Here is a 72,089-nt window from a genome sequence, read left to right as displayed (position 1 = left end):
ATGGGACCTCGCCCAAACTCAGCTTTTGTATAGTCTCCTCCGGCTCTCTGACCTGTATGACCCAGGCCTGGACACTGGACAGAGCATTCCTTAGCTCTCCCCTCAGTATCACTCCATGCTCATACAATATCTTAACTCACCCTTTAACATGGACTATAAGACTACATCTAACCCACAACTCCATATATCTCACTGTGGAATACATGACCTCACCTGTATCAGTGTGTAGTGGTTGTAAACACAGGTGTATTATTATGTGTCTTTATGACATGATGAAACCACCTTAACATAGTAGGCTACTAACTTCTGTTTTACCTCTGAGGGGGAAGGGTGGCTTGGTTTGTGAAATGATCCCTCTGCATGCCCTCCAGCTGTTTTAGTTGGAGGCAGTCAGGTTACTGGGTCTCTCCCCATATCTATCCCAGAGTGTGTCCCCAACTCTATTTATCTATATATACATATATGCCTACTGTATAATGCCTATATGTCTGGGCGCCAATACACAACACTCGCTGGTGTGCCGCACTAGATGTGGGGGATTACGATGGGTTGTGTAACCTAATAGTCCTTGAGCAGTTTAAGAACACCTTGCCTGAGCACATTGCCAACCACATCAGTGACCGGAGAGTTGAAACTGCTGCCGAAGCAGCTGCTTTGGCAGACGAGTATGTGCTGACGCACAAGCGCTCTAATGGAGATCGGCGCTCCTTTGGCCAGCCTCGTGCTGGTAATGATGGTGGTGAGGGCGCACGTGTCAAAAGTGGCTCTCCTGGTGGTTCAGGCATGGCGGTGTTGGAGGTGAAACCTGAGCATGGCACACGTGAGGAGAAAATATGCAACTTCTGTCACAAGAAGGGGCACTGGAAAATTGATTGTTACGCTCTAAAAGCGAAGACGTCAAAGTCTACCTCTTTCCCTGCAAAAGGTGCGGCTATGGCTGTGCCTGCACCAAGCATGGGGGAGGTACAGGTCAGGGAAGTCAATGGGTCATGTCAAGTTCTTGAGGTTGATGCATCCTATAGGCCGTTTGTCAGTGAGGGTTTTGTGTCACTGGTAGGAAGCAATGTCAAGGTGCCAGTAACGATATTGCGTGACACAGCAGCTTTTGACACGTTTATTGAAGCATCAGTGTTGCCATTTAATGCAGAAAGTGCTACAGAGTCCTCTATTCCTGTTTTGGGGATGGGTTTAACTGTCCTCCATGTGCCTGTTCACAACGTCATGCTATACTCCGATTTCTTCCAGGGTCTGACAGGCGTAGCTTGTATTGATTATCTATATTGTGGTGGATATGCACACACAGTTCATAATGACATGTATAATTAACTGAGTTCTTGCCCATGTTTAATATGGTTCTCTTACCATAGGCAGTATTTTCCTTTAATGCAATGCATAGTGTTACCTTTAAGAGTGAAGAAACACACCTCCAAGGTGTTGACATATTTACCTCTGCGACAAGTTTTGTGTTGTTCATTCTCCGTCTGATTAAACGGAGTACCACCATCGTTGGCTTTTCCAAGAGGAATAAATCTCCTTATTTTCTCTGCCTACACCGGCACTCACTTATTAGCACTTTGAGATTTATACAAATTTAAAGTGCATTATTATATAAAATCCATTATTATAATTATCATTATTACATGATTACTATAAACCATGGGTCTGTGACGTGGGAGTACTGTGTAAAAAGTTACAGCGGTGGATGAGGCGGCATCACTGGGGCTACGTGAACTGGCAGAGTTGGGTGACTCCCCCATCAGAGGAGGAGGAACCAAGCAGTGCTCGAGCACCTCCATAGGAGAAACGGACCTTTTTCATGTCTAAATAAGGCCAGTTTGTTGTGTTTCCTCCTCCTGACAAATAGCAGCAGGTTGTCATTGTTACAGAGATGTGCTGTGGGCCTGGGTGTCAGAAACGTGAAGTTCATAATTCTTATCTCATATGAGTTCCCCTCTTGCTTAAAAAATGCTGCAGCGAGAAGGTTTTAGGATGTGGCGAGCACATATATCTCATGCAAGTCACCGTCGTCACGTGAATATGTGTATACTGTCCTCAATGACATTTTTCTTCTAATGAACTGAAAAAATCATATACTGCATGGACACACGTACATGTCCTCCCAGTTCAGCCTTTTAATACCAGACATAATGTATACATAATAGACACCGCCATGCTTATTGCTTAATTTTATGAGCACTGTTTGAGTTAATTTAGAAAATTGGGGCTGCTGGCTATTTAGAGCAGGGGCTAATGTATTTTGGTTTACATAGAAGTCAGTCAATTGGCTTTGTGGGGAGAAACACCCCCCCCCCCCCCCCCTGCTCATATATACACACAATCAACCCGCCTAAATATTACAATTTCTCATTTATATCTTTGTGAACCACAGTTGCTCTGTGCCCTGCACGGGTGCAGTACTTAGTTTAGACAGTTTTTGGTTTAGACAAGTCATTGGTTAGACCAGTCATTAGTCCTACAACTACAACCTATCTCAAACCCTCACCCTAAACCTAACCTCCCACGGGGCAGCACACCTAAACCTAACCTTAACCCATGTCTAACCAATGACTAGTCTAAACTAAGTATGCACCCCCCCTGCACTCATTAAAAAACTTGTGTTCTCAACTCAAAAGTCTTCAGAGCATGATCGGTGCAAACAAAAAGGACCCAAAAATATCAAATTAAGTCACTCACAAATACATTTATACCACTTTAAATAACTTACAGAAGTCGAAGGAAACGAGCTTCCTCAGTGTTTCTGAGACATATGGGGCTGTGAAATCTGGTTTTAAAACATGGCGAACACATGCACGTCACACTTAGTGTGTGAAGTGTGAACATGCTAATCTGTTAGGCTTTTTAACAGGTTACTGACCCAAAAATCACCAGGGCTTTATCTATATCTCTGATAGTAGGCTAATCATCACTTAGTCACTCACTATACAGTTTTTCATTATACAGTATAGAGCTTTTCTTCAGTAAAAGTCTCCCCGTCCCTCCACCTCTTAAATAAACAGAAAATACATGTTCGGGTGAGTTGCCATTTTTCAACCAATCAGGAGAGCGTAACAGCTTTTGCAGTTCCAATTTTGTCTAATTTCTTTGTGTCTCCACTTCCACCAACTCTAGTTTAATCAGTAGAATTGTTAAATAAAGAGTTAAATAATACTCTTGTCAAGTAAAGTTTTATTAAAAAAGCAGGGTTAAAATACAGCTACATAATATTGCACTACTACTTTCTCTACAGCGGCTAGACCAAAATCAGCTTAATCAAAATAGACTATGTTTTCTCAGAATGTTCACCTGACTAGAATAATAATGAATAATAATGCAAGGTTCATGTAGGTTCATGTGGTTAAAAACTAACAATACGAATATAAGAAGATCAAAAAGACATGATATACTGTAAGCGAACAAGCAAAAACAAATGGCATAATAGCAAAATAGAATGACATAATTTAGCTTCACCATCAGAACTTATTGGGTCAGTTGGATTTTTTCTTTTAGCAAATAAAATTATATGACCCACCCCAAGCATATACTCTTTTCATTTAACATGTTTTTAAAATGATAATAAAAATGAGAATAAAAATAAAACGTTAAAGATTTCCAACCCAACATCCTGCATGATCCTGCCCTCAGGGCTCTATTCTTGGTCCTCCTACATTTTCTTTCTACATCAAATCGCTATCATCGAAAATAGAACTACTCTGACTGGGGTCGCCCAGGGCTCTAACATTTTCATGTCAAATTTATGTAATTGGCCGCAGACCCCCATCTAAAGGTCTTTATGAGACCCCGAGACGTTTTTGTAAAAGTCTAAAATATAAACGTGTAGATTTTTCTAAAATGTACAAAACAACTACAATTCTTTAAAAATATATCTGGTGACCCACTGGAACCGCACCAATGACTCCTAGGTGCCCCCGCACCACACTTTGAGAACTTCTGCACTATCTTCACTGTGAAAATAGCTGATCTACAATCTCACAATGCATCGTGTTGTGACACGCTGTGGGCTTGTAGATCTGCTATTTTCGCAGAATATTTGTCCCCAGAATAGGGTCAAGGTGTGAAAGCCAAATTAATAACATGCTACTTCTCTACTGTTAATGACCACCAGATCAGCTCCTTGACTCTGACACTCGTCTCTATTTTGCTGCCATGTTTTCCCTCCAGTAGTTCTGTAGTAACAGCTCTCTGCAAACTTCGTCCATCCACAGGGACACGTCTTGTCTACAAACATCAAACAGTAGATTTTTTAACACATATAGTTGTAATAATAATAGTAGTCAGAGATGTAGTGGAGTGGAGGGTAAAACTATTCATCTACTTTATCAATGGTGGTTTCTACTCCATACATTGACTCAAGTAAACATTCCTGGTATTTTTTACTTCAGATATTAAGTATTTCAAGTTTGCGATGGGCCTACTTTATACTTCTACACTTCACTACTTCTCAGAGGCAAATATTGTAGTTAGTTTTGACTCCACTAATATTCTTTTATTTATACCATTTTAATTTATTTTGTATATTCTCTCACCTGCTATCTGTGTCTTCAGCTGGTTTACTTCACGTTGAAGCAGGTCCTTCTCCTGGTTCAGGTTGGTGTTGTCAGACTCTAGCCGGTTCTTCTCCTGGTTCAGTTTGCTGTAGTCTGTTGTTGTTGCAAATATTGTAGTTAGTTTTGACTCCACTACATTTATGTATTTATTTCATTTATACAATTTTAATTTATTTTGTGTCTTCCCTCACCTGCTATCTGTGTCTTAAGCTGGTTAACTTCACTTTGAAGCAGGTCCTTCTCCTGGTTCAGGATATTTATCTGGTTATTCTCCAGGGTCAGGGTATCGTTGGACTTCATTCTGTTACTGGCTGAACCATCTGCAAGGACAGAAATGGATGACAACACTGTTGTTACTACTGTTCATGATGAGGTCAAGCATCTGCATGGAGCAGTGGACTGACCTCATGCTTCCTTCTATGCATTCACTCTCCCCTGTCTTTTCACCTGACAGGGGAGAGTTTCCCCAGCCGGACGTACTGTAGCGCGTGGAAGGAACACGTTCCTTACCCCTCCGTCAGGCACCCTGGCTGGCCAGGAGGAGGTAGTTTAAAGACCAGGATTACTGCATGTTTTTGTGAGGGTGCCTACCCTAGGGCACACGGGGAGAACATGCAAACTCCACACAGAAATGCCCTTTCGCCAACCCCGCCTCAGGTATGGGCACTGATGATGCGGAGGAGGGAACACGCACCCGGCACCCACAGTATCCCCAGCGGGAATCAAACCGAAGACCTTCTATCTGTGAGAGGCAGCAGCACTACCAACTGTGCCACGGTGCCCCTAACACCACTTTCGAATTTGTCTTCAGAGTTAAATACTGTAGTCTGTAGTGGCTTTTATAGATGTCACAGCTAGGCAACAAAGTGATGTGGTAGTTTAGTGACATGTAATACTCACAGTGCACAGCCTGGGCTATGGTCACACCCGTCAGTATAAGACCCAGACACACAGCAACACCCACAACAACTCTGAAAGGCCTTCTCCCTGTTAAGAAAAAAACAAGATAAGAGTAAATGCCGTTAGCTAAACCCAACCGGACCAAAGTACTTTGAAATGACCTCTAAAATACTTTTACACATAAAGTGAATCACATCTATAACTGTCCTCGGCCTCAACTCTCTCACATTCTTTGTCAAGACTGGAAAAGCATAAATATGACAGCTTTCAAGGATGAGAGGCTTGAACTATTGACAAGTTAAAGGTCCGCTGACATGCCCCGAAATTAATATGGGTGGTACAGCACATCACGTGGTCTGACTGAAAACAGTTTGAAACAGTTTGAAACGGGGCTACGGCGCTAGCAACAAGTGGCTATAGGTCAGGCTAGCGTTTTTGACGGTACATTTAGCGTCATATTGGCTATAAATGTAATTGAAAAAAATTATTTTTTCGCCAGAAATGCTTAGTTTGAATGCAATTGAGGTTGGCGTGGGGTTTTTTAGGGGAACTGCAGCACAAGCGCAAATTTTGGACTGGAGTCCCATGTTCCCCCGGTCGCCAACACCCCTGTCTGCCCGCTCTGAGACCTCTCAGCCCCGCAGCGCGACAGTCGCGACTACGGACGGTCTGCTGTTGTCTGGCCGCTGTGAGAGCAGCGCGACTACTGTTCTTTTCCCCTCTCAGCCGCAGGCTGACATGTACACCCTCGCTCTCACTCTGTAATACCGTAGTTAGTTACCACAACATTGTTCAAGTGAACTATAGTGTGTTTATGTTTGTATTCATTGTAATAATAAATATCGCTATGCCGAGGCATAGTCTTGCGGACGAGATCATGAGCCTCTACGGGGGACTGGGCATGTGTGTACACACACAGCATAGCAACTTATGCTACTATTTTGGTGTCACATTTAGCTTGAATACTGGGTGAAAGTCTCATTCAAAAAATTAATTTTTCGCAACATTGTTCAGGTGAACTGTGTGTTTATGCTTGTTCATTGTAATAATCAATATCGCTATGATTATTTTATTTATCGCCGCGTCGCTCCGCATGACAACATACAGTCTAGCCCGTCTACGCACACACACACACACACACGCAATGGCACGGAATCTGCCTCGGGCGTCTGTAGCTCTCTTCCCCGCTGTCATGCACTATAGCCGTGTGTGTGTGTGCGTACACACATGCCCAGTTCAATGCGGGGACCTGACCAGAGACTATACGTCCGTCCGTCCGTCCGTGTGTGTGCAGCCTGCATCTGAGACGGGCTAGACTGTATGTTGTCATGCGGAGCGACGCGGCGATAAATAAAATAATCATAGCGATATTGATTATTACAATGAACAAGCATAAACACACAGTTCACCTGAACAATGTTGCGAAAAATTAATTTTTTGAATGAGACTTTCACCCAGTATTCAAGCTAAATGTGACACCAAAATAGTAGCATAAGTTGCTATGCTACCACGGCCACCAAGCCCGGCGAGCCCGCATAGAAGTCGTTGGGGAAAGCTTTCGCCAGTCTGACGTCAGAATCATGATAGCATTGTTTGATAGCAGTTATTAGCTCCCGAGGGGCGTGTCAGTTCTCCTTTAAAGAATGGTAACTATGTAGGGGCACGGTGGCACAGTTGGTAGTGCTGTCGCTTCACAGCTAGAAGGTCCTGGGTTCGATTCCCGCTGGGGACGCTGTGGGCACTGGCGGCGTGTTCCCTCCTCCGCGTCATCATTGCCCATACCCGAGGCGGGGGTTGGCGAAAGGGCCTTTCTGTGTGGAGTTTGCATGTTCTCCCCGTGTCCCCTAGGGCAGGCATACTCAAATAGATTTACCTGTGGGCCACATTACAAAAATGGCAAGGGGCCAGGGGCCAGTAGATAAAATTACGAGATTAATGATACTTGATAACTTCTCTCTTTCAATTGCTTTATTTTCGCAAAATGTATCAAAGTACAATGTGCATGCACACAATATGTAAATAAATAAATGTGTTACATTTTCTTGCATAAACACAAAGAGCTGTTTCCATAACTGCACAAATTATTGCACATAACATGAGTAGCTGTTATAATAACATAATAACATAACATGAGTAGCTCTTTGCCTGCCTGCCTGCCTGTCTGTCTGTCTGTCTGTCTGTCTGTCTGTCTGTCTGTCTGTCTGTCTGTCTGTCTGTCTGTCTGTCTGTCTGTCTGTCTGTCTGTCTGTCTGTCCATGAGTAGTTATTTGTCTGTCTGTCAATGAGTAGCTGTCTTACTGTCTGCCTGTCTATGAGTAGCTGTCTGTCTGCCTGTCTGAGTAGCTGTCTGCCTGCCTGCCTAATTGTCCATGAGTAGCTGTCTGTCTGCCTGTCTATGAGTAGCTGTCTGCCTGCCTGCTTAATTGTCCATGAGTAGCTGTCTGTCTGCCTGTCTATGAGTAGCTGTCTGCCTTCCTGCCTGTCCAATTGTCCATGAGTAGCTGTCTGTCTGTCTGTCTATGAGTAGCTGTCTGCCTGCCTGCCCAATTGTCTATGAGTAGCTGTCTGTCTGTCTATGAGTAGCTGTCTGCCTTCCTGCCTGTCCAATTGTCCATGAGTAGCTGTCTGTCTGTCTATGAGTAGCTGTCTGCCTTCCTGCCTGTCCAATTGTCCATGAGTAGCTGTCTGCCTGCCTGTCCAATTCTCCATGAGTAGCTGTCTGTCTGCCTGTCTATGAGTAGCTGTCTGACTGCCTGCCTGTCCAATTCTCCATGAGTAGCTGTCTGCCTGTCTATGAGTAGCTGTCTGCCTGCCTGCCAGCCAGCAAGTTGGTTAACAGAAAATAAATTGTTATGGCTGAGTAAAATAAAATACAATAAACACAATTTGCCTGAAAATAGATTACCCAGCTATGACCTTTTTCATGAAAAAAAATGAGTAGTGATATGGCTGACTGAGTAAAATAAAACTGTCACGGTCCGCTCCTCGGACCGTGAACTTTGAGTATCTTGTCAATATCATGTCAGTTTCATGTCAAGTCATGGTCAGTAATGTCAGTTTCTTTGACATTCATTGTATAGTTTCATGTCTAGTAGTATCGGTATCAGTATCTAGCTCCATTAAATTGGAACCCCTTATCTATGCTGTTACGCTTTAGCAGTTTAATTGTTGCCATGTGCCTAAGTTAAGTTTTTGTCACGGTCCACTCCTCGGACCGGGAACTTTGACTGTCCTTTATTTGAGATTGGACTTTAATATGTAGTTCTGTCATTTCATTGTTTTCAGCATGTTTGTATGTAATTGCTCATGTGTTCCTGACTGTTCTCTTTGGTTTTGGTTTTGTGTTTCCTTTTGTAGTATTTGTGCCTAGTGTTCCTGCCTTGTAATTTGTCAGTGTTTCCACCTGTGTCCTTTTAGTCCCCCAGCCTATCCTATTGTTGATTGTATTTTGGTTCCACCTGTGCCCTGTTATCCTGTGTGTATTTAAGTCCTGTGTTTGCATATTGTTCTTGTTGGTTCGTTGTTTCCCTGTGGTGTGAGTCCCTGTATAGTTTCTGTGTTTTGCCATGCCTTTTTGCCCTGTTTTTGGAAGAACCTCAGTTTGATTTAATAAATCCTTTTAAGTTTATTGCTCTGCCTACTGTCGCCTGCATTTGGGTCCTCTTCCGTACTCACTCCTGACAGTACGAACCAACCAGTATGGACCCAGCGGACGACAATACAGATTCTGAACTAAGAGAGGTGGTGAGCTACATGGAGTCCATGGTTGTGTATAGCCTCCAGCCCTCCATTAGCCTTGAACAAAAGGTTGAGAATTTGAAAACGGCCCTCCGGGTGGCTTATTCCAGGCCTAAGCTGGCTGGCGAGCTTGCAGGTCCGATTAAAGAGATATGGACTGCTCTGGATGCGTATCATGCATGTGTACGATCTTCTCGCCTGCAGTCTTCTCAGCCAGCCAGCCTGGCAGATGCAAGCCACCTACATGCCAGCCCTCAGCCTGCTAGTGCCCAGTCTGCATGCCAGCCCATCAGAATTGGGTTTGTGAACCTCCAGCCTGCCAGTCCTGTGCCCACTAGCTCGCTATCTACCTGCTCTGTTCCTGCCTTTCCTGAACCCGTTTGTCCTGAACTGTCTCCAGCTCTAGACCCGTTTGAGGGTTCTCGTCTGGCCCTTTGTGTGGGGAACCGGGGCCCCGCCAGGAAAAGGCGTGGTTCCTCCTCCAGACGCCGTCAGCACTCTCTGCTGCCCAAAGCTACAGAGCAGCCCAGAGTCAAAGGCGGTGAGCCCCCACTGCTGCCCAGCCACGTTGAGGCTCCCCTGCTGTCCACCTGCGGCGACGGCGAATCTCCGCACTTGTTCAGCGACGGCGGGCCTCAACTGCAGCTCAGCGACCAGCGTGCACCACCGCCCGGCGACCAGCGTGCACCACCGTCCGGCGACCAGCGTGCACCACCGTCCGGCGACCAGCGTGCACCACCGCCCGGCGACCAGCGTGCACCACCGCCCGGCGACCAGCGTGCACCACCGCCCGGCGACCAGCGTGCACCAACGCCCGACGACCAGCGTGCACCACCACCCAGCGACGGTGAACCTCCTCAGCTGTCCAGCAACGGTGACAGTGAGTCTCCGCTGCTGCTACCCAGCAACGCCGAGGTACTGCTGTTGCCGACCGACACCCTGTCCAAGCCTGCATTGGCTGTCCCTGCCAACACCCTGTTGGAACCTGCATTGGCTTGCCCCGCCGATGTTCTGCCCGAACTCTGGTCGGTCAAACCCGCCGACATCCCGTCTGAACTCTGGTCGGCCAAACCCGCCGACACCCCGTCTGAACTCTGGTCGGCTGACCCTGCCGACACCCTGCCCCTGCCCATGTCTGTGTCAGCTGTCCTCAGCCCTGTCTGTAGCCCTGTCTCCAGCCCTGTCTGTAGCTCTGTCCCCAGCCCTGTCTGTAGCCCTGTCTGTAGCCCTGTCCCCAGCCCTGTCTGTAGCCCTGTCTCCAGCCCTGTCTGTAGCTCTGTCCCCAGCCCTGTCTGTAGCCCTGTCTGTAGCCCTGTCCCCAGCCCTGTCCCCAGCCCTGTCTGTAGCCCTGCCCCCAGCCCTGTCTGTAGCTCTGTCCCCAGCCATGTCTGTAGCTCTGTCCCCAGCCCTGTCTGTAGCTCTGTCCCCAGCCCTGTCTGTAGCCCTGTCTGTAGCCCTGTCCCCAGCCCTGTCTGTAGCCCTGCCCCCAGCCCTGTCTGTAGCTCTGTCCCCAGCCATGTCTGTAGCCCTGTCTGTAGCCCTGTCTGTAGCCCTGCCCCCAGCCCTGTCTGTAGCCCTGCCCCCAGCCCTGTCTGTAGCCCTGTCCCCAGCCCTGTCTGTAGCCCTGTCCCCAGCCCTGTCTGTAGCCCTGTCCCCAGCCCTGTCTGTAGCCCTGTCCCCAGCCCTGTCTGTAGCCCTGTCCCCAGCCCTGTCTGTAGCCCAGGCCTAGGCCCAGTCTGTAGTTCTGTCCCTCTTGTAGTTGGCCCTCCGTCTCCAGTTCCCCAGTCCAACTCCACTGTTTTCCCTTCCACCAGGACATTTGTTCCCCGCATCCCTGTCCCTCATTTTCCCCAAACTGCTTCCTCTTCTCAGCCCCCTCTGTTCCATCCTATTATGGCCGGCCCTACAGAAAGAGGTTTAGCTAGTCCACTACCCAGCCCGTCTACCGATCTCCCATTCTGTCTGTCAGCTTGTCTCCCCTTGTGTTTGTCTGCTAGTCTGTCTGCCAGTCAGCTTGTCCGCCTATTTACTCCCCAGTCCAGTTTTTCCTCCCACTTGTTTTCCCACGTGTTGTTGTGTCAAGTCGCCTGTATGTCTGCTTGCCTGGCAGTTTGTCAGGTAATCTGTTTGTCTGTTGGTATGTCTCAGTTGGTGCCCATGTGTTTGTCTATGTGCCTTTCTGCATGTCTGTCTGTGTGTCTGCCCTCCTGTCTATCTGTGTGAGTCTGTACGTTTTTGCCCTGTCCTCTGTCTCTTTGTCAGTGTTTTCTTGTGTCTCTGTCCAGTTCAGAATTACAACTAGCTGTCTGCCGTCGGCTAGTCTGTGATGTCTGTTGGCTGTGTTTTGTGTCTGTCTAGTTTGGTTGTGCTTGTCTTTGTATTTGTCCTTTCCTATGTCTGTTTTACCTGTTCGTCTGCTCCTCTGTCTTTTAGCCTTGAGTCACGTGTTCCTTGCCCTTCCCTTGCCCGGTCCTGTCCTGTCCAGTCCTACTGGCTCAGTATTTTTGCCCTGACCCTGCCAGTTCTGTTTTGTTCCTTGCCCTGGTTCTGCCCCACTCTGCCCCTTGTTCTGCCCTTGTTTCCCTGCTTCTGGCTCTCTCCTCACCCCCGCCACCCACCCTTGTTTGGTGGTCCTTGTTGGACGTCTTGGAGCCGTCCGTTGGGAGGGAGGTACTGTCACGGTCCGCTCCTCGGACCGTGAACTTTGAGTATCTTGTCAATATCATGTCAGTTTCATGTCAAGTCATGGTCAGTAATGTCAGTTTCTTTGACATTCATTGTATAGTTTCATGTCTAGTAGTATCGGTATCAGTATCTAGCTCCATTAAATTGGAACCCCTTATCTATGCTGTTACGCTTTAGCAGTTTAATTGTTGCCATGTGCCTAAGTTAAGTTTTTGTCACGGTCCACTCCTCGGACCGGGAACTTTGACTGTCCTTTATTTGAGATTGGACTTTAATATGTAGTTCTGTCATTTCATTGTTTTCAGCATGTTTGTATGTAATTGCTCATGTGTTCCTGACTGTTCTCTTTGGTTTTGGTTTTGTGTTTCCTTTTGTAGTATTTGTGCCTAGTGTTCCTGCCTTGTAATTTGTCAGTGTTTCCACCTGTGTCCTTTTAGTCCCCCAGCCTATCCTATTGTTGATTGTATTTTGGTTCCACCTGTGCCCTGTTATCCTGTGTGTATTTAAGTCCTGTGTTTGCATATTGTTCTTGTTGGTTCGTTGTTTCCCTGTGGTGTGAGTCCCTGTATAGTTTCTGTGTTTTGCCATGCCTTTTTGCCCTGTTTTTGGAAGAACCTCAGTTTGATTTAATAAATCCTTTTAAGTTTATTGCTCTGCCTACTGTCGCCTGCATTTGGGTCCTCTTCCGTACTCACTCCTGACAAAAACAATCTACCTGAAAATAGATACGTAGCTATAAGTGAAGAGCAATTTCCGCAATTTCCGCAATTACCATTTCCGCAATTTCCGCAATTTCCATTTCCGCAATTTCCTCAATTTCCATTTCCGCAATTTCCATTTAAACCATTTCCGCAATTTCCGCAATTACCTTTTCCGCAATTTCCATTTCCGCAATTTCCATTTCCACCATTTCCGCAATTTCCGCAATTTCCGCAATTACAATTTCCGCAATTTCCATTTCCGCAATTTCCATTTCCAACTATTAATGGCAGCTGGGTTTCATCATTCAAATAAAATAGAATTCTGTCCGTTTAGCTATAAAATTATGTCAGGGAATAGGGATACACAGTATATGTCTTTCATTTGTATTGCATCTCCCCCCCCCCCCCCCCCCCAAGCTTTTATTTTCGTTCGAGTAATAGTACAACTCTAATAGTATTACTTATAATAATGTAATTAAAGATAACTTCATTCAGATTTATTTATTTTTATTTCATTTTCCAGATTTTTTTTTCTTTTTTTTTTTTAGATTTTCATTGGTGGGCCAGTCATAATGGTCCCGCGGGCCTGATGTGGCCCGCGGGCCTGAGGTTGAGTATCACTGCCCTAGATACCCTCACAAAAACATGCCGTAATCCTGGTCTCTAAAACTACCTCCCCCTGGCCAGCCGGGGCGCCTGATGGAGGGGAAAGGAACTGGCCGGAATAACGTGTCCCTTCCACACGCTACTTCCGGCCGGGGAAATTCCCCTCTGTCAGGTGAAAAGAAGCAGCTTGGACTCCTCATGCATAGAAGGAGGCATGAGGTCAGTCCGCTGCCCCCCCAGGTTGGCAGAGGAAGTGTAGCGTCCAGGATTACATTAGACAATTGGCACTGGGTGAAAAGAAAACTGGGTTACAAAATCATGGGATAAAAATTTAAGCTAAAAAAGAATGGTAACTATCTTGATTATTACTCTCAGAGTCCTTGATTGGTTTAATGAAAATGGCACTTACTGTATCATGATTTTTAGTAAATTATGTACTTAGTTAATTCAGTCAGAGAACTCACAAATAGACATAAGATGTAATGTGAGTGTGAATGCTATTTTATCTTGGCATTCGGGGCTTTGCTACAGTCTCTCTCTCTCGTTCTCTCTCTCGCGACACACACACACACACACACACACACACACACATATACATACTGTGGGAGAACCTATGGTTTAAAAGGTTAAAACGTGTTTGTATTGGTGATTTTTAGTCTTAGTAATATCTCTTACCAGACAGCTTCTTCTTGGTCCGTAGATCTCCATAGACGGCATCGCCTATCTTGTGCAGATCAAGACTCTCATAATGTCCTTCTTCAGACCTTTCTACATTAGTTCTTCTTGCAGTGACGGTGGTGTCATTCTCGTAATCTGTATCGTCTTGGTCTCCATCTTGGACCTCAATGTTTACAGAATGCCTCGCTACAGCCATCTGTACCTTTATGACTTCAATTCTTCCTGCAGGTTTTTGACCTCTTCACAACACACTGAGTTCCTATACTATCTTATCACTACCCTAAACGATGACAGCACTGTTATTTTGACAGCTCAGACTGTATGCACACACACACACACACACACACACACACACACACACACACACACACACACACACACACACACACACACACACGCTTATGCAGTTTCCCTGCTATCATGTCATGATCTTTCTAAAGTTACACAACACACAACTGTCCAGTTTTAAGATCACCAACACCAACGATTTTAAATAAAAGTTCAATGACAAATAAGGAGCTGACAGGTTTTAGTTAAAATGATGTAGCAGGTATATAAGATATACAAGTGAATGAATGCATTCCACCAAAGATCCCTCACATGCCATATTATTTATTGACACTTTTATTTTGTAATTTTTTTGTGCAATAGATTGTTTTGGGAGCATAATGTGTTATTTTATTTTGAAGTCCTCACTCCTGTTGACGTGACGTCACTCCATAGACTTTACATGTTAAAACTAAAGACCTACATTCAGAAGCCATAAACAACGCATAAACTTTATTCTATTTGGTTTAGCGGTCTTAAGTGACTCTTAACATCTTGTTTTCTTCATAATAATATTGGTCTTTTACATTTTAACATTTGGAAACGGCCGTAAATAGTGCAGAGAAAGCAGGTAGGCTACCTTGTAGTAGGCTAAGGACCATTTGCAAGGATTCTACACTACATAAAGTCCATTCATCTCCATTGACTTCACTTCAGATTCTGCACACTTGGATGCATCAAAACAGTGAGTAGGCTATATGTCATTCTTTAGCTTTTGTATGGCTCATGTAATAATTTGAGGTTTTTATAATACATTCTCATACCGGCATTGCCCAGATATTCTCATCTATAATTAAAGTAGAGCAAGCAACAAAAGGTTAGCATTGTGCATTATGTCAAAGGCAACGCTTAACCCAAACTAACCTCAACTCATAAATGTCACCTTATATTTAAACAAGTGTTATAAAATGCCACTGATCTCAGGAACAAGTGGGACTTAGAGACCTCAGCATCAGACATTAATGAGCAAAAAGTATGCAGAAAGTTACTGATATGCCACTGGAAATGCTGGGGCAAAAGATTACCCTATCATGAATTCCAATGTTTTTTATTTCTTTGTTAACAACAGTGTCACATTTCATTATTTTATAATATACAAAGTTTTACGGATAGCAATCTGAACACACTGAAACGTAAAGTCAAACCTCTGACGACAACTGTAAATGTTAAATTGGACCTATGCCTATGCCTACTAAAAATATAAATCAGACAGACAGCTCTAGTCTCTACCTGTCTGTCTGTTAGTCCTGCTGCTCTTTCTGTCTGTCTGCCTCCTGCTGGTACAGCTGACTGTCTACCTCACATGGAAACTCAGAGAGGGTGAGACTCATGATCACATCTTAATGTCTAATGCTAGATTAGGCCTACTGTACAGTCTTTTACCTCCCAGCTGCAGTGCACACTACAATACATGTACTGTATGTGTTCCGTATTCAGAGAAGCTTTGGGTAACTTTACATTTAAACGTAACATTGTTCCACAGTTATCAGACACTTATAGAGCCACCAAACTTCTAGCGTTGGTAAAGGTGAAAACATTGTTTCCTGTCATGACGGACATAACAGAGCTCAAGCTCACAGCCTCAATAATAAAGCACTAACCATGTGTACAATGATGCCATTTCATTCTGTGTTGTTTTAGTCAAGTCACTTTTAAACCACATCCTCTGTCAAAGCTGGCCTTCCCTTCCCTCTGCAGGCTTTCATTTCACAAAATGCTGTTGACATGATTGATTGATTGATTGATTCCTAACTAACAGTTTGCAGAAAAGAGCACAAGAAAGTACAGTTCAATACAAGAGCATATAAAGAGCATTTATAATAATATAAGCCAATAAAGCACTATGGCTTGTTTCCATCTGGGTCATTCATATTCAATTAATATGAACATCGATCTGAACATATAAACCACAATAAATACTTTAATGACTCAAATTAATTTACATTTAATTGAACTTTATATGCTGCATGACTCATGCACAAACAAACACACACCTCTATATCTCCATTAATCTCCTGGTCCTCTTTCCTCTCTTGTCTCCAAGTTGAAGCTGAGCTGTCAGACCTCCCACGGGCAGCACCATGGCCATCTACTGGCCATGGAACAAAATTACACCCCATAGACACAGAACTGACACTGGTTCAGTCGCACACCTGACAGAAGAGAAAACACACAAGACACTTCATGAAGCTGCCAGTTAAACTACTGGTGGTGGTTGGTTGACTATGAAGAAACCATGGGGAGATGTTACAGGGGCTGCCCTTAAGGCAGATGATGTATATAATATACCATACAGAGGAGAAATGTGCACGCAGCAGACGAAGTGAAGTTCCATGGTGTTTATTCAAACGGAGTATAGCATACACAGCAACAGACCCACGCCAGCCATGCAGAGATGCAAGCTCACGTCTCCCACAAGGCTCGCGCCCGACTGACTAACATGATAGCATCGTAAGCCACCTTTTAAACATTCCACATTGGTCAAGGGGATCGACATGGCGCATATCTATTAGTAGCAAAGTCCTTGATCAACTCAGGTCAACAGACCCCTAATTTACATACAACGGAATTAGACTCCTAGCTACTCCTGAGGAGACCGACACCCCTCTGTAGCAGCTGTTCACCAAAAGGTCTACTGTGTGTAAATTACACATTTGACTAAGGCCTTGCAACACAGTATAATTATGGGATCCTAATATTCTTCATATCCCCCCTTGATCATCACAGATGATCATCTTCAGTACAAGTGGTGGTATTAGGCCTCGGCCGAGCGAGGCGGAAGAGTATCTGCTCTCTGCGTGCTGGTTGTGGTGGGTCGGTCTATAGGCTAAAATGTCAGGGCCGTATGTTTTACCCAGTCCGGCCCTGGAACCAACACATGCACAAACCGGACACACGTGTACATATTTTTACTCATTGTAGCCGGTTTGAGCTCTGCATTGTGTTTAGAATAGATGTAGGACAAGGGGACTCTATCGGGATCACTCTTTAGCCTTTGCCATATTTATTTCTGTATGAAATAAAGAGTCACACACAACATGCAGCAGACATTTAGATCATTCACATTACACCTCTGCAACACACCAACTCTCTCCAAGCTGGCTTCAAGCAAGAGAGAGCAAGCCAACAATGACTTACAAAATGCATAATCTGTCACAAAACATTCACATTACATCACAAATACATTTGAAATAAATACACCACTGGCTAAAGAGTATTTTATATAAAAGTAAATAACACAAAACACAAACATACAATAAATCATGGGACTCTGGGAGCAACAAAAACATACCTGTATGAAATAAAGAGACACACACAAAATGTAGCAGGCATTTTAGCACAGCACACCTCTGCAACACACCAACTGTAATGAAGGACAATGACAATCAAGCATGCTGCAGTCTCTGCTGTGTGTGTGCGTGTGATAATAATAATAATAACTTTATTTGTATAGCACTTTTCAAAAACAAGTTTACAAAGTGCTTCACACATACACATACACACTTCACATACACAATACACAAAGGCAATTAAAATCAACAATGAAAATTAGTCAAATACAAAATACAAAAAATAAGAGATAAAAAGCAGAGACTGGGACTGTTCATTCAAACTCATTAAAAGCCTTTAAATAATAGTGGGTTTTTAAGAGTTTTTTAAAAGTGGACACTGAAGTGGTCTGTCTGAGTTCCAGGGGTAGTTGGTTCCACAGCAGTGGAGCCCTAGCAGCAAAGGCTCTGCCGCCTTGCGTCACCAGTTTTGTGTTGGGGGGGTTGAGTAAGACTTTGTCTGCTGATCTGAGGTTACGGGAAGGTATGTGCGGAGACAAGAGGTCGGAGATGTAAGTAGGTGCTAGTCCATTTAGTGATTTAAAAACAAACAAGTTAATTTTAAAATCAATTCTGTACATGACTGGTAGCCAATGCAGTGAGGCGAGAACAGGAGTAATATGGTCATACCGTATCTCCTAGTCTTTGTGAGAACTCTGGCTGCTGTGTTTTGAACTAGTTGAAGGGCGATTGATGGATTTCTTTGGGAGTCCAGAAAAAAGAGAATTGCAGTAGTCCAGATGGTTTGTGACAAAGGCATGAATAAGGGTTTGTGCATCGCTGAATGAAAGAAATGATCTGATTTTTGCAATATTCCTGATTTGGTAGATGGCTGTTTTCGTGATGTTGGTGAAGTGCTTTGAGAAGTTTAGATCAGAATCAAATAAAACTCCCAGATTTCTAGCCTCAGGGGAGCACTGTAAGCCATGTGAATTTAAAAGCTGGATTTGATTTTCTCTGTGGGATTTTGGTCCAAATACAACTATTTCGGTTTTCTGGTTATTTAACATGAGAAAGTTATTTGACATCCAAGATTTTATGGCAGTAAGGCAGTCAATCAAAGGGGAAACTGGAGAAACTGTGGCTGGGTCCGAGGGATCTATGCAAAAATAAATTTGAGTATCGTCAGCATAAAAATGGAAAGATACATTAAAATTCCGAATAACTAGGCCTAAAGGAAGTAGATAAATACAAAATAAAAGTGGACCAAGGATCGACCCTTGGGGGACCCCGCACGTGATGCCAGCGGGGCCAGATGACACATTCCCAAGTGAGACTGAGAAGGTTCTGTCACTCAGGTAGGACCTAAACCAATCGAGTGCAGTCCCAGTTACACCTACCCAGTTTTCTAACCTGTCTATTAAAATATTGTGGTCAATAGTGTCAAATGCAGCCGAAAGGTGCAGCAGCATCAATACCGTGCAACAGCCCACATCCGAGTTCATTCTAATGTCATTCAGAACTTTCAGAAGTGCAGTTTCTGTACTGTGATTAGCTTTAAAACCGGACTGAAACATTTCAAAAAGTGAGTTATTATTCATAAAGGTTAAAAGTTGTGAGTAAACCACTTTCTCTAGTGCTTTAGAAAGGAAAGGTAGCTTAGAGATTGGTCTAAAATTGTTAAGATTGGAAATCTCAAGGTTTGATTTTTTCAACAAAGGTTGTACTAGGGCTGACTTAAAATGTGTTGGGACAATACCGGAGGAAAGTGACTTATTAAAAATGTCTAAAATGTCTGTGGATAAAAAGAGGGAAACCTCTTTAAAAAACTTGGTGGGTAGGGGATCTGCGGGGGTAGAGGAGGATTTCATGCTGTTAATTATTTTCAACAGGTCATGCTGATTAACAGGAAGAAAGGAGTTACATTTTTGACCTACCTCCCTGTGTGGTAAAGTGCACGGAGAGGGTATAATTTGGGCTCTAATACTCGATACCTTGTCTATAAAGAAAGTTTGAAAGGCATCACATCTTTCAGTGGAGATGATTTCACTGGAGTCTGAGGGACGACGTATGAGAGAGTTGATGGTGCTAAATAGAAGTTTAGGGTTATGGGGATTAGAAGCGATTAGATGGGAAAAATATTTGGATCGTTCTTCTTTTACTGTGTTATTCAGCTCTTTTAAGAGTGATTTCATGGCAATGTGGTTTGAAAGAACTTTAGAGGCTTTCCATTTACGTTCAGCTTTTCGACATGCCTTTCTTATGGACCTGACTCTGTCATTTACCCAAGGAAGAGGTTTTGCTGACAGGAGTGAGGGTTTTGAGAGCTTAAGTGGGGCTACAACATCTAGAGTGATAGAGTGCTGCTAAACAAACTACCAAAATGTCACTAAATAGTTGGTCAAAACACTTAAACCTTTGCAAAACAAACACATAGTAACATGAAGACTTGAATTATGACAATATTCCACTCTTTGCATGGTTAAATACACTTAAAACAACTTTGGAACAAAAATCTACTAAGAGCAGAGAACTAACCCACGGGAGACATACTTTGGTTAATAGACAAAAAAGACTTGAATTATGACAATATTCCACTGTTTGCATCGGTTAAATACACTTAAAACAACTTTGGAACAAAAATCTACTAAGAGCAGAGAACTAACTAGAAAGGTCGCAATTTTGAAAAATTGCAAAGTGTGGTTGCCACAGTCGCTTACATAGGCCACTCTCACTAATATTGTCAGCCAATTACAATGTCACGTCACCCCTGTGATCATGTGTACCCGCATATGGCCTGTTTAAATAAATACATTGTTTATTGTGCAGGTACTGGGACAGTGGATATCCTCATAATGATGGATACAGGAACTGTGCACTCTACAATCACGGGACTGACCCTGGAACATGGTATAATGATGGATGTTCAGGTACACCGGCCTCAATCTGTGAGACTAAGTGATGTTTGTTTTCACTTCATTTGATGAAACTGCATGTTGGCAGAGCTACCATTACAGCAACAAGGAGAATCTAGATAGCTAGAGCCTAGATGAGACTGGTCTGATATACGAGGAAATAAAGAGACGAGTAGGCAGCAGGTTCCATCACATACACTCGCTCAGCATGTCAACAGCACTACTAGAGCGAGGTGTTTATTTGACAGATTTATACACTCATTAATTGTCACTTCCGGGTAGCACTCCGGGCACTTCAGAATAAGAGTTCATATATATAGACAATATAGATCACATCTCAACACTGCAGTTCAGTGTTCTTCTGCTACAGCAGTAATTAGTAGTGAAAATGATTAAAAGAAAAAAAAATAATATATATATATATATATATATATATATATCTTGAAGTAGTCTACTACATGTTGTACCTTTAATAGAAAAGTGTCCCTTCCTGTTGCGAAACAGCTCTCCATTTTGCTCCACCAGGGTTTTGAATGGGGATGTGAGTACAGGGTGGTTAGCATGGCCCTCTGGGCACCAGGGTGGTTAACATGGCCCTCTGGGCACCAGGGTGGTTAGCATGGCCCTCTGGGCACCAGTGTGGTTGGCATGGCCCTCTGGGCACCAGGGTGGTTAGCATGGCCCTCTGGGCACCAGTGTGGTTGGCATGGCCCTCTGGGCACCAGGGTGGTTAGCATGGCCCTCTGGGCACCAGGGTGGTTAGCATGGCCCTCTGGGCACCAGGGTGGTTGGCGCAGTGATGCCTGATTTATTCTTCGTCGTACACGTGTTAATTATGCTTGAAATATGGCTGATCGACAAGCTCACAACACGTTGCGGACGCAACGCGTTGTGAGCTTGTCGATCAGCTATTTTCAGCACGTAGAAATAAGCAGGCTGTGAGAACTGAGACCCTTCACAATAAAAGCATGCAGCTTTCACAAGTTGGCCCATGATAAAGACAAGGAAAAGGATTAGGTGGCATTTCACATTGCATATGAGCAATTTATTTGAAACTGAGGCTCTGTCTCTGTCCTTTTATTTATCTTTAAAGTTATTTGATGAGTGCTGTCATGTGTGTTTTTAAGTATATTTACTTTTACGTTTTACTATATATTTAATATATATATATATATATATATATATATTTAAGGTGTTCCCCGAGATTTTTAGGCTATGAAAAGTGTTCCCTGGGACAAAAAAGGTTGGGAAACACTCGCCTAGCGAGACACCCCACAACTGGAAAAACCTGTTTCCTCTCTAGACACTTCCTACTTTGTGTGTGTTAAAAACACAGTCGACCATTTTGACACAACAACGATCAGCAACACAGAGAGCTGAACACTGCATGGACTCCATTTTGCCACGTTGGATTAAAGCCTAAAGGTTAATATCGGGTAAGTGTTTTTAATCACTTTACTGGAACTAATGTCTAGTCTGGTATTATACAGTTCTTTTTATATATTTTGTATGTTTTTTGTGGCTTTTGCCTTTGTTTTATTTTTTTATGGAGGGACAGAGAGTAGGCTGACAGGAAAAGGAGAGAGAGATGGGGGGGGGGACGGTGTGACATGCAGTAAAGGCCGTGGGGATCGGGAGTCGAACCCGCGGCACACTGCCAGACTGGATACCAGCAAGGTAAGCCTGGACCGGCTGAGCCACGGGTGTTGAGACAGTCATAAAAGTTGAACAATGAAGTTTTGCTTCCTAATTATTCTGCCTACACTTCACTGGTGAACAGAAGAAATACACTCTGTATCCTGATTGTAAAAAGTAATTCCTGACTTTAAAGAGTCATTAAAACCCATTCTGACCTGAGATCAGATTCATACGAGGTTTCCACTGGACACACACTGGTCTGATTAACCCATTCTTGACCTGAGAAAAATGTCCGTCGTTCTTCGATTTTTTTCAAAATAGCAGACCTACAAGCTCGTAGCGCGCCACTCGGTGGCGCGCTACGAGCTTGTAGATCTGCTATTTTTCAATAGCTAAAGAATAACATGATGCTAACACCAACATGGGTTTTTGGTGTCCATTTTGTCGTACATGCATCTTTTAACACCTAACTGACTCAAACTGGGCCTAACTGGACTCAACTGGGTCCTAACTGGACCCTAACTGGACTCAAACTGGGCCCTAACTGGACTCAAACTGGGTCCTAACTGGGTCTAACTGGACCCTAACTGGGTCCCTCCCTCTCTCTCTTTCCCTCCCTCTCTCTCTTTCCCTCCCTCCTCTCTTTCCCTCCCTCTCTCTCTTTCCCTCCCTCTGCTCTCCCCTCCCTCTCTCTCCTCCCCCTCTCTCTCCTCTCTCTCCTCCTCCCTCCCTCCCTCTCTCTCCTCCCTCTCCTCCTCCCTCTCTCTCTCTCTCCTCCTCTCTCTTTCCCTCCCTCTCTCTCTCCTCCTCCTCTCCTCCTCCCTCTCTCTCTCTCCTCCCTCTCACTTTCCTCCCCTCTCTCTCTCTCCTCCCTCCCTCTCTCTTTCCCTCCCTCTCTCTCTCCTCCCTCCCTCTTTCCTCCCTCCCTCTCTCTCTCTCACTTAATTATGTGTACACGTGCGCGCACACACGGCGCGCTGAGCACACACACACACACACACACACACACACACACACACACACACACACACACACACACACACAAGTGACCACTTCCTTAGCCCAGGGCCAAAGAGGAAGACAGAGTTAAGTTAGTTTTGACTAAAACTCCGTTCACTTCTTGGGCTTTTGGAGGCCAATGGAGGCTCTTGACAATGTAATGTCCTGGAGCAGAAGTAGGCTAATGCACTGGACTTGATTGATTGATTGAAATATTTATTAACAGTTTGCAGAATCACAGTAGCATATATTTCAAGCACAAACTACACTGTCACACACACATACACACACACACACACACACACACACACACACGCACATGACAGCTTTGTGTTCACCTCACAACTGATACATGCCTCAGTGACAGAAGGCCACACTGTGTGTGTGTGTGTGTGTGTGTGTGTGTGTGTGTGTGTGTGTGTGGCGGCGGCCAAGACCCGCCCTAACTGATGTCAAATCAATTCAAGGAGATTTCCCCGACCAAATTACAATACACCAAATCTCAGCCACTCCATCGCTCCAGCATTTGCGTTACGGTGAAATTGGTGACCTACTGAAACACGTGACCATCTTGTGGACCTCACACAACATTAACATACATGGAGGTCTTTAAATACGTTGGCCAGAACACCAGCTATAGGTTGAACTCTGACAATGAACAAACCGCATTGTGTGATTGTCTAGTCTACTTACTACACGATTGTCACATATTCCAGCAGGTCACCGATTACACTGTAACACCACCATGCTGGCGTGAGCCAGTGTGAGTCAGGGAGTGTCAAGAATGTTAACCAATCATCACTCCTCTTCCATGTTGCTGTGTGGCATGAATGTTATGAGTCACCTGTAAGGTGTGGTTCTCTCGGTGGAGCGCTGTGAGCTTGTAGATCTGCTATTTTTCAATAGCTAAAGCATAACATAATGCTAACACCTAAAGGGGTTCCCGCCCAAAATGGGTTTTAAACATGGGCTTAAATATGAGAAAGGGGCAAAAATGTGTGAGCTTGTAGATCTGCTATTTTCACAGCACTTGGAACTCTTACATTCCAAGTACTTTGTGGGGGTCCCCACAGTTCACATGTGAATGTTTTGGGTGGTCCCCACAGTTCACATGTGAATGTTTTGGGTGGTCCCCAGTTCACATGTGAATGTTTTGGGTGGTCTCCAGTTCACATGTGAATGTTTTGGGTGGTCCCCAGTTCACATGTGAATGTTTTGGGTGGTCCCCAGTTCAAATGTGAATGTTTTGGGTGGTCCCCCCAGTTCACATGTGAATGTTTTTGGGGAGTCACGGCCTGAAAAGGTTGAAAAATTAGAATCACTGAGGTAGATGACAGATAAGAATCGCATCAAATGACGCAGTTGTTTCCTGGTGTATTGTGTCTGTAATGTCTTGGCAGGTTTCCTGAAGACCAGAGATGAGTCTCCGTGAGGAGAGAGAGGAGGAGGGAGCTGACAAACATCTCGTCCACAGAGCAGAGAAGAGACGCCGTGAGGAGAGAGAGGAGGAGGGAGCTGACAAACATCTCGTCCACAGAGCAGAGATGAGTCTCCGTGAGGAGAGAGAGGAGGAGGGAGCTGACAAACATCTCCTCCACAGAGCAGAGATGAGTCTCCGTGAGGAGAGAGAGGAGGAGGGAGCTGACAAACATCTCATCCACAGAGCAGAGAAGAGACGCCGTGAGGAGAGAGAGGAGGAGGGAGCTGACAAACATCTCCTCCACAGAGAAGAGATGAGACGCCATGAGGAGAGAGAGGAGGAGGGAGCTGACAAACATCTCCTCCACAGACCAGTGTCTCCAACAACCAGCTACATGTCTATGAAGAGTGACTCGTCTATACCTCTACCTCCTGACTTCAGTAATGAACCTGGACCTCCTGATGCTAAGTATGTGAATGCACCTATAAATAATATTATACACTATAATATGTGTACAGTATTTGTGTACATTTTGCAACATATATGTTTAAAATATCACCTGTTATTGTACTGTATATTTAGTAAGATTGTATGGTTTCTATTCTTTTATTGATATTTTATTTAATTTACTTGTCATGCAATGGCAAGAGACGAAACAAAAACATCTTTAGAAACCCTTTAACTAACTTTTTCATTCACACAAACATTTTCTATGATTCCAGAAGTCTGTACCTCAGAGCAGAGTCTCCAACTCCCAGCCTTCTGTCTATGAAGAGTGACTTTTCTAAAGACATTCCTCTTAACTTCAGTGATGAACCTGGACCTCCAGATACACAGTATGTCAATCCTCCTGTACAATATATACACTATAACACTATACAATATACACTATAACACTATACAATATTATAACACTATACAATATATACACTATGGGCCTGATTCACAACGGCGTTTACGGTGATAACATGACGTGAAGCTAGCGGAAAGGCATTTACGTGGATGTCCCACATTAATTTGGAATTCATGGAAATGGCCGTGAACTTGACGCTCACGTAGGTTGGTCGGAAACTCCGTAAAATCCCACGGGACCTCTTTAGGTGGCGGACGAATTTACGGATATATTCAGAAGGCTTTAGTCTTCATGCTGAATCAATAAATAGTTCCCAAATCACAGATAAAATATGTAGGCATGTGTCCCGACCCTATAACATTGTTCAGCACATAAAAAAATGATATATAAAACTTGCACTTGTATGCCTATGCATGCATTCTAGAGGCAAGTCCCATAAGGAAACTGCCCCTGCAAGCGACACATTTTTATTTATTTATTAGGATATTTCTATAGCATGCGCGATTGCGCTGCTCACTTGACAGCCTTCTCTAGGCTACTCGCAGTGCAACGTGTTGTGAGCTTGTAGATCGGCTCCCGTGGACTCACGCTGCATGTTAAAAAACAAACTCACAATTATAATAAGAACATAGGCCTACACTTATCTGCATTCTGCACTGTACGAATCCAACATTGTTTAGTGTGTGTTAGTGTTATTTAGTGAGTCAGTTCTCTGACTGTCGGTGTGTGTGTGTGTGTGTGTGTGTGTGTGGGGCGGACAGCAGCATGCGGCCGCTGAACAGAGTCCAATCTGGGTGAAATTTACATTGGAAAATTAATATAACGGCGCGGTGAGCCCGGCAAGGACAGAACACGGCCCGGCCCGACTGTTATATGGTCTATCTATGGCATTCTATGGTTCACAGACATGCCGGTCTGACAGACAGACAGCAGTCACGACGAGGGCTATAAATCCACATTATGGCATCAGCGCGTGCAATTTGGCCAGTCAGTTTTAAGCCAGCTCACCTTAATTAATTATAATATGGGCAACGTTGTAGCTGTGTAGGCTATATGCTGTAGGCTAGCTACTACATTGATCTCATCATGAGATGAATCAAGTTTGCCGTGTCCCGCGAATCATTTTAATATGACGACATCATGAAATGAATTTACATCTGATACATCGGATATCTATTTTACTTCTGCAGGCGAGTGTTCTTTCTTTTTTTATAACCCTGCAGTGCATTCATCAGTATCATTGCCGAGTTGTATATAGCATTTGGTCGTGTGGTGAACAGTACAAATTAACTTCTTTCTCATTATGTGAAAGTAACTGTAACATATCAGTTAACTCTGACATTTAAGGATCGAGTGAAGCAATGCGTGCCAAGTTGGCAAGTTTCGTTTATAATTATTTTTATACATATAACTCGCGCTGTTTGCTTGAAGATCTGTCCGTGCAGAGAACCTCCTGTCAAAATTAACTACTCTACAAGCTCATCGCGCTGTTGTATAGAATTTAAAGTTTGGGAATCCTCTGTGCCGGCTATGATGACGTATTTCGAGATTTCCTGTTGCCTTATATGGTGTAGAATGGGCGTGGATGTTCCAACTAACCAGGCGACAACAGGCGAATCGCTTGGGGAAAATGCGGAAAGGACACACTCAGCGATCCGCATAAATGAAGTGATTACACCAGCTTCTCTGAATAACACGTCATCTCAACGTAGCTTGATCGGACGGATAAATACGATATCTGTTTCCGCCACAGTGCAACGGTGGCGTATTTCTTTTTAATGAATCAGGCCCTATAACACTGTACAATATACACTATAACACTACAATATTATAACACTATACAATACACACTATGGGCCTGATTCTTCAACGTGTTTACGCTGATATAATGACGTGAAGCTAGCGGAAAGGCATTTACGTGGATTTCCCACATTAATTTGGAATTCATGGAAATGGCCGTGAACTTGACGCTCACGTAGGTTGGTCGGAAACTCCGTCAAAATCCTACGGGACCTCTTTAGGTGGCGGAGGAATTTACGGATATATTCAGAAGGCTTTAGTCTTCATGCTGAATCAATAAATAGTTCCCAAATCGCAGATAAAATATGTAGGCATGTGTCCCGACCCTAACATTGTTCAGCACATAAAAAAAATGATATATAAAAGCCGAGTGCACTTGTATGCACTTGTATGCCGTGGACTCGCGCTGCATGTTAAAAAACAAACTCACAATTATAATAAGAACATAGGCCTACACTTATCTGCATTCTGCACTGTACGAATCCAACGTTGTTTAGTGTGTGTTAGTGTTGTTTAGTGAGTCAGTTCTCTGACTGTCGGTGTGTGTGTGTGTGTGTGTGTGTGTGTGAGTGTGTGTGTGTGTGTGTGGGGGGGGAAATGAATATAACGGCACGGTGAGCCCGGCAAGGACAGAACACGGCCCGGCCCGACTGGCATATGGTCTATCTATGGCATTCTATGGTTCACAGACATGCCGGTCTGACAGACAGACAGCAGTCACGACTCACGAGGGCTATAAATCCACATTATGGCATCAGCGCGTGCAATTTGGCCAGTCAGTTTTAAGCCAGCTCACCTTAATTAATTATAATATGGGCAACGTTGTAGCTGTGTATATGCTGTAGGCTACTACATTGATCTCATCATGAGATGAATCAAGTTTGCCGTGTCCCGCGAATCATTTTAATATGACGACATCATGAAATTAATTTACATCTGATACATCGGATATCTATTTTATTTCTGCAGGCGAGTGTTCTTTCTTTTTTTTATAACCCTGCAGTGCATTCATCAGGGCTTATCATTGCCGAGTAATATAGCATTTGGTCGTGTGGTGAACAGTACAAATTAACTTCTTTCTCATTATGTGAAAGTAACTGTAACATATCAGTTAACTCTGACATTTAACAAGGATCGAGTGAAGCAATGCGTGCCAAGTTGGCAAGTTTCGTTTATAATTATATACATATAACTCTTACATTCCAAGTACTTTGTGTGGGTCCCCACAGTTCACATGTGAATGTTTTGGGTGGTCCCCAGTTCACATGTGAATGTTTTGGGTGGTCTCCAGTTATACATGGTGGTCTCCAGTATACATATAACTTGCGCTGTTTGCTTGAAGATCTGTCCGTGCAGAGAACCTCCTGTCAAAATTAACTACTCTACAAGCTCATCTCGCTGTTGTATAGAATTTAAAGTTTGGGAATCCTCTGTGCCGGCTATGATGACGTATTTCGAGATTTCCTGTTGCCTTATATGGTGTAGAATGGGCGTGGATGTTCCAACTAACCAGGCGACACCAGGCGAATCGCTTGGGGAAAATGCGGAAAGGATACACTCAGCGATCCGCATAAATGAAGTGATTACACCAGCTTCTCTGAATAACACGTCATCTCAACGTAGCTTGATTGGACGGATAAATACGATATCTGTTTCCGCCACAGTGTAACGGTGGCGTATTTCTTTTTAATGAATCAGGCCCTATACAATATACAATATACACTATAACACTATGAATATATTATAACACTATACAATATATACACTATAACATTGTACAATATATACACTATGGTCCTCATTCACACAAACATTTATGTTATTCCAGAAGTCTGTACCTCAGAGCAGAGTCTCCAACACCCAGCCTTCTGTCTGTGAAGAGTAACTTTTCTAAAGACATTCCTCTTAACTTCAGTGATGGATCTGGACCTCCAGATACACAGTATGTCAATCCTCCTGTACAATATATACACTAACACTATACAATATACACTATACCACTATACAATATACACTGTACAATATACACTATAACACTGTACAATATACACTAACACTATACAATATACACTATAACACTATATACAATATACACTATAACACTATATACAATATACACTATAACACTATACAATATACACTATAACACTATAAATATCTTATAACACTACAATATATAAACTATAACTTTGTACAATATATACACTATGGTCCTCATTCACACAAACATTTATGTTATTCCAGACGTCTGTACCACAGAGCAGAGTCTCCAACTCCCAGCCTTCTGTCTGTGAAGAGTGACTTTTCTAAAGACATTCCTCTTAACTTCAGTGATGAATCTGGACCTCCAGATACACAGTATGTCAATCCTCCTGTACAATATATACACTAACACTATACAATATACACTATACCACTATACAATATACACTAACACTATACAATATACACTAACATTATACAATATACACTATAACACTATACAATATACACTATAACACTATATAATATACACTATAACACTGTAGTCTTTGCACACGCATGTAAGGTCGTCAGGGCTAGGGCAAGTGCTACGGGCCATGATGGAGTTGTTATCATACAGAATATGATAACAATAGTAGCCTAATGACTGGTAGAACATGGGTGCAATTTGGGAGGAATAAAAACACTTTTCTTTCTTTCTTTCTGTGTGATAAAAATACAAACGATAAAGACGTATTCTTGGGCAGACTATTGCTAGAGTCTCATTCATTCAATGCCACTTTGACTACGCTTCCACCTCTTGGTTCTCCAACATCTCAATCTCAAACTAAACTCCAGTCCTCCCAAAACAACTGAACACATATTGAATAAATTGACTTCTTTGTTTCTATGATTCCAGACGTCTGTACTACAGAGCAGAGTCTCCAACTCCCAGCCTTCTGTCTGTGAAGAGTGACTTTTCTAAAGACATTCCTCTTAACTTCAGTGATGAATCTGGACCTCCAGATACACAGTATGTCAATCCTCCTGTACAATATATACACTAACACTATACAATATACACTATAACACTATACAATATACACTATAACACTATACAATATACATATAACACTTTACAATATACACTATGGGCCTGATTCATTAAAAAGAAATCCGCCACCGTTACACTGTGGCGGAAACAGATATCGTATTTATCCGTCCGATCAAGCTACGTTGAGATGACGTGTTATTCAGAGAGCGGTGTGTACCACAGGTGCGCTGGCGTATCGCAGGTGTATGTCATACTGAATGCAGTGGGTGCAAAGTGATCGGAAAAGCACCCGACAACCTCATTTGCATTGATCCACGCCCCATATCGCACCATAAAAGGCTTCAAGCATGACTCAGCAGACAGCAGTTTGGTCTGTCAAAAAAAGAAAAAAGGCTTTGCAGCCGCAGACTATGCGGCTTCACAGCCGCGGTCAATGCATGAATATAGCCCGCACTCTATTAAAATGTCCACAACGGTGCGTGCTCCGCTGCTGAAACAATATAATTATAATTTATTTAATTAAGTTCGGGACCAAGGCGGGTGCTGCACTCATACCTTTGCACTTTGCAGTCAGAGGTAAAACATAGGCTATCCTATCCGATATTTAAAATATCGGATATATGTCAATGCAAAAGTCGTCTTTTGAGAGAGAGAGAGAGAGAGAGAGAGAGAGAGAGAGAGAGAGAGAGAGAGGGAGGGGGGCATGGCTTGCGCGATAAAGAACAGTACAAGCCTATACATTCATAAGTGAATAATTGGGATCCTCTTGTCTGAAGAATTTAAGAAATTATAATCCAGTGAGTTTAGCCAGTGAGTTAAACTATTCTGTGTGTGGCATCCATGCATGTGATCAATATCAATACATGATTATAAAGTCTGTCCTTCATATTTGCAAGCACGGGAGCAGCGCATGTGGAGCTGCGGAGCGGACCGTTGCCCCGTCGGCTAGAATGCTGTCGGAAAAAAGGCCGCCTCCCAGTCTAATGTGGTCTTCTATTTTTTATACAGGGCTATATAGCCCATTCATTTTCCAATGTGAATCGGATCGGCAGCACGCTGCTGTCTGCCCCCCCCCCCCACCCCACACACACACACACACACACACACACACACACACACACACACACACACACACACGCACACACACACACACACACACACACACACACACACACACACACACACTGCACACACACACACACACACACACGCACACACACACACACACACACACACACACACACCGACCGACAGTCAACTGACTCACGGAGCTCCGTAACAAAACAATTTCAATAGGCCTGCCGCCTACTGCAGGCATTACTACACTAAACAATGTTGGATTCGTAGTGCAGAATGCAGATAAGCCTATGTGTTCTTATTATAATTGTGAGTTTGTTTTTTAACATGCGCGAGAGCCGATCTACAAGCTCACAACGCGTTGCACTGCAAGTAGAAAGCTGTCAAGTGAGAAGCGCAATCGCGCATGCTATAGTAATATCCTAATGAATAAATAAAAAGGTGTCGGGCTTGCAGGGGCAGTTTCTGTATGGGGAAATGCATGCATTTAGGCATACAAGTGCACTCAGCTTTTATTATATAGGCTATCATTTATTTTGTGCTGATCGACCAATATGTCATGGGGACACATGCCTACATATTTTATCTGAGATTTGGGAACAATTTATTGATTCAGCATGAAGACTAAAGCCTTCTGAATAAATCTCACGTGTATGCTTCCGCAAATGTCTCCCGTCTGGGCCGTCTCCGCCACCTAAAGACGTCCCGTGGGAATTGACGGAGTTTCCGACCAACGTACGTGAGCGTCAAGTTCACGGCCATTTCCATGAATTCCAAATTAATGTGGGAAATCCACGTAAATGCCTTTCCGCTAGCTTCACGTCATGTTATCACCGTAAACGCCGTTGTGAATCAGGCCCAGTAACACTATATAATATACACTATACAATATACACTATGGGCCTGATTCATTAAAAAGAAATACGCCACCGTTACACTGTGGCGGAAACAGATATCGTATTTATCCGTCCGATCAAGCTACGTTGAGATGACGTGTTATTCAGAGAGCGGTGTGTACCACAGGTGCGCTGGCGTATCGCAGGTGTATGTCATACTGAATGCAGTGGGTGCAAAGTGATCGGAAAAGCACCCGACAACCTCATTTGCATTGATCCACGCCCCATATCGCACCATAAAAGGCTTCAAGCATGACTCAGCAGACAGCAGTTTGGTCTGTCAAAAAAAGAAAAAAGGCTTTGCAGCCGCAGACTATGCGGCTTCACAGCCGCGGTCAATGCATGAATATAGCCCGCACTCTATTAAAATGTCCACAGCGGTGCGTGCTCCGCTGCTGAAGCAATATCATTATAATTTATTTAATTAAGTTCGGGACCAAGGCGGGTGCTGCACTCACACCTTTGCAGTCAGAGGTAAAATATAGGCTATCCGATATTTAAAATATCGGATATATGTCAATGCAAAAGTCGTCTTTTGAGAGAGAGAGAGAGAGAGAGAGAGAGAGAGAGAGAGAGAGAGAGAGAGGGGAGAGAGGGAGGGGGCATGGCTTGCGCGATAAAGAACAGTAGCCTACAAGCATATACATTCATAAGTGAATAATTGGGATCCTCTTGTCTGAAGAATTTAAGAAATTATAATCCAGTGAGTTTATCCAGTGAGTTAAACTATTCTGTGTGTGGCATCCATGCATGTGATCAATATCAATACATGATATTAATTTGTACTGTTCACCACACGACCAAATGCTATATTACAACTCGGCAATGATAAGCCCTTATAGGCTACTGATGAATGCACCTGAGGGTTATAAAAAAAGAAACAACACTCGCCTGCAGAAGTAAAATAGATATCCGATGTATCAGATGTAAATTAATTTCATGATGTCGTCATATTAAAATGATTCACGGGACACGGCAAACTCATGATGAGATCAATGTAGTAGCCTACAGCATATAGCCTACACAGCTACAACGTTGCCCATATTATAATTAATTAAGGTGAGCTGGCTTAAAACTGACTGGCCACACACACACACACACACACACACACACACACACACCGACAGTCAGAGAACTGACTCACTAAACAACACTAACACACACTAAACAACGTTGGATTCGTACAGTGCAGAATGCAGATATTAAAGTGTAGGCCTATGTTCTTATTATAATTGTGAGTTTGTTTTTTAACATGCAGCGCGTCCACGGGAGCCGATCTACAAGCTCACAACGCGTTGCACTGCGAGTAGCCTAGAGAAGGCTGTCAAGTGAGCAGCGCAATCGCGCATGCTATAGAAATATCCTAATAAATAAATAAAAAGGTGTCGCTTGCAGGGGCAGTTTCCTTATGGGACTTGCTTCTAGAATGCATGCGCATACAAGTGCAAGTGCACTCGGCTTTTATATATCATTTTTTTATGTGCTGAACAATGTTAGGGTCGGGACACATGCCTACATATTTTATCTGCGATTTGGGAACTATTTATTGATTCAGCATGAAGACTAAAGCCTTCTGAATATATCCGTAAATTCGTCCGCCACCTAAAGAGGTCCCGTGGGATTTTACGGAGTTTCCGACAAACCTACGTGAGCGTCAAGTTCACGGCCATTTCCATGAATTCCAAATTAATGTGGGAAATCCACGTAAATGCCTTTCCGCTAGCTTCACGTCATTATATCAGCGTAAACGCGTTGAAGAATCAGGCCCTATACCACTATACAATATACACTATACCACTATACAATATACACTGTACAATATACACTATAACACTGTACAATATACACTAACACTATACAATATACACTATGGGCCTGATTCTTCAACGCGTTTACGCTGATATAATGACGTGAAGCTAGCGGAAAGGCATTTACGTGGATTTCCCACATTAATTTGGAATTCATGGAAATGGCCGTGAACTTGACGCTCACGTAGGTTGGTCGGAAACTCTGTAAAATCCCACGGGACCTCTTTAGGTGGCGGACGAATTTACGGATATATTCAGAAGGCTTTAGTCTTCATGCTGAATCAATAAATAGTTCCCAAATCACAGATAAAATATGTAGGCATGTGTCCCGACCCTATAACATTGTTCAGCACATAAAAAAATGATATATAAAACTTGCACTTGTATGCCTATGCATGCATTCTAGAGGCAAGTCCCATAAGGAAACTGCCCCTGCAAGCGACACATTTTTTTTTATTTATTAGGATATTTCTATAGCATGCGCGATTGCGCTGCTCACTTGACAGCCTTCTCTAGGCTACTCGCAGTGCAACGTGTTGTGAGCTTGTAGATCGGCTCCCGTGGACTCACGCTGCATGTTAAAAAACAAACTCACAATTATAATAAGAACATAGGCCTACACTTATCTGCATTCTGCACTGTACGAATCCAACATTGTTTAGTGTGTTAGTGTTATTTAGTGAGTCAGTTCTCTGACTGTCGGGGTGTGTGTGTGTGTGTGTGTGTGTGGGGCGGACAGCAGCATGCGGCCGCTGAACAGAGTCCAATCTGGGTGAAATTTACATTGGAAAATTAATATAACGGCGCGGTGAGCCCGGCAAGGACAGAACACGGCCCGGCCCGACTGTTATATGGTCTATCTATGGCATTCTATGGTTCACAGACATGCCGGTCTGACAGACAGACAGCAGTCACGACGAGGGCTATAAATCCACATTATGGCATCAGCGCGTGCAATTTGGCCAGTCAGTTTTAAGCCAGCTCACCTTAATTAATTATAATATGGGCAACGTTGTAGCTGTGTAGGCTATATGCTGTAGGCTAGCTACTACATTGATCTCATCATGAGATGAATCAAGTTTGCCGTGTCCCGCGAATCATTTTAATATGACGACATCATGAAATTAATTTACATCTGATACATCGGATATCTATTTTACTTCTGCAGGCGAGTGTTCTTTCTTTTTTTATAACCCTGCAGTGCATTCATCAGTATCATTGCCGAGTTGTATATAGCATTTGGTCGTGTGGTGAACAGTACAAATTAACTTCTTTCTCATTATGTGAAAGTAACTGTAACATATCAGTTAACTCTGACATTTAAGGATCGAGTGAAGCAATGCGTGCCAAGTTGGCAAGTTTCGTTTATAATTATTTTTATACATATAACTCGCGCTGTTTGCTTGAAGATCTGTCCGTGCAGAGAACCTCCTGTCAAAATTAACTACTCTACAAGGCACAAGCTCATCGCGCTGTTGTATAGAATTTAAAGTTTGGGAATCCTCTGTGCCGGCTATGATGACGTATTTCGAGATTTCCTGTTGCCTTATATGGTGTAGAATGGGCGTGGATGTTCCAACTAACCAGGCGACAACAGGCGAATCGCTTGGGGAAAATGCGGAAAGGATACACTCAGCGATCCGCATAAATGAAGTGATTACACCAGCTTCTCTGAATAACACGTCATCTCAACGTAGCTTGATCGGACGGATAAATACGATATCTGTTTCCGCCACAGTGCAACGGTGGCGTATTTCTTTTTAATGAATCAGGCCCTATAACACTATATACAATATACACTATAACACTGTATACAATATACACTATAACACTATACACTATAACACTATACAATACACACTATGGGCCTGATTCATTAAAAAGAAATACGCCACCGTTGCACTGTGGCGGAAACAGATATCGTATTTATCCGTCCGATCAAGCTACGTTGAGATGACGTGTTATTCAGAGAAGCTGGTGTAATCACTTCATTTATGCGGATCGCTGAGTGTATCCTTTCCGCATTTTCCCCAAGCGATTCGCCTGTTGTCGCCTGGTTAGTTGGAACATCCACGCCCATTCTACACCATATAAGGCAACAGGAAATCTCGAAATAAGTCATCATAGCCGGCACAGAGGATTCCCAAACTTTAAATTCTATACAACAGCGCGATGAGCTTGTAGAGTAGTTAATTTTGACAGGAGGTTCTCTGCACGGACAGATCTTCAAGCAAACAGCGCGAGTTATATGTATAAAAATAATTATAAACGAAACTTGCCAACTTGGCACGCATTGCTTCACTCGATCCTTAAATGTCAGAGTTAACTGATATGTTACAGTTACTTTCACATAATGAGAAAGAAGTTAAATTGTACTGTTCACCACACGACCAAATGCTATATACAACTCGGCAATGATACTGATGAATGCACTGCAGGGTTATAAAAAAAGAAAGAACACTCGCCTGCAGAAGTAAAATAGATATCCGATGTATCAGATGTAAATTCATTTCATGATGTCGTCATATTAAAATGATTCGCGGGACACGGCAAACTTGATTCATCTCATGATGAGATCAATGTAGTAGCTAGCCTACAGCATATAGCCTACACAGCTACAACGTTGCCCATATTATAATTAATTAAGGTGAGCTGGCTTAAAACTGACTGGCCAAATTGCACGCGCTGATGCCATAATGTGGATTTATAGCCCTCGTCGTGACTGCTGTCTGTCTGTCAGACCGGCATGTCTGTGAACCATAGAATGCCATAGATAGACCATATAACAGTCGGGCCGGGCCGTGTTCTGTCCTTGCCGGGCTCACCGCGCCGTTATATTAATTTTCCAATGTAAATTTCACCCAGATTGGACTCTGTTCAGCGGCCGCATGCTGCTGTCCGCCCCACACACACACACACACACACACACACACACACACACACACCGACAGTCAGAGAACTGACTCACTAAATAACACTAACACACACTAAACAATGTTGGATTCGTACAGTGCAGAATGCAGATAAGTGTAGGCCTATGTTCTTATTATAATTGTGAGTTTGTTTTTTAACATGCAGCGTGAGTCCACGGGAGCCGATCTACAAGCTCACAACACGTTGCACTGCGAGTAGCCTAGAGAAGGCTGTCAAGTGAGCAGCGCAATCGCGCATGCTATAGAAATATCCTAATAAATAAATAAAAATGTGTCGCTTGCAGGGGCAGTTTCCTTATGGGACTTGCCTCTAGAATGCATGCATAGGCATACAAGTGCAAGTTTTATATATCATTTTTTTGTGCTGAACAATGTTATAGGGTCGGGACACATGCCTACATATTTTATCTGTGATTTGGGAACTATTTATTGATTCAGCATGAAGACTAAAGCCTTCTGAATATATCCGTAAATTCGTCCGCCACCTAAAGAGGTCCCGTGGGATTTTACGGAGTTTCCGACCAACCTACGTGAGCGTCAAGTTCACGGCCATTTCCATGAATTCCAAATTAATGTGGGAAATCCACGTAAATGCCTTTCCGCTAGCTTCACGTCATTATATCAGCGTAAACGCGTTGAAGAATCAGGCCCTATAACACTGTACAATATACACTATGGGCCTGATTCTTCAACACTCCCCTCACGTAGGTTGGTCGGAAACTCCGTAAAATCCCACGGGACCTCTTTAGGTGGCGGACGAATTTACGGATATATTCAGAAGGCTTTAGTCTTCATGCTGAATCAATAAATAGTTCCCAAATCGCAGATAAAATATGTAGGCATGTGTCCCGACCTAGACCTAGAATGCCTGTGATCATTTAATTATACTTCGTACTATATATATGATATATAAAAGCCGAGTGCACTTGCACTTGTATGCCTATGCATGCATTCTAGAGGCAAGTCCCATAAGGAAACTGCCCCTGCAAGCGACACCTTTTTATTTATTTATTAGGATATTTCTATAGCATGCGCGATTGCGCTGCTCAGCGCAACGCGTTGTGAGCTTGTAGATCGGCTCCCGTGGACTCGCGCTGCATGTTAAAAAAAAAACCTCACAATTATAATAAGAACATAGGCCTACACTTATCTGCATTCTGCACTGTACGAATCCAAAGTTGTTTAGTGTTGTTTAGTGAGTCAGTTCTCTGACTGTCGGTGTGTGTGTGTGTGTGTGTGTGTGTGTGTGTGTGTGTGTGTGTGTGTGTGTGTGTGTGTGGAGCGGACAGCAGCATGCGGCCGCTGAACCGAGTCCAATCTGGGTGAAATTTACATTGGAAAATTAATATAACGGCGCAGTGAGCCCGGCAAGGACAGAACACGGCCCGGCCCGACTGTTATATGGTCTATCTATGGCATTCTATGGTTCACAGACATGCCGGTCTGACAGACAGACAGCAGTCACGACGAGGGCTATAAATCCACATTATGGAATCAGCGCGTGCAATTTGGCCAGTCAGTTTTAAGCCAGCTCACCTTAATTAATTATAATATGGGCAACGTTTTAGCTGTGTAGGTTATATGCTGTAGGCTACTACATTGATCTCATCATGAGATGAATCAAGTTTGCCGTGTCCCGCGAATCATTTTAATATGACGACATCATGAAATTAATTTACATCTGATACCGGGTATCTATTTTACTTCTGCAGGCGAGTGTTCTTTCTTTTTTTATAACCCTGCAGTGCATTCATCAGTAAGGGCTTATCATTGCCGAGTTGTAATATAGCATTTGGTCGTGTGGTGAACAGTACAAATTAACTTCTTTCTCATTATGTGAAAGTAACTGTAACATATCAGTTAACTCTGACATTTAAGGATCGAGTGAAGCAATGCGTGCCAAGTTGGCAAGTTTCGTTTATAATTATATACATATAACTCGCGCTGTTTGCTTGAAGATCTGTCCGTGCAGAGAACCTCCTGTCAAAATTAACTACTCTACAAGCTCATCGCGCTGTAGAATTTAAAGTTTGGGAATCCTCTGTGCCGGCTATGATGACGTATTTCGAGATTTCCTGTTGCCTTATATGGTGTAGAATGGGCGTGGATGTTCCAACTAACCAGGCGACACCAGGCGAATCGCTTGGGGAAAATGTGGAAAGGATACACTCAGCGATCCGCATGAATGAAGTGATTACACCAGCTTCTCTGAATAACACGTCATCTCAACGTAGCTTGATCGGACGGATAAATACGATATCTGTTTCCGCCACAGTGTAACGGTGGCGTATTTCTTTTTAATGAATCAGGCCCTATACAATATACAATATACACTATAACACTATGAATATATTATAACACTATACAATATATACACTATAACATTGTACAATATATACACTATGGTCCTCATTCACACAAACATTTATGTTATTCCAGACGTCTGTACCACAGAGCAGAGTCTCCAACTCCCAGCCTTCTGTCTATGAAGAGTGACTTTTCTAAAGACATTCCTCTTAACTTCAGTGATGAATCTGGACCTCCAGATACACAGTATGTCAATCCTCCTGTACAATATATACACTAACACTAACACTATACAACATACACTATACCACTATACAATATACACTGTACAATATACACTATAACACTGTACAATATACACTAACACTATACAATATACACTATAACACTATATAATATACACTATACAATATACACTATGACACTATACAATATACACTATAACACTATACAATATACATATAACACTTTACAATATACACTATAACACTATATAATATACACTATACAATATACACTATAACTATACAATATACACTATAACACTATACAATATACACTATAACACTATACAATATACACTATAACACTGTACAATATATACACTATGGTCCTCATTCACACAAACATTTATGTTATTCCAGACGTCTGTACCACAGAGCAGAGTCTCCAACTCCCAGCCTTCTGTCTATGAAGAGTGACTTTTCTAAAGACATTCCTCTTAACTTCAGTGATGAACCTGGACCTCCAGATACACAGTATGTCAATCCTCCTGTACAATATACACACTATAACACTTAAGCAATATTACACGAGAGGGTGTGGGTTAACGTGATTATTGCCACGACCGTGATGCGGTCAGGAACGAGACGGAGTCGAGTTCCGCAAGCATCACTGAAGTAACCACAGTTACCCTTAAAACTAAGAAAATCGCTGAAAGAATATATTTATTTAATGACAGATGTAGTCACTACGACCACAAATGTCCCAATAAACTAGCTAGCCTAGCCACCCAGTTTGCTATAGCGCTCTGGGAGAACAGAGCGGCTGAATTCTTTGTTTTGATTAGGTGTTGAACGGTGCTGGTTTAACCCACGGCTAGAAGGCTGTTTCAACCAATCAGATGGCTTCCTCGAAACGACCTGTGGTAGAATATACAATATACACTATAACACTATACAATATATACACTATGGGCCAGATTCACAACGCCGTTTACGCTCATATTGTGAGCGTACGGACATTTAGGAGCATTCCCACGTTGCGTGTGGAATTCATCATTTGAACTTGCCGTGACGTTGGCAGACGTTGGTCGTAAAATCCGCTCATTTCCTCGTCAGCTCAGAGGGTGGTGTACCAGTGATCAGAGGGTGGTGTACCAGTGATCAGAGGAGGGTGGTGTACCAGTGATCAGAGGGTGGTGTACCAGTGATCAGAGGAGGGTGGTGTACCAGTGATCAGAGGGTGGTGTACCAGTGATCAGAGGAGGGTGGTGTACCAGTGATCAGAGGAGGGTGGTGTACCAGTGATCAGAGGGTGGTGTACCAGTGATCAGAGGGTGGTGTACCAGTGATCAGAGGGTGGTGTACCAGTGATCAGAGGAGGGTGGTGTACCAGTGATCAGAGGAGGGTGGTGTACCAGTGATCAGAGGAGGGTGGTGTACCAGTGATCAGAGGAGGGTGGTGTACCAGTGATCAGAGGAGGGTGGTGTACCAGTGATCAGAGGGTGGTGTACCAGTGATCAGAGGAGGGTGGTGTACCAGTGATCAAGGCAGTGTATATTTATCCTGAACCCACGTCACCCCAAGTGCAATGATGAATTCCACAGGTAACCTGGGGATGCTCGTAAATGTCCGTAAGACAGATAGATAGATAGATAGATAGATAGATAGATATTCTTCAAATAAAGCATAATTATTGCGAATGCAGTGAGCACTTACTATGAGACCTAGCAGATCATGTCTGTCTGTGTGTGTGTGTGTGTGTGTGTGTGTGTGTGTGTGTGTGTGTGTGTGTGTGTGTGTGTGTGTGTGTGTGTGTGTGTGTCTGTCTGTCTGTCTGTCTGTCTGTCCGTGTGTCTGTCCCGCTATCCAAATATGGAGTGTGTTGCATCAGCAATCACTCAGCTCCATATATGGGCACAAAAGGGGCCAGGTCCACTCAGCTCCATATATGGGCACAAAAGGGGCCAGGTCCACATATACAGTAACAGCGGGACACACACACAGACAGACAGACAGACATGATCTGCAGGGTCTCAGCTGCGTTCGCTTCCCGCGTTTGCGCGTCTTACTGGTTATACACATGGTACAGTGGACAGTGGAAAACAAATGAGACAAATATGTTAAAACAACTAACTGAGAATAACTGATCTACAAGCTCACACCACAACTCTCTGTGATGTGTTGTTGAGCTTGTAGATCAGCTACCTTCGGTGCGCGACATCAAACAAATATATAATGAATTGAACCCACATGATAATCACGCAAACATTTTCTCTGAGTCCAGAAGTCTGTGCCTCAGAGCAGAGTCTCCAACTCCCAGCCTTCTGTCTGTGAAGAGTGACTTTGTGCGTGCGTGCGTGTGTGTGCGCGTGCGCACACACGGAATTTTGGCGCGTCAGAAATATATGTATTCATGTCCACAGAGAGAGGTGCGTTGTGACCGAGGCTGATCAGACACCTGGACTGAAGACAAGCAGTCAAACCACACCTGGACTGAAGACACCCAGTCAAACCACACCTGGACTGAAGACACCCAGTCAAACCACACCTGGACAAAGTAAGAATGTGCACTCATTGGAAATTCATAGTCAGACTAAATGTTCAATTTATCTGTATCAATTAGATCTAAGTGCAAATAAGGAAGCTAAACAATTATCAACTCTGGACAAAAACAGCTGATCTTGTGTTGTTACCTTTGGCAAAATGTTTCTTATAAAAAAGCACATTTTCTGGGGGTAATTAATTAGCAATGTGTGCTGTAAAAGATGTAAAGTTATAAATTAAGTAATTAACCAGAATGTTTTAAACATCATTTCAGATGTCCGTCTGCAGGTTGATTTGAACGATTATAAGGTCAGTTTGAAGGTCAGTTTGGACAGTCTTGATGGAGTGAAAAATCACATGACGGAAGAGTCTGGAGACTCCGTCACCAGCACCTACTCAGAGCTCTACATCTCAGCGGGACAGAGTGAAGGGGTTAATAGCCAACATGAGGTGATACAGCTTGAGAGAACTTCCAACATGAAGACCTTCCATGACGATGCAATCAACTGCTGTAAACTCTTTAAGATTATCCTCCCTGGCAGAGAGAAACCCAGCAAAACAGTTCTGACAAATGGCATCGCTGGCATCGGAAAAACATTCTCTGCGTGCAAGTTTGCTCTGGACTGGGCAAGAGGTTTGGAGAATCAAGATATTGATCTCCTGGTTCCCTTTTCATTCCGGGAGCTGAACTTGGTCAGAGATAAGCAGTACAGTCTTCTCAACCTGATCCATGATTTCCACCCAACGTTAAAGAAGGTCACAGCAGAGCAGCTCGCTGCCTGGAAAGTTTGCTTCATCCTCGATGGGCTCGATGAAAGCAGTTCTCCGTTGCACTTCGACAAAAATGAAATCATCTCTGATGTCACAGTGACATCATCGGTGGATTCTCTGTTGACGAACCTCATCAAGAGGAATCTGCTCCCCTCGGCCCTCCTCTGGATAACCACCAGACCCGCAGCAGCCAATCGGATCCCTCCTGCATGTGTTGACATGGTGACAGAAGTGCGAGGGTTCACAGACCCCCAGAAGGAGCAGTACTTCAGGAAGAGATTCAGTGAAGAGAAGCTGGCCGACAGAGTCCTCTCACACTTGAAGACATGGAGGAGCCTCCACATCATGTGTTACATCCCACTCTTCTGTTGGATCATTGCTACCGTTCTGCTGGACATGTTGAGGACACACACCACGATAGGAACGCTGCCCAAGACCCTGACTGAGATGTGCTGCCACTTCCTGTTGGTTCAGACAAACACGAAGAAGCAGAAGTATGACGAGACTCATGATGTGAACAAGAAAGACAAAGAAAAGGGGACTCAACAGCAGCTCACTAAGACTGACAGGGATGTTCTTCTGAAGCTGGGCATGCTGGCGTCCAAACATCTGAAGAAAAGTAGCATCATGTTCTACCAAGAAGACCTGGAAGAGTGTGGTCTTGATGTGAAAGACGCCGCGCTGTACTCAGGAGTGTGCACACAGATCTTCAAAACAGAGAGTGTGCTGTTCCAGAAAACGGTCTACAGCTTTGTTCATCTGATCATCCAGGAGTTTCTGGCTGCAGTCTACCTGTTCCACTGTTTCACACAGAAGAACAGGAAGGTCCTGAAGACATTCCTACATGATGATGATGATTATGTTGTTGAGGATGAGGATGAGGATGAGGACGACGACGACGACGACGATTATGATTATGATGATGATGATGATGATGATGATGATGATGATGACAACAGTAACATCTCCCTCTCAGACTTCCTGAAGGCTGCTATCATAAAATCCCTGAAGAGTGAAAATGGCCACCTGGACCTCTTAGTCCGCTTCCTTCATGGCCTCTCACTGCAGTCCAACCAGAGTCTGTTAGGAGACCTGCTGGGTCAGACAGAGAACAGTCCAGAGGAGATCCAGAAAGCCATCCGGAACCTGAAGACGTTGTTAACTGATGGTGACGCCTCTCCTGACAGATGTATCAACATCTTCCACTGTCTGATGGAGATGAACGACCACTCATTACATCAGGAGATCCAACAGTTCCTGAAGTCAGAGAACAGAACAGAGAAACTGTCTGAGACCCTGTGTTCAGCTCTGGCCGTCATGCTGCAGATGTCAGAGGAGGTTCTGGAGGAGTTGGACCTGCAGAAATACAACACATCAAAGGAGGGGCGACAGAGACTGGTCCCAGCTGTGAAGAACTGCAAATCAGCCAGGTTAGTAGTGTGGATGTTAACATGTTAGATCACTACGTATATACTTCATTCATTCATTGGGGGGGGGGGGGGGGGGGGGGGGGGGGGGGAGAGAGAGAGAGAGAGAGAGGTTTAGTATATTTAGTGATATCAGGGTGATTTTGCCATGGCATGCGGTCGTACAGACTGTTCATCTTTTGAGTGGAACAGCATCGAGTTGGGATCGTTTTAATTATTTAATGTTTGTAATACAATCAAATGAGAACAGTGGAAAGTTACGAGCACATTTCCCTCCACTGGCTCCCGGTCGCTGCCCGCACAGAATACAAAACTCTGATGCTGGCATTCAAAGCAACCAAAGGTATTGCTCCCCCATATCTTGCAAGTATGATCGAACCCTACAAACCCTCCCGCTCACTCAGATCAGTCAACGCAGGGAAGCTGAAAGTACCCTCACTAAAAACGCCGGGACAACGCTCCACACGTCCCAAACTCTTCTCCCTTCTGGCTCCAAAACTGTGGAATGCACTTCCCATTGCAGTCAGAACTGCAGCATCACTCCCAATCTTCCGCCGTAGTCTGAAAACCCACCTTTTCAGACTCCATCATGGGCCATAGCACTTACCCCACCCCCTTAGATAGCATTTCTGTAGACTTAGATAGCATTTGATACAGACTTATAGCATGTTATGTAGACAGCATAAGTGCATTGTATGTAGTCATAGCACGTCATAGTAGATATGTATAGCATAGTAGTATAGATGTATAGTTTATATGTATAGCTTCATTATATAGATATTCCACTGTTACTTTCTTAGCTTACGCATGTTTCATAATAAATGTTTTTATGTGATGTATTCCCATGCTTTTTTGTTCTTGCTTAATGTAAATCGCTCTGGATTAAGAGCGTCTGCTAAATGCCTAAATTGTAATTGTAAATTGTAATTAAATATGTGTTACTCACTGCTGCTATTTGCTTAGTTAGAAAAGTATCCAAACACACACATTTCAGACAGCACCACAGGGAACCTCCTTGACGGTGAACATGGTCTGCTCTGCTTTGATCATCTCTGATTTTACATTTAATCTGTAATTACAGACTTGTTGGCTGTGACCTCGAAGTGAAACACGTTGAAGTTGTGGCTTCAGCTCTCAGCTCCAATCCGTCCCATTTGAGAGAACTGGACCTGAGTGGAAACGGCTTGAAGGATTCTGGACTGGATCTCATCTGTGCTGCACTGAAGAGCCCAAACTGTTGTCTGAGAGAACTGGACCTGAGTGGAAACGTCTTGAAGGATTCTGGACTGGATCTCATCTGTGCTGCACTGAAGAGCCCAAACTGTTGTCTGGAGACTCTCAGGTTAGATTCATTTAACATTTGTATTTGTATTTGGTTCATTTAACATTTGTATTTGTATTTGGTTAAGTAAAGTTCTGTTATAGTAAGTGATTATAATGTAGTTATGATGGTGGTAGTATTTGAAGAGTGTGGATGAGGTTAATATCATGGTAACTCACACTGACCATAATATTGATAAGATACAGTGACTAATGTATGTAGTCTTTATGCTGAGATACCACATTTAAAACCTAAACACCTCTGAGTGGTTCAATGTGTTATGTTGTCAGAGTGTCATCCCCTAGTTTTGAATCATATTTATATTAACTATTTTGCTCCTATCTAAGTTTATAAAAAGCGAGGCTAACGGTGCCTAATGGTGCTAACTACACGTATGTGCGGAGACAACCATATGCTCCATATATGAAAGCGTAGTAGCTTAGGGCAGGAACCCCTTTTGGTGTTTTAAACATTATGTTATAATTTAGCTATTGAAAAATAGCAGATCTACAAGCTCGCAGCACGCCACCGAGTGGCGTGCTACGAGCTTGTAGGTCTGCTATTTTTGAAAAATCGTTGAAATGTGTCGCAAATCATTGAATATATATTTCAGAGCAAATATTTTTAACTAAAATATTTGCTTCTGGGGGGGTCCCTGGAACTACATATTTTCAGATGGGGGTCCGTGGCCCAATAGAGAGAATTCTGGGGGTCCTTGACATGAAAAAGGTTGAGCACCACTGACATAGAAACATACTGTGTGTGACACATAGGAGGAACAATGAAAAACTGTAGCCTCGCATGGCCAGCGTTGGGAAGTACCAACTACAAGTCAAAGCAACAGAGGGGTTTTATTAGACAAAGTTCGACTGAATTTTAAAAAGCTGCAGTAAAACATGTATATATAAAAACCCAGACTATTTTATTAACAGAATTGGATCACCCTCCCTTGGACTTGAAATACTATTAGCTCACCCTCCCTCTGACTTAAGGCCTATTCATAGTCTGGATTTTCGGTGGTGAGGTGACCACCGCTCCGGTGGTGAGCTGACCACTGGAGCTGAAATAACGTTGAGGGGTGGTGAGTAAAAACAGAGAGAAGGGCTGGAGCGGTGGCCGTGGTTTGCTCTTCACCCGGTTCACCGCGGCTCGTGACGTCATGTTGTAGTTCGGTGGTCACCCCACCACCGAAAATCCAGACTATGTATGAGCCTTTAGAACATGCCATTGTGATTCACATGCAATGTGAATCACATTCTCTCTTTCTCTTTCTCTCTCTCTTCTCTCTCTCTCTCTCTCTCTCTCTCTCTCTCTCTCTCTCTCTCTCTCTCTCTCTCTCTCTATCTGGTTGTATTCTTCATTTAGACTGGAGAACTGCTGGTTGTCAGAGAGATGCTGTGAAGTTCTGGCCTCAGCTCTAACTTCTAATCCATCCCTCCATCTAAGAGAATTGGACCTGAGTCTCAACATGGTGAATGAGTCAGGAATGAAGATGCTGCTCTCTGCTGGGCTGGAGAATCTCAAGTGAGTATAGACCCTGTTGTGGGGCCCGGTTTACAGCAGAACCTTTTACTATGCGTGGGTAATGTTTGTGGGGCATCACCACTATTTTACTAGTTTCAGAAATGTGATGATTGATGCATTGTTGTTCTACTTCCTACAGAGTGAAACACTGTAGTGTCAGCTAGTGGAGACGTTGTGTTAGACAGTCAGACATTGATGCATTGTTGTTCTACTTCTTACAGAGTGAAACATGGTGGAGAAGATCGGTTCAATCCTCATCTCATTCAAGGACGTGAGTATCTCTCACTATTGACATCTTATACAGAGTTTTTTAACACCTACTGTATAGTTTGGTAGACTTCAGGGCTGTAGTTGTAACATTGTTGGGTGGGTTTGCTTTCACATTGTAGTTTGTCAAGCACGCAGTCTGGCGGGCACACAGTGCATCTTCAGGCGTGTGCGTGTTGGTCAAACAAGGTTTTCATACTCCTTAGTGATACGTTGGGGCGGCGGTGGCTCAGCGGTAGAGTGGCTGGATGGTAACCGCAAGGTTGCCAGTTCGAACCCTGTGGGCTCCCCCAGAGTTAGTGTCGAAGTGTCCTTGAGCAAGACACTGAACCCCAAATTGCTCCTGATGTGCTGGTTGGTGCCTTGCATGGTTTCTGCTGCCATCGGTGTATGAATGTGTGTGTGAATGGGTGAATGTAATGCACAATCTATGTAAAGTGCCTTGGATAAAGGCGCTATATAAATGCACCATTTAGTTGCAGACAACTATAGCCTTGGCTGAGAGATAAAGCCAGTCAATAGAAATATGTTGGAGATCGGAATGACAGAAACACTCACTCACGTGTTCTCACTCACATATTTGAATGTGGGCCAGATATGGTAGGCCTGAGGCCTATATTGCTAGGCCTGAGGCCTACCATACGGGCCTGACCGGTCAATAAAATAATGCTGAATTAACTAGCTTGTATTGGTAACTTTGACTTTGCACAATAGCCTCCCATTTAACCTCCTTGTCTAGTAGTCCGGCAGTCGAGGTTGACGGGTGGGAATATAGTCTTTTTTTATTGGCCTAAAATATTGTCTATATACAGTACATACATTAATGAATCCACTTGCTGACCGGCTGAAAGTATTGGGCTTTTTTATAGGGGTTTCTTGTGACCATTAACATCCTATGGCAGGAAAAGATGTCAAAGATGTCAAACTTCCATTATGTTTTAACCCATTCTGGGCGGAAACCCCTTTTGGTGTTTTAAAGCATTATGTTATACTTTAGCTATTGAAAAATTGCAGATCTACAAGCTCATAGCACGGCACCGAGTGCCGCGCTATGAGCTTGTAGGTCTGCTATTTTGTGAAAATGTGCCTCAAATCTTTGAATATAAATTATTACAGAGTGAACATTTTACTGGGGGGGGTCACTGGAACAACATATTCCAGTTTTCCCAAAATGTGCTGACCTCATCACATTTGTCATGACGTCTATGGCCGTTTTTAGCCCAAGGAGTGTTTTTTGTGCAAAACTAATGCCTGGAATGTATTCAGAATCATGAAAACCCCTTAGTTTTACATGTCACATGCTACTTAAAGCACGAGGAAAGTTTGACATGTTGGAGCATTTTGCCTGCCGTAGGATGTTGATGAAAAAGAAAGCCCAATAGTGACAGCCGGTCAGCAAGTGGATTCATGAACGTATGAATATAGACAATAGTTCAGGCCAATGAAAAAGACTATATACTGTACCAAATATCCCACTTTAACCCATTCTGGTGTTTCAAGCATTATGTTATACTTTAGCTATTGAAAAATAGCAGATCTACAGTACAAGCTCATAGCTTGTAGACCAAATATGTTGGTCCCTGGAACAACATATTTTCAGATGGGGGTCGGTGGCGAAATACATATATTATTGGGGGTCCTTGACATGGAAAAGGTTGAGAATGACTGACATAAAAACATGAGGTTTCTTCAGAAAACTGTCAGGATTTAGAAGACATTTGTAGAATCGTCCTCGGGTCTAAATGGGTTTATTCAATTTAATTCACTTGCACAATGTTTTCATATAGGCCTACATTTACCTTGCCGACATCACTTCGCCTCTGACATTTAATGTAATAACATTTGGACTGCTGGACAGCTGACAGTAGGCTCTCTTCACCCTGTAAAACAATTCTCTGCGAATGGTTTTACTACTGCCACATGTGGACGGTGTGTGTAACTACAGAGGCTTTAGGGAATGGTTTTACTACTGCCACATGTGGACGGTGTGTGTAACTACAGAGGCTTTAGGGAATGGTTTTACTACTGCCCCATGTGGACGGTGTATGTAACTACAGAGGCTTTAGGGAATGGTTTTACTACTGCCCCATGTGGACGGTGTATGTAACTACAGAGGCTTTAGGGAATGGTTTTACTACTGCCCCATGTGGACGGTGCGTGTAACTACAGAGGCTTTAGGGAAACGGGTTTGCTTCTAAATGTAATCAATACATTTTTCATGTCAAGGACCCCAACAATTATATGTAACTAGCCCTTACCCGTTGTGAGATATCCCCCTTGTGGCCGTGGGGATACTGCGCCCTGGGTGCGTTTTTCGCATTTTTTATTCACCAATAAATTAATTTATTGGTGAATTAAAATCAAATCAAATTAATTTAATTATTAACCCTCTCGGTAGCAAAGATTTGAGTTAAAAACGTTCACTCTGTAATAATATATATTCAAAGATTTGAGGCGTGTGTGTGTGTGTGTGTGTGTGTGTGTGTGTGTGTGTGTGTGTGTGTGAATGAATGATGTACTTAATGGTTACTGTGTGTTTTCTCATCAGATTCCCAGCGTCTCTCACTGGACACAAACACAGCACACTGTGACCTCACTCTGTCTGAGGACAACAGGAAGTTCACACGGGTGGAGGGACGACGTCATCAGTATCCTGATCACCCAGAGAGGTTCGATGGACCGAGGCCTCAGGTTCTGACTGCAGAGAGTGTGAGCGAACGCTGCTACTCTGAGGTAGAGTGCAGTGGAGGGGTTGAGATAGCAGGGACTGACAGAGCAATCAGCAGGAAAGGAGATGGTGATGACTGTGGGCTTGGATGGAATGGCATGTCATGGAGTCTGGTGTGTGGTCACAGTTACTCTGTCAGACACAATAGGGAGAGGACTCTCCTCCCTGTCGGTCCCTCTAGACGCTCCATCAGAGCAGCAGTGGATGCTGACCGTGAGGACAGTGAGGACAGTGAGGACAGTGAGGACAGTGAAGACGGGGAGGACGGGGTCTGCAGAGTAGCAGTGTATGTAGACCGTCCCGCTGGAACTCTGTCCTTCTATGACGTGTCCGCAGAGGACACTCTGACCCACCTGCACACCTTCCAGACCACGTCCACTGAACCCCTCTGCGTTGGGTTCTATTTGTGGTTGTCTGGCTCCTCAGTGTTTCTGTGTGAGCAGAGATAGTCTCGATGTGAGCGAGGGTCACATCAGGTCGCCATGGTTACTCCACATGTCTGAGTGAGTCCAGGTTGTCATGGTTACCACCGTCGCCAGTACGCCTGACACCATGACTCCATATTTGGTCATGAGTGACTCATCATGACATCATGGTGACATCACGCTGATGATGTATATAAGAAGCACAGTGACAATCTGTCAATCAAACCCCCCCCCCCCACAGGGAGTGCAGTGTCCACCCCCCCCCCCCCACAGGGAGTGCAGTGTCCACCCCCCCCCCCCCACAGGGAGTGCAGTGTCCACCCCCCCCCCCCCCACAGGGAGTGCAGTGTCGTCGCCCCCCCCCCCACAGGGAGTGCAGTGTCGTCGTACCCCCCACAGGGAGTGCAGTGTCCACCCCCCCCCCCCCACACACAGGGAGTGCAGTGTCGTCGTCGTCGTCCCCCCACAGGGAGTGCAGTGTCTCCCCCCCCCCCCCACAGGGAGTGCAGTGTCGTCGTCCCCCCCACAGGGAGTGCAGTGTCCACCCCCCCCCCCCCCCACACAGGGAGTGCAGTGTCGTCGTCGTCGTCCCCCCACAGGGAGTGCAGTGTCTCCCCCCCCCCCCCACAGGGAGTGCAGTGTCGTCGTCCCCCCCACAGGGAGTGCAGTGTCCACCCCCCCCCCCCCACACAGGGAGTGCAGTGTCGTCGTCGTCCTCCCCCCACAGGGAGTGCAGTGTCTCCCCCCCCCCCACAGGGAGTGCAGTGCCCCCCCCCCCCCACCACATGGAGTGGGGGGAGTGTTTTTCTTCATCTCCTTCAAATGTGTTTCAAAATAGCAGATCAACAAACTCACAACCGTCTCAACCAATCTAGTAGCATGCAGCCTGCCTGGTTACTGCTCCTAGTTAACGTAGGTTACGTAGGTAACCACGGTTATGTGAGCGATTGGATCACTCCAATATATGATAGTTCCGTCCGCAGGCGGAGCGTCGAGCGGACTTACCGATGATCCCGTGCTAACAGCCACGGGAAAATGACGTGTGAGTGAGGCACCGCCTCCCGAGGTTACTTTGCTCGCACACGTCATTTCCCCTTCCTCGTACCCTTTCCGAGGCGCGATAGATCACCGCGACTATAATTGGAGTGATCCAATCGCTCACATAACCGTGGTTACCTACGTAACCTACGTTATGTAGCGCTATATTGGATCACTCCAATATATGATAGTACACTACCAGATCAGTCGGGGACCTATCAATGAGAACAAGAGCCAGGCCCTCCCGGTGGGAGCGGCCAGCCCCAGCTCAATCACAAAGAGGGGCCCACTGTCTCCGAAGGAGCAGAGGCCACCCCTAAAACGGCTTGTTCCAACCGGTTCTCAGGGACCACATTGACGCGGTAGAACCTGGTGAAGGTACTAGGCGACGTCCAGCTGGCTGAGGCACAGATGTCCGAAAGGGGGACACCCTTAAGCTGCGCCCAAGAAGTAGCCATGCCCCGAACCGAGTGCGCCACCACCGCGGGCGGCAGAACCTGCCCCACCGAGTGGTAAGCACAGGCAATTGTATCAACAAGCCAATGTGAGAGTCTTTGCTTTGAGAGGCCTTGGCCCAAGACTCTATCACCGTAGCATACGAAGAGCTGATCAGTCAGTCTGACCGCCTTCGTTCGCACGACGTAGGCGTCCAGAGCCCTCACCGGGCAGAGGACGTGAGGAGCATCACCCGAGCCCTCCCCACTCAAGGGAGGGACATAGGCAGACAGGTGAAGAGGCCGATTCACATGTCCCACGGACAGAACCTTCGGCAGAAAGGAAGAATTGGGTCGCAAAGTAATACTAGATTTACCGGGACCCATCTGGAGACACTCTGCGCTCGTAGAGAGCGCATGGAGCTCCCCAACCCTCTTTGCAGAGGTGACTGCCAAGAGAAACGCAGTCTTCCATGAAAGGTGCTGAAGAGAGGCAGTATCCAGGGGCTCGAAGGGAGGCTTCCCGAGTGCTGAGAGCACCAAGCCAAGGTCCCACGTGGGGACCTGAAGAGCCTTCACTGGGTGGAGGCGCCTTACTCCTTTCATAAAGCGTGACAGCAATGGATGGTTACCCAGCCGTCCGTCAAAGCCATCAGAATGGCATGCAGAGATAGCGGCCATATACATCTTTAGAGTGTTGGCCGCCCTGCCCTCGTCCAGCAGTGACTGCAGAAAGTGTAGCACAATCTGAACATCACAGTGCTCCGGGTCAGCACCACAGGTCGCGCACCAAGTGCGGAACCGGCGCCAACAAACCTGGTATGTTGCAACCGTAGACGGGGCTCTGGAACTCTGCAACTTATGTAGAACTCCCTCTGGGAGACCTAGACCCGACCACCTGCGCCTCTCAGGGGCCAAGCCCATAGCTGGAGGCGATCGGGGCGGGGGTGCCACAGGGCTCCCTGAGCCTGCGAAAGCAGGTCGGGCCTCTGAGGCAACTGCCACGGTGTCCCCGCGACCAGAGACAGTAGCACCCTGAACCAAGGGCGTCTCGGCCAGCGTGGGGCTATCAGAAGCAACCGATGTCCCTCCCTCCCGACTCTGTCCAGCGCAGCCTGGATCAGGGGAAATGGAGGGAAGGCATAGAGCCGCGTCAGCGGCCAGTCGTGAGCTACGGCATCCAGGCCCAGAGGCCCTGGAGGATTTGCCAGTGAGAACCAACTGGGGCAGTGAGCGGTTTCCTGGGAGGCAAACAGGTCCACCTGTGCCCTCCAAAACCTGTTCCACAGTTGTTGCACGACCTGAGGGTGGAGACGCCAGTCCCCCTCTCTCGGTCCGTCTCTGGACAGCATGTCCGCTGCAGAGTTCTGGACCCCCGGGACATACGTGGCCCGAAGAGATGGGAAGTGAGCCTGAGCCCAAACTAAGAGCTCCCGCGTCATCTTGTGGAGACGGCGGGACCTCAACCCAGCTTGATGGTTGATGTAGGCTACAACCGAGGTGTTGTCTGACCGCACCAACACATGCCGGCCTTCCAGATGCCGAAGAAAATGCCGAAGCGCCAGGCACACAGCTCTGAGCTCCAGCACATTGATATGTTGGACAGACCATGGCGGACTCCAGCGGCCGCTGGCCGCCATGCCCCTGTACACAGCACCCCAACCTTCCAGAGAGGCATCGGTGCACACCAGTTCCCTGCGTGTCATCCTGCTGAGCGCCCTCCCTGACTCCAAGAAGGAGCGGGCACGCCACAGAGTGAGTGCGAGCACACAGGACTTCGTCACCAGGAGACGACGATGTCTGTGTCGCCGCCGATGCAGCTTGTGGGCATTGAACCAACGCTGCAGCGGCCTGAGATGAAGGAGACCTAAGGGGACCAGCGACGAGGCCGCTGTTAGCAGGCCCAGTAGGCGTTGGCAGTCCCCGGCGGACACTGTCCGTCCCAGGCGGAACCGGAGGAGAAAGGACAGAATCGTCTCGACTCTCTTGGCGGGCAGACTCGCCCTCATGAGAGATGAGTTTATAGCCATCCCCACGAAGAACACGTCTTGTGAAGGGGACACACGGCTCTTCTTCTCGTTCAGGACCAACCCTAGCTCCTGGATGTGTTTTAACAGGAGGCTGGTGTCCCTGGCTGCGTGCTCCATGGACGGAGCACAGAGGAGCCAGTCGTCGAGATAATTCAATACCTGAATGCCCATGGAGGAGAGGGGCTCCAGAACCGCATCCATGCATTTTGTGAAGGTGCGTGGTGCAAGAGAAAGCCCGAAGGGAAGTACCTGGTATTCGTAGGACTCTCCCTCGAAGGCGAACCGGAGGTATTTCCAGTGGCTTGGATGGATGGGCTCTTTCATGAGCCCACACTAGAAGCTCCCGCGTCATCTCGTGGAGACGGCGGGATCTCAATCCACCTTGATGGTTGAAGGCCACCACCGTAGTGTTGTCTGACCCGACCCACACATGCCGGCCTTCCAAACACTGAGGAAATCCCATAGAGCTAGGCGCACAGCTCTGAGCTCTAGGACGTCGACGTGTCGGACCATCCGTCCCAGGTGGAACCGGTGGAGAAAGGACAGAAGACTTTCACTGCTCTGTCTGTCCTGGCTTGGCCGGCACCTTGGAGCGTAAAGACCAAGTGTGCAACATAGGAGCCCAGCAGCATGGCTGCATTAAGGCGGGCCACAGCGGCCAGGACATTGACGTGCCGTTCAGGAGCTGGTGACTTGTCGACTCGTCGCAGGTCCCAGCAACCATCGTACTTCTCTACGGCGTCTGACAGCCGGAGTGCCCACAGCAGGGAGACTGCCACCGCCGGTGGGGTCTTGCCCATAATCTTCCACACTCACAGGTGGGAAGTGGCCATCCCGGTGCTGCACCGTCCCAGATGGGGGAGGCGATTGTCACCAGGGAAGGAGCCTTGTGGGTCGACGGCCTCTAGCCAGGATGCATAAAGCGAGCCAATAGAGCCCGTCAGGTCGCAGGCTCGACAGCGCAAGGGGAAAGGTTGACTACCTAGTCACCTCCCTACTAGGTCACGCCTAAATGTCGTCGGGATCGGACTCGAGCCCGCGACACGCTGTCGGGCCGGGATACCAGCCTAGATGCCTGGACCACAAGGCCGGCCCAGGCCAGAGTCCTGCCACCACTGGGTGTGCATGCTCTAGACCCAGGCAACACAGCAGACACAGTGCCCGATGGGCTGTGGCCAGCTCTAAGCTAACAAGCAGCGAAGGCTATCGCCAAAGCTAGACTGTATAAACCTGCATCACACGTCGTATATCAGCCTTCGGCTCATACGGGTGACAGGACAGAAATATAATATGTACAGTATATTACATATAAAGCTTTATCGCACTTATTCAGGCGATAGGACAGAAGTATAATATACACCGTCACTGATGTAATGTAACGTACACATACACATCAGACTTCACCACACACCGTATATCGGCCCTTGGCCTATACGGGTGACAGAAGTCAAATATATAGCATTTAAAGCTGCATCAAACACCGTATATCGACCCCTGGCGTATACGCATAATAGGGTAGAAGTATAATACATAGTTACTGTGTAACGTGCAATATACTGGCAGATAAACCTCAGCACCCACCGTATATTGGCCCTGGCCTATACGGGTGATAGTCTACAGACAACAGTCACCTGTCAGCTGTGCAACACAGGAACACATAAAGCTGTATCACGCACCGTACATTCGCCTGTGGCTTATACGGGTGATAAGACCTTATATACCCGGTTACCTGTATAACGTCTATAATATACAATATATGCTATATCACACACCATATATTGGCCTAGCTTTAGCTCATATGGGTGACAGCACAGAAAGAGTTAAATATACAGATAAACAGTTACTATTGAACTCACAAATGTATAAAGCTTTATCACACCGTACGTTAGCCCGTGGCTTATACGGGTGACAAGACAGAGAATATCATATACCCAGTTACCCTGTAACGTATATAATATACAACATATGCTATATCACACACCATATATTGGCCTAGCTTCAGCTCATATGGGTGACAGGCAGCACAGAGAGATAAATATACAGATGGAACAGTTACTATTGAACTTACAAATGTATACATAAAGCTTTATCACACCGTATATTGGCCCTTGGCTCATACTGGTGACAGCACAGAAAATATTATATACGCCGACACCCGTGTACGTATAGAATATATAGTATAACCATATCACACACCGCATACTGGCCCTCTTGGCTCATACGGGTGATAGAATACCAACAAGAGTCAACCGTGCAACGTATAAATATACAAGGCTGTACTACACAGTATATTGGCCCTTGGCTCATACTGGTGACAGCACAGAAAACATCATATACGCAGACCTGTGTATATATAGAATATACAGCGTAGCTATATCACACACCGTATACTGGCCCTGGGCTCATACGGGTGATAGAATACCCACAAGAGTCAACTGTGCAACGTATAAATATACAAGGCTGTACTACACAGTATATTGGCCCTTGGCTCATACTGGTGACAGCACAGAAAACATCATATACGCAGACCTGTGTATATACAGAATATACAGCATAGCTATATCACACACCGTATACTGGCCCGGCCTGGGCTCATACGGGTGATAGAATACCAACAAGAGTGAACTGTGCAACGTATAAATATACAAGGCTGTATCACACAGTATATTGGCCCTTGGCTCATACTGGTGACAGCACAGAAAACATCATATACGCAGACCTGTGTATATATAGAATATACAGCATAGCTATATCACACACCGTATACTGGCCCGGCCTGGGCTCATACGGGTGATAGAATACCAACAAGAGTCAACTGTGCAACGTATAAATATACAAGGCTGTATCACACAGTATATTGGCCCTTGGCTCATACTGGTGACAGCACAGAAAACATTATATACGCCGACCCATGTAATGACGTACGTATATACAATATAACTATATCACACACCGTATACTGGCGCTTAGCTCATACGGGTGATAGAATACCAACAAGAGACAACTGTGCGATGTATAAATATACAAGGCTGTATCACACGCCGTATATTGGCCCTCGGCTCATATGGGTGACAGCACACAAAGAGTTAAATGTACAGTTTCCATGTTAACTTCATAATATGTGTACATAAGTATAATATACAGTCACTTAGTTGCAATGTATAGTATAGAGAAACTGTGTCACACCACTTAGTAGCCTTGGGCTTTACAGGGGTGACAGAATACAAATAACCAGTTGCTCATGAAACTTACAAATGTACAAAGCTTTGATATCACACATGATAAAAGCCATATGATATACAGACACTTGTGTTAATGATATAGTATAGGAAGACCTTATCACACACCGTTTATTAGCCTTTGGCTTTATACGGAGGGACAAGACAGGACAAAACAAGTAACAATACTTTGTGTAGTGCTTGTGCAACTGCAATGTGAATTAGCACCGCAGCCAACTGAGCTCTCGATCTCAGCTGTGCCTGGTGTACTGCGTCATGTGAGCGGTCGATTTAATACCCGCGCTATTCTGACGGATTTAAATCACCACAGCTCCTCACGGAGAGCGAGTCACAGTAACGAGACGGGGGGAGCAGAGAACGCGTGGCGTCTCCTTCTTCCCCTGGGAGACGAGTCACTATAGCTGCCCAGTGGGCTAGCGAGACACGCTGCGCACCGTCTATAGGGAAGGCGTCCGTTCCCGAAAGTGAGAGCCGGGAGGGTAGGGACCGGCAAAACAGACAGAAAGTACAGTACAACGAAAGACAGCTAGTCCAACAAGGGCAACCTCCTGACGCCGCGGCACGGGCGACCGGCCCGTGCCACCGTAGCACGGTGGTGTTTTTAGCTAGTAGCTTCCAACACACTGATACAAGAAGGCAACTCAGAGAGGAGCCAAGCTGGCTGCTCAAAAGGAGTTATACGCTTCTTACGGTAAATACCTTAGTCCTTACCAATCGACGACGCCGAGGAAAGAAAAGAGGAAGGGGAAATGACGTGTGCGAGCAAAGTAACCTCGGGAGGCGGTGCCTCACTCACACGTCATTTTCCCGTGGCTGTTAGCACGGGATCATCGGTAAGTCCGCTCGACGCTCCGCCTGCGGACGGAACTATCATATATTGGAGTGATCCAATATAGCGCTACATAACACTAGTTATCACTAGTTAACACTAGTTAACTAGACCCTCTGTGTTTGAACCAGTCATCACCACAGGGGTCCAATATGCTCTCTATGGCATGGGCAGAATCTGTGTGTGTGTGTGTGTGTGTGTGTGTGTGTGTGTGTGTCAATTTAACAAAGATGCAGGTGATCAGAAATCAGCAGAGAGTGATCGACGTCTGAACTTGTAGGTCTGCTATTTTTTTTTTTATCGTGAAAAGGTGCCTCAAATCTTTGAAGATATATTATTACAGACTTACAGAGTGAACATTTTAACTCAAATCTTAGCTGGAAGAACATATTTTCAGATGGGGGGGACGGAGGCATATTAGATATCATTTTTGGGGTTCTTGACATGAAATATTGAGAACCACTGATACAGAAACATGAGGTATTTCAGAAAACGGTCAGAATTTAGAAGACATTATTTAAATGTCGACGTCAGGCCTGAATGGGTTACACACACTGATGACGAAGGTGGGGACGCAGATTGTGATTGGTCGGGATGAGATGATGTACGATGATAAGAGCTCCCCTCACTTCACACGGGTGTGATTCTTACTGTAGGCCTATGAACAGATGTTCCTGTTACAGGCTGCATGGCCAAAGGTGTATTTTATTGTATGGTGTATTTTAATTCATGGTGTATGCCATGGTGTATTTTAATTCATGGTGTATTTTATTTTAAAGTCACCGTACCAACTTTGTGGTGTTCTAAAACATGTTACTGTAAATGGCTCAGTGCCTAAATGATAAAACATGTTACTGTAAATGGCTCAGTGCCTAAATGATAAAACATGTAACTGTAAATGGCTCAGTGCCTAAATGATAAAACATGTTACTGTAAATGGCTCAGTGGATTCATTGCTCAGTGCCTAAATGATAAACTGTGAATTTAATAAACTGATTGTTGAAAGTCTGTCGTGGTTCTGTTGTCATGTATTTATTTATTATTCAAAGTGTTGTCACATGACAGTTTGGCCACAGCTCATTGGTCATGGTGTTGTCACATGACAGTTTGGCCATAGCTCATTGGTCATGGTGTTGTCACATGGCAGTTTGGCCACAGCTCATTGGTCATGGTGTTGTCACATGGCAGTTTGGCCACAGCTCATTGGTCAGGGTTTGACATTAAGATGTAAAAACTATGAAATGACGAAACAAGTGAGACTTAAACATCGCGACCCAGATTTGGCTCAAACAACAAGGGGTTAAGTTCGTTCTCCTGCAATGCCACGGAAATCCACATTCCTTTACGACTGTTGGTAGGGCGATACCAACAGTCGTTAAAGAAATGTGAATCCCTAGACTCCTTCAAAGGCGTTCTCAAATAGGGGCAGGAAGGGCAGGATTCACACTGAGACGGACCGAGTCCGTTTCTCTCCAACCGTTTCAGGATCCGGTTGGCTGCTCCCCCTGCTGGCCATGATTCACATTGAGACTGCTCCCCCTGCTGGCCATGATTCACATTGAGACTGCTCCCCCTGCTGGCCATGATTCACATTGAGACTGCTCCCCCTGCTGGCCATGATTCACATTGAGACTGCTCCCCCTGCTGGCCATGATTCAACACTGTATGTTTCTTTTCCCTTTTTACCTCCTATGATGATTTCCTGTTTTGACTGTATAGTTGTGTATATTCGTGTCTCTAATTGTTTTGATGAATTGAACATGGTGGACCCTCTTGTAAACAAGAGTAATGCTTTATGGTGTCGTCCACTCACAGTTAACAGTATTTGTATTGAGTTGTGCTTGAAATGAACTGTAGTTATTCTGCAAACTGTTAATCAATCAATCAATCAATCAATGAAAAAACTCTCTATAGCTGTTCCACTGTATTACACTGTACCATGGCTCCCCCTCGCGGCCGTTCATGGTACTGTCCACCGTGCATGAAACTGGTGTAACTGATTTCAGAATGTTTAAAATGTCATTCTCTTCTTGTTGTGTTGTGAGCTTGTAGGTCTGCTATTTTCACTACTTCTACTTAAACGTTTTCATTGATTTATTCATGGCAATTATTGTTTTGCAACCGGTGCTTCTCAAAGTGGGGTCCGGGGACCCCTAGGGGACCCCCAGGGACGTTTCCAGGGGGTCCTCAGTAAAAGTAGCATCACAATCGGTACCAGTACATACTGCTTCTCAGAGTGGGGTCCTTATTGGGGGGGGTCACTTCCAGGGGGTCCTCAGTAAAAGTAGTTAATGCAGAAAATCATTTAATCACTTTATTGGTTGTGCCGCGCTGCGAGCTTGTATACATCTGCTATTTTCTGATGACGGACAGACAGGCAGACAGACACACACTGAGCGTGTGTGTGTGTGTGTGTGTGTGTGTGTGCAGGGCTGCAGTACAGTGGGGCCTGGTAGGGGGTGTTTCCACACTGGGGAGTTATGGCAAGATAAATGACAACTTTTATGGAACCACGCCAATGGAATGGCAAAGAGGTGAGGACACTGCAACTCCTCCACGTCACTCCGGTCACTCCGTCACTCCGGTGGTCCTTGAGGGGGTTCCATGTGGTCCGGGGACCACCGGTGGTCCTTGAGGGGGTTCCAGGTGGTCCGGGGACCACCGCTGGTCCTTGAGGGGGTTCCATGTGGTCTCCATGTGGTCCGGGGACCACCGGTGGTCCTTGAGGGGGTTCCATGTGGTCTCCATGTGGTCCGGGGACCACCGGTGGTCCTTGAGGGGGTTCCAGGTGGTCCGAGGACCACCGGTGGTCCTTGAGGGGGTTCCAGGTGGTCTGGGGACCACCGGTGGTCCTTGAGGGGGTTCCAGGTGATCTCCATGTGGTCCGGGACCACCGGTGGTCCTTGAGGGGGTTCCAGGTGGTCTGGGGACCACCGGTGGTCCTTGAGGGGGTTCCAGGTGGTCTCCATGTGGTCCGGGACCACCGGTGGTCCTTGAGGGGGTTCCAGGTGGTCCGGGGACCACCGGTGGTCCTTGAGGGGGTTCCAGGTGGTCTCCATGTGGTCCGGGGACCACCGGTGGTCGCAAAAAAAGTGTTGTAACCTGCCGTTTTTTTCCTACTTTCTAATTCTTTGTTTGGCCCAAAACATTGTGTTTATTGTCATGATTTGTCACGACAAGAGTTGTCTTTGTCCGCGGCGTAAACGTCTTTGAATAAATACTTTTTTTAAAAGTCTATGAGGAAAATGAACGGCGATTTCTTTTCCGGGTCGGCGTCAGAGTCCCGCCCCCTTTCATGATGACGCCAACAGGCCCAGGAAATAATTCACATTGTCATCCATTCACTCTGACGGACCAATGACCGACGGTCTAGACGGATAAAGTAGGCGGGGCTTATTAAAATGGAGCCGCACGCGGTGCATAGCAGTGTTTGGGGCGGAGCTGCTGGAAGGTAAGGTTTGTTTGAGAACCGCATGGTTTTTAGCCAACATTAACTCTGTTATTGTTTAAACATTAGTGTTGTTAGAAGGACTGGTTGTTTATTGTGACTCTAAAAAGACAACAATATGAGGAATGTGTTGGTACTTTTTGAGACACAAACAAATCAACTAAAACAGGTGGAAAGTAAATTACTTCTACTGAAGTACTGTGGACAATATATTGTACTTTTATATTCTATTATTTGGACACTCTACTAGTTATTTTGTACATTTGGATTATTTAAAAATATATATCCTTTTGGCTACATTGCAATTTACCACTGGGCTACAACCACATTTTGGCCATTTAGAAGTAGCTGATCTACAATCTCACAATGCTTTGTGATGCAATGCATTGTGAGATTGTACATGTTCTTTCAAACATCTAATATGGGACATTCTGCGTAATGAGTACATTTGGTCATACCCTTTTACTTTAGTAAATAATGGTAACACAAGTTGTAACTGTGGCTCAGACACATTCATAAGATTGAGCTAAACTAAATGTGTCTCTGCTGGATGGAAAACTGAAATGTACAAACTTCTCAGAATTCAAAAGTAGCAGATCTACAAGCCCATTTCTACCATACAGAGCATCTTGATTTCAACTTTAAAGGGCCACTTCACCCCTTTTGCAACCAGATTTTATTTGAATGATTTGAGAAACACTTTCCTGACGTTTTTATGTGTTTTTAGATATTTTAGTATTTCAAAGTGTCCATGGACTCCATGATGTCATGGACACCGGGCTCACTTCATTCCTGAACTACAATTCCCACAATGCTTTAATTGGTCCACTGCTCCTCCTTGTGGATAGGGGGAGGGCTGTTTTACTGAGGCCCAATCCCAATTGCCTCCCTCAAGCCCTGAGCCCTGGACCCTCATTGACTTTAATGACGTCAGCTGTAAGTGCTTGAGGGTGAGAGGCTGCAAGGGCTCCAAATTGTTGTGAAAGAAATGGGACAGCACTTTGAAGATGAGTCCGCCATTCATGACACTTTGCATCACTTTATAAAAACTGTCCTTATTCACAGCCAGTGCCTACCTACATGCTTTGCCTATATTTATACATGTCTATCGTGTCTATTTTAGTATTTAAGCTGATCGTTTTATTATTAGTTTAATAAATACACTTTCCTGTGTGATATGAGTTGTAATATTCATATATAATAATATTCATTATACATTTCATTTTCATATTATTTTACTTTGCTCATTAGTCATTTCTCATCATGTTTCCCTTATTATTATTATTATTGTTATTAAATATATAGCTTATCCTTCCATTCCGTCTCCTTTTGAGAACAGTGAGAAAACACTATTGTGTTTGTTGACATTCTAATCGCGATACATAACTAATTTGCATAATTAAATGATTGACGTTCGGAGGATCCCCCTCATTCCACTGGTAATGCTATGAACTGTGGGTAATTTCTTTACTAAAGTCAGCCCAAAGTCAGCATCGACGCTGACTTTGGCAAAGGGCACATAAAGGGGCGGGGCTGAGCCCTCACTGATTTACCCATTTCAAATGGGACATCCCTCAAGCCCTCGCATACTTCACAGCTAAATCAGTGAGGGCTCATTGAGTCAGCAAGGGAGTGGATTGGGATTGGGCCTGAGACAACATGTACTCCAGGAAGGAAGTGAGCCCAGTGTCCATGACATCATGGAGTCCATGGACTCTTTGAAATATCTAAAAAAAAAACAGGAAAGTGTTTTTTGTCTCCCAAACATCATTAAAACTAGAAAGGTGCAATTCTGGGAAATTGCAAGTGTGGTTGCCTCACTATTTGATTGCGAACGCACTGAGCACTTACTATGAGACCTAGCAGATCATGTCTGTCTGTCTGTCTGTCTGTCTGTCTGTCTGTCTGTCTGTGTGTCCGTGTGTCCCCCCTTTGTGCCCATATATGGAGCTGAGTGTAACACACTCCATATTTGGACGTATAGCTGCTTTGGGGACTCCTTATATGGTTATGGCTAAGTTAAAAACTTAACTTAAAAATAACTTAACTTAAAAAAATAATAACTTAAAAATAAATCTTAAAAAAACCCAAATATGTACGAGCTGCGTTCGCTTCCCGCGTTTGCGCGTCTTACTGGTGATATCTGATGATGATGTATGGACACGCATGCAGTCACAGGGGGTGATATATATTCTGGTACCACTAGGCCTAATTAATATACCGGTATAGATCATAGGCCTATAACTATAGAGTGGAGATATGTGAATTCTTTGGCCAGCGTATCTCCTTTTTTTTCGTCAGACACCCCTCTCCCTCCCTCTCTCTCTCTGTTGTGTGCCTTAAAAAGAAAGGGGGGTTGATGATGGTAGTGTCTGTGCTGGACATTGGACTGATATTAGCAACATGGGCAGCAATGCTGTGTTCATTCCACCATGTTTACTTGTAACTCCAGGCAAATACGCGGATATACGAGCATCCTACATGATCTAACACTTTAGTGATCTCCTTTCTTTCTTTCTTTCTTTATTTTTTTATTACTTTTTTAGAGTGCTCTATTTTGTTTGGATACCCATTCAGGAAAAGGACTGAACTGCAAAACACTTATTTAGAATTAGGTATTGCATGTCGGTTGGGTTTCAGGGTATAGAACTAGAGTTTCCTGTTTGACATGATTGCACCACTCACTTCACACGGGTGTGATTTTACATCACAATCGGTCTACAACATGTTTTGATTATCAATCTTGGCCGCTAGATGGCGATAAAAGGCAGGGAATGTTCCTCACTGTGGCAATTTAATAGGTGAATATGGTGTATAAAAAGAGACAGAGAAACGAAAAGCAAGGTGGGAATAGTCTTTAAAGATCAGAGCAGCATTTAGCTTGTAGAATATAATGGTGGATAAAGTAGGCTGCTCCTTTTTTTTACTTGAGTAAAAGTAAAAATACTGCATTGTAGAAATGACTCAATACTCATTACTTCTTAAAAATACTTAAAAATGTATTATGTACTTATGTATTAAGTACAAAAGTATTGTTATCAAAATGTACTTAAAGCACCAAAGTTGTTCAAGTAACTACTCATTATGCAGTGGAGTGGAGTAACTAAAAGTATTTTTTTTCCTTTTTTTCATATTGGTGAGTACGTAAAACGTTCTTTAGATTTTCACTACAGAGGAGAGGCTGCATGTCTGCGAGCATGAGAGAGCTAGAAGCCATCGGTCCCATAGCCTTAATGCAAGGCAGAATTAAGCATTAGGGCTATGGACCAGAGCTAGTGATACTCACTGCCAACATTTTCCCTTTTCTCCTGAAAATGATATATTGTTATATTCATGTTATTTTTAAGCCATTCTAAATGTGCCATTATGGGCCAACATTTCTTTTGTTGTACATCATATGACTGATTTATGGACATTACAGAGGCTTCCAAATATGAACACAAGTAGTTTATATTTGTAGCCAAGCTGTATAATAGCATCCTTAAGAGTAAGACGCTGGTACTTAAGCACCTTGATAAGGAATGCCTCTTCCAGACTGGTCAAATGTACATGATGCCACTTCCAAAATGGTCACTTCTCTACTGTCCTCATCAACAACAGCAATATCTGGTGTATTAGCTGTGACATCTGAGAAACATCATCTTCAATATTGTACATGAACATGGCAGTTGAAACACGTGAGTGCTCATACATTTTGGCAGATGATGAAACATATGAACTTATTATAGCTAATAGGGGCCTTTCTGTGTGGAGTTTGCATGTTCTCCCCTGACCCCTAGGGTAGGTACCCTCACAAAAAACATGCAGTAATCCTGGTCTCTAAAAATAGTACTTTGGGGCCTGGGCGGTTAGCTCAACCGCCTGGGCACCTAGGCTGCTGAGCAAGCCTGATGACGTGCCGCGGGTTGGACTCCCGATCCCGACGGCCCTTGCCGCATGTCTCCCCCCCACGGTCATCTCTCTCCATTTTCCTACTATCAATCTATCAATAAAGGCAGAAAAAGCCAAAAAGATATCTTAAAAAAAAAGAACACTTTGGATCTAGTCACCCTTATTAGTGTTGATGTATGCCATCGTCGTGGTGTTGTCCCGTCCGTTCGCACCAGGATATCACCCACAATCACGCACACAATACCTTGTATTGACCCTATTAATGGGCATCAATTCAGGGATGAGCTGGTTTGCACAAAATAAACATCAAAGCAAACTTAAACAAAACAAATATAAGGATGACAAAAACAGCAGAGGATAGGGGCAGACTGGATTGAGTTCTCCTAATACAAACACAAAAAATTCAAGTACACCAGAATATGTTGAATATGTTGTTCCAGGGACTGCGCTACGAGCTTGTAGGTCTGCTATTTTGTTTTATCCTGAAAATGTGCAAATCTTTGAATACATATCATCTCAGAGCAAACTTTTTTTTTTTTATGATTCAAATGTTATTTTTATTTAGTTTCACAAACAATTAAGACAACAAACGAAACAAAACTAGACAAGAAAATAATTAATACATTACGCAACGAAATCTTTACAGAAAAGATAAAACAATACGGACAATACAATACAATACACTAAAATAATAATAAAACAAATTAATAATAACAAAGGGAAAAATAAATGCCATTACACCTGGGTAATATCAATTTACACTGTATTCACGGAAAACAAGAGAGAAAAAGAGACGTTGCGCTCACACCACAATGGGATTGACAGCAATATGCATTATGTATCCTCACCATTTCCGTATATATTTGTCCAGTCTGTCGGACCTCCTATATGCCATTTCTTAGTATGCTGCAACCTTGCCTAACTCCACAAACCAGTCATGAAACGAGGAACTCCCTGACGCTTTCCAACCCCTCATCAGCACCTGTCTACCAATCATGATAGCCGTGAGGATGAAATCTGCATAATCACAGTGAGCAACCTGCTTTGGGTCACCCAGTATGTAAAGCCTAGGGCAGAAGGGGAAAACAAACCGTTTAAATTGAATCAATTTGATTCTGGTATCTCTAGACATTTTTGTTGAATTTCTGCAGATTTCATCCCACTCCTCCTCTTCAATATCAATATTCAAATCCCTCTCCCACACAGTTTTTGACACGCCAGGTATCCTGGCGTTTTCAATGAAGATGTTAGAATAGTAAAATGAGGCCTCGTGACCTGTACCAAACACCATGGTGATGCCATGCAACACCTCAGAATGCTAAGGTGGAGTTCTGGGTGAACCAAATATTCCACATAGTAAGTGCCTTAATTGCAAGTATTGCCAGAATGTAGATCTGGGAAGGTCAAATTCTGTAACAAGGTCATCAAACGATTTTAAAGTCTCTTCTTTGTGGCCCAAAGTAAGAATTCCCTTATTCACCCATCCCTTCCATACAAATGGAGCTTTATTATTATGCAATTTAGGATTCCGCCAAATACTTGATTCTGAGCTGAGGTATGGGTTTGTTTTGAAAATTCAACTAATTGTTTTCCATGTTTCTTGTAAATGGGAAATGACAGGGTGCGCTTGAGACTGGGGAGACTTTTTTGTACGTACTGTACTTTTGTGACAGCGTGTAAGTAAGTATTTCTAATAATAGCTTGATAATACCTCACATATTGTAAATTAATGCTTCATACTGCTAAAAACAACAATAAACATTGCCAGGTCATATCATGTTAGCAAATTGTGGTTTCCATTGTGTTTTTTGCCGATATAGCCTACTATCCTAACCAACGTCTTCCTCTGCCCAGACATACGATACCAAGATGAATTGGCAACTGGAACCATCCGTGTCAAGGCCCTTGGCCCAGGGTAAGTTATTTTTTAGAAAATTCAACAAGTCCCAGCCCTCCTTTTTCTGTGTGAATGTGCATGCGACAGTTTTCGCTCTGTTTTTTGATTTGTTCGCTCTGGTGTTGAACTGCAACACCTCTGACCAATCACAACGCATGTTGTTGCCTTGTTAAGAGAAGCCCCGCAATTTTACCTACTGTACTTTTGTGACAGCGTGTAAGTAAGTATTTCTAATAATAGCTTGATAATACCTCACATATTGTAAATTAATGCTTCATACTGCTAAAAACAACAATAAACCTTGCCAGGTCATATCATGTTAGCAAATTGTGGTTTCCATCGTGTTTTTTGCCGATATAGCCTACTAGCCTAACCAACGTCTTCCTCTGCCCAGACCGTATGTCTTGGTATCGTATATACCAAGATGAATTGGCAACTGGAACCATCCGTGTCAAGGCCCTTGGCCCAGGGTAAGTTCATTTTTTGAAAATTCAACAAGTCCCAGCCCTCCTTTTTCTGTGTGAATGTGCATGCGACAGTTTTCGCTCTGTTTTTTGATTTGTTCGCTCTGGTGTTGAACTGCAACACCTCTGACCAATCACAACACATGTTGTTGCCTTGTTAAGAGAAGCCCCGCAATTTTACGTACTGTACTTTTGTGACAGCGTGTAAGTAAGTATTTCTAATAATAGCTTGTAGTTGTAAATGAATGCTTCATACTGTTAAAAACAACAATACACCTTGCCAGGTCATATCATGTTAGCAAATTGTGGTTTCCATCGTGTTTTTTGCCGATATAGCCTACTATCCTAACCAACGTCTTCCTCTGCCCAGACATATGATACCAAGATGAATTGGCAACTGGAACCATCCGTATCAAGGCCCTTGGCCCAGGGTAAGTAATTTTTTTGAAAATTCAACAAATTGTTTTTTTTCTTGTAAATGGGAAATGACAGGGTGCGCTTGAGACTGGGGAGACTTTTTTGTGGATAAACCGATAAGAGGAGGGAGAGGGGAAAGAGCCAATTGTTCGATCTGATGCTCTCTCAGGGGGGAGAACCCAATGAGCCAGGTGTCTAGTACTAAAGGCGTAGTGATAGAACAATAAATTGGGAAGTCCCAGCCCTCCTTTTTCTACCGGGAGCTGAAGTCTGGCTAGTCGCATCCGAGCCCGTTTCCCATTCCATAAAAACTTTGTACAAATTCTATCAAACTGTACAAAGTACTTTCTAGGGATATTAATATGGAGGGACTGAAGTAAATAATTTAACTTGGGCACACAGTTCATCTTCAAGACATTAACCTTGCCCCACAGAGACAAGAATAATGTAGACCACCTGTCGGTATCCAAAGCAATTTTCCTTAACAGAGCATTAAAATTCCTCTCCACTATCTGATTCATTTGCTGGGAAAGATAATACCTAAATACTTCAACCCTTCTCGAGGCCATTGAAATGACCCCTCCTGAAATAAAGGGGTCATACCTATGTTCCCTCAGCCCTATGTTCCCTCAGCCCTATGTTCCCTCAGAAGGAGCATTGGTCCGAGGTGCGCTGGGGGTCGGGAGAGGGTAGGTGGTTAGGTTTAGGTGTCTGCCCCGGGGGAGGTTAGGGTTAGGGTGAGGGTTTGAGGTAGGTTGTCGATCGGACCGTCGGCATATTGACGCGGACCCGAGGGAACATAGGGCTGAGGGAACATAGGTACGGTCCCGAAATAAAGACCTAGGGCAAAAGGAAGTCAAGGCCAAAGCGTCTGATTTTGCCCAGTTCACTTTATAACCTGATAATTTTGAGAATTAATCAATCGTTCTAAGGATTGCTGGGATAGACGTGGCAGGTTCCGACACTGTCAACAACCACACGATTCGATACACCATATACCCATGTACCTGTCTAAGAGGCACGCACAGGCACACACACTTCCGGTTGAGTGAACGCTGGCGCGACTAGCTGCCACTGCTCTCCGGTTGTTTTTAAAACTTTTTTATGATTCCACGCATCGCCTACAGCAGACCTTATACTTCTATGGAACTTGGTATTGCTGATCTCCACCATGGGCTCATCATAGAAGCATACTGTATCACCAGTATTGTTTTCTCCGTTCAAGCTCGTAGCGTGCTGGGGTTCCTTACCTGGAATACCTGGCTACTGCTGCTGCTGCTCGGCTCACCAGCCCGTGGAGACCATGGCGTGGATCTACAAGCTCGCTGTGAGCTTTGTGCTCGTGTGGACAGTCTTGTCCCTTTTAATCCATCCAGCGTCTGCATTGATCCAGTACATGAGCGCGGAGCTCACCCAACTCCGGTTCCTCCGCCCTGCCGCTCCCCCGTCTGTACTGCACCTCTTCCCGGACATCTCTCGCCTTCCTCCCCGTCGGAGATACATCCACCGCGGTTCCGGACGGAGTTATAACATCGACGACTCCACTGCCATTCAGTCGCTCTGGTCCTCTGGCCGCCGCCGTCCTCCAAAAAACACCAACAGGAGGGTGGATCACAGAACGCTAGCCAGCCTCGCTAGGTCGGCTAACGTTATCTTCTCCAACCAACACTCCGACGTCAACTTTGGACTCCTCAACACCCGCTCCCTCACCGGAAAAGGACAACTACTCCAGGACCTCCTCATCGATCACAAACTCGACTGTCTCTGTGAGACCTGGCCAAACCCCGGATGATTATTCACAATTAAATGACTGTATTCCACATGGCTTTGTTTACACCAGCAAGTCTCGTCTATCCGGAAGAGGAGGCGGTCTCGCGATTCTATATCGCGAGACTTGGAAAGTGTCTACTGTTACCATGCCAACAGTGTCACAATCATTCGAGGCTGTGGCTCTTCAATTGAATGGACCCACTCCTACCATTCTAGTCAACATCTACCGCCCTCCCAAACCAAACAAGGATTTTATTACTGATTTCACTACATTTCTCGCTCATATCTGCACACTTTCACCCAATATAATTTTGCTTGGTGACGTAAATATTCATTTGGACAATAACAATCTTGCTTTCACTAAGGACTTAATCTCATTCTTGGACAGTTTTGGTCTCAAACAATTTATCAATTTCCCCACACACTGTAAAGGTCATACATTGGACATAGTTTGCTGCTCTGGTATCACTCCTCTCAATTTCTCTGCTTCCGACCTCCCTTTCACTGACCACAAACTCATTTAATTTAACCTCAGTCTCACCTTGTCCAAAACCAAACAATCTCGTACCATAACCCTCCGTAACATCAAAAACATAAACCCAGACGACCTCATAACAGGCATTGAAAATCTCCCCACCATCACCCCCCCCATGCACCCCTGATCAGTTAGTCAATATTTACAATGATGGCCTCCAATCCCTGCTAAATACACTTGCCCCCCTCAAAACCCGGAACACCTCATTTCGCCATTCTGCCCCCTGGTTCTCCCCACACCTGCGCCAGCTGAAGGCCAAAGGCCGTCAGCTTGAGCGACTGTACACCAAAACCGGCCTCACTGTACACAAACAAATGCACCATGCCCACATCCTCCAATATATAAATGCCATCTCCTCAGCCAAAACCCAATATTTTGCAGACAAAATCACTGCCGGTGCCGGGAACACCCAGGCTCTGTATAACGCCAAAATATCCACCATTCACCATCAACTAGCCCCCCTCACGTCCGGTTGTCCTCCTCCCTCTGTTCCTAATCCCCCAGTCTCTGCACCTCTCTCCTGTTTCCAACTCCCCTCTCCCTCAGACCTTTCCAAACTCATCCGGACTTCCAAACCTACGACCTGCCAACTTGACCCCCTGCCATCCCCCCTCGTTATAGCCTCCCTTCCCTATTTACTCCCTCTGATAACAGCCATCATTCACTCCTCTCTCACATCTGGTTCCTTCCCATCTCCACTGAAAACTGCCTCTGTTACACCCTTATTAAAGAAACCTGGTTTAGACCCCAACAACTTCAGTAATCTCCGCCCCATCTCCAACTTACCTTTTTTAGCAAAAATCCTAGAAAAGGTTGTTGCAACTCAGTTACAGGCCCACCTCTCCAACAACAACCTATATGAACAATTTCAGTCCGGTTTCCGCCCCCACCACAGTACAGAAACAGCCCTAATAAAAATCACCAACGACCTCCTGTTAGCAGCCGACTCTGGACAGTTATCTATTCTCATCCTTCTCGACATGACCGCAGCCTTTGACACCATCTCACCATCTCACCATCTCACACATGGCATATCCGACACACCCCTACACTGGTTCCACTCCTATCTCTCCGACCGCACCGCATGTGGTGAGTCACTTAATGGATTAATTTCATGAGTTTTGTAGTAAAAGTAAAACTTGGGACAATACATTTCATGAAGGGGGTATCCTACAGATATGAAAAAGATTGTACTACATCTCGACTCGCCTCGCGGGAGGTTTCGTTTCGATTTAAGTGAAGCAGTTTTGTTCCCTTGTACTGGCACTTCGGCAGCTGTTTAACAGTAGAATACGACTACATGTTGAATGAAAGACCATGGCCTGTTCTAAATTTGATAGTAAGAGAAAGGTGGACAGTGAAACTCTGCGATTCAATGAAGAATGGACTGACAAATATGCTTTCATTCTACCTCTGTCGAGCACCAAACCAATGTGTCTAAGGTGTCCACCCAATATTCCGACCTACCAATATCCCGACCTCCCATAATTCCGAAAAAAGCAAATAATTAAGAACTCCCATAGGTCCGACATCCCGTTTTCCCGACCCTATTAAACCCATAATCCCGAAATCCCATTGTTTCGACCGTGCCCATATTAAACCCATAATCCCGACCTCCCATAATTCCGGAAAAAGCAAATAATTAAGAACTCCCATAGGTCCGACATCCCGTTTTCCCGACCATATTAAACCCATAATCGCGAAATCCCATTGTTTCGACCGTGCCCAACTATG

The 72,089-nt window shown here is 44.6% G+C and overlaps 2 protein-coding genes across 3 annotated transcripts; both read left to right on the top strand.

The window, feature by feature from the left end:
* Nucleotides 1-21,614: 21,614 nt before the first annotated feature.
* LOC308334521 (uncharacterized protein) lies at nucleotides 21,615-42,193 on the top strand (the record flags this gene model as incomplete). The annotated part of the gene is made up of 10 exons (XM_080791319.1): nucleotides 21,615-21,820; nucleotides 24,422-24,909; nucleotides 25,164-25,277; nucleotides 28,923-29,036; nucleotides 29,339-29,452; nucleotides 29,976-30,089; nucleotides 39,264-39,377; nucleotides 39,776-39,889; nucleotides 41,641-41,693; nucleotides 42,189-42,193. Exons 2-10 carry the CDS (start codon nucleotides 24,440-24,442, stop codon nucleotides 42,191-42,193), a joined length of 1,212 nt encoding a protein of 403 aa, XP_080647445.1. The 5' UTR covers nucleotides 21,615-21,820; nucleotides 24,422-24,439.
* Nucleotides 42,181-50,482, top strand: LOC308328056 (protein NLRC3-like). 2 transcript variants are annotated; one of them, XM_080781743.1, is made up of 6 exons: nucleotides 42,181-44,101; nucleotides 45,180-45,440; nucleotides 46,785-46,943; nucleotides 47,165-47,214; nucleotides 49,759-50,169; nucleotides 50,221-50,482. In XM_080781743.1, the coding sequence occupies exons 1-6, from the start codon at nucleotides 42,258-42,260 to the stop codon at nucleotides 50,385-50,387; spliced, it is 2,892 nt and encodes a 963-aa protein (XP_080637869.1). In that variant the 5' UTR covers nucleotides 42,181-42,257; the 3' UTR covers nucleotides 50,388-50,482. The 2 variants fall into 2 exon arrangements, with proteins under 2 accessions (XP_080637869.1, XP_080637868.1); XM_080781742.1 differs by having other exon boundaries at nucleotides 49,759-50,482.
* Nucleotides 50,483-72,089: the final 21,607 nt, after the last annotated feature.

The sequence above is a fragment of the Protomyctophum bolini genome, assembly GCF_963924005.1.
Source record: "Protomyctophum bolini genome assembly, chromosome: 2".
Taxonomy (NCBI): domain Eukaryota; kingdom Metazoa; phylum Chordata; class Actinopteri; order Myctophiformes; family Myctophidae; genus Protomyctophum; species Protomyctophum bolini.
This window is presented reverse-complemented; position numbering and strand designations above follow the sequence as displayed.

What these genes read in the sequence shown, in the direction of transcription:
- LOC308328056 (XM_080781742.1), top strand. Translation starts at nt 42,258, where the DNA reads ATGACGGAAGAGTCTGGAGACTCCGTCACCAGCACCTACTCAGAGCTC. An exon ending in AAGAACTGCAAATCAGCCAG is followed by an intron (nt 44,102 to 45,179) that starts GTTAGTAGTGTG and finishes CTGTAATTACAG; the next exon opens with ACTTGTTGGCTGTGACCTCG. An exon ending in TGTTGTCTGGAGACTCTCAG is followed by an intron (nt 45,441 to 46,784) that starts GTTAGATTCATT and finishes TTCTTCATTTAG; the next exon opens with ACTGGAGAACTGCTGGTTGT.